The following is a 72089-nucleotide window of genomic DNA, read 5'->3' on the forward strand; positions in this document are numbered from 1 at the left end:
AGAGGGAAGGTGTGCTTGCATAGGATTAGTATTTCCCGTTGTCACGATTTACATCGAATGATAAAGTATCTGTCTGAGCTGCAATGATTGAGGTAAGTACTCGTTTTAAACGCACATTTTATCAGAGTTTATGTCCGGCGCCGTTTCAAGCAGATCACGCAAATCGTTATTAGTTAAACTTCTGAAAAAAACTATTAAAAAAATCACACAACATTTCTTATACTTACCGCAACTGAATCCCGTTTTGCATTTGCATGTGTAAGAGCCGTCTGTGTTATTGCAACTTGCATTATAGTGACAGCCATGGATGCGGCCGGTACACTCGTCCATATCTAAAAAGTTTGAAAGTAAACAAGAAAAGGGTAGGAACATCAAATAAAGAGAAATCCCAGGAAAAAATTGCAATAAAAAACTATCGTAGACTATTTAAGAAATTTTCAGACTTCGACGCAATTTGAGCCCACTGCCTCTAGTTACTTGTTGGTCAATGTTTACAACTGAAATACGAAGTACAATGCACGAAAATAGGAAATTTATAAGTCAACAAGAACCGTGATGCATATCAGCAATGACTGTTTTGGTCTTCAGATAAATCACTCTCAGCTAAATTGAAAAGAGACCAAAAGGGGTGACATTGGACCGTCTTCTCCCAACGTTCGAGGACCAGTGATCGATTATAGTTGAAAAATTTTCCCCATTTAATATGTTTAATACTTGGAATTCATTCAAAGTTGGCTGATGATAACTGCCAATGGTTAAATCAATTTGTAGAGCACCGGTCTGCCGTGTGAGAGGTCGACAGTTCACGCCCCGAACCGGACCATCACTCATGATCACGGTCTTAAAATTACTGAGGAGAATGTGCTACCTTTACTCTGACATCTGCAAATGATCAGACATTTCAGTCTTCTCGGATGGGGACGAAAAAACCGTGAGCCCCTTCTCCTACATCTCTTCTGTACTGGCCGATGGAGGACGTTGAATAATTTATACACTTATCTCAGAGAGTAGGGAACATAGCTCTCAGTGTTGTGGCCTGGCCTTATTTCTTAAAAATTGTAAACTGCTTAATGCAGTCTGGCCAAAGTCCCAAACAATACTTTGTAAAGCACCATGAGCCATTGGATATGGTGCTATAAAAATATTTCATTATTATTAATATGTCTCTGTGAATATCTATGAATCTCACCCGTGCAATTCCGACCGTCCCCCTGATAACCTTCTGTACAGCTAAATGATCCCTCGGTATTATTACAAACAGCTTTGGCATGACAGTTATGAGTGTTGTCAATACACTCGTTTCTATCTAAACAAAGAAAACAAAGAGGACTGACATGAAGTTTTCCGCAAGCTGGATGAAGAACCTTCATAACATTAAAAAAGAATATTAGTGAGACCTTTTTCATAGTTTTCTCCCGTGTAATTATCTGGACACAGGCAAATGTATCTCTTGTCGGTATATCCATTGAGACAGGTGGAATCATGGAGACAGGGATTACTGGAGCACGAATTCTGATAGGATAGAAAAATGCCTGTTAGCAGTTATACTCGACCAAAAACATTTAAGCTGATTTCAGACGATTGTATTGTAATGTAAAGTAAAATCCTACCTCAGAGGCCCAGAGAATAAAACCTTTTCGTATTTCTTTATCTTCACGATGTTGGGTGTGGTCAAAAGTACTCAATTGGCAGAGCCTGAAGCCTGTCTCGTTTGGTGGGCCAATGTTCACAGACAAACAGTTGCTCTCCATGAGGCACTCATATCTACAGTCATGAGTCAGGAGCTCCTTCCCCATTGGCAGGTAAATTTCTTTAAATACATAACGTTGAGGAGCACATTCTCCTTCTGATCTCTTAAACCTAAGACTTCGCCAGCCAAAATCTGGAGGGACTTGGATTCATAAGGAAAAATGTGATCAGAATTTGAGCGAAAGAAATACTTACACTCTGATTAGAAACGGGAATACTACTATCAGATATTACAGAATTTATTATTGCAACTTAAAACACTTCGGGTCAGCACAAAAAAAAAACAAAAAACAAAAAAAACAACAAATCAACAACCCTACCATTTTCAGTCCGTTAATTAATGAAACACAAATAAATCTTTTTAAAGTGACTCCACTGATAGCATAATAAATAACGGAAAAAATGTTACAGTTAGATCTTCATGGCAGCCTTTTGCATTAAAAGGGCTTTTGGTGTTAAGGTAGTTCGTAAAAGATAGCTAAAAGATAAATCAGTTAGCTTTCAGACTTATCCCTCCACGTACAATCTGATGCAACAGATTATTTTATCATAAAATTGCTTTAAAAAGAAATTTTCAGACTTTAATATGAATTTTCAGTTTCTTAAAAATAAAGTGGTTTTTTTTATTACGAGGTAATTTTCACATTACTACTGTTTTTTCCATCGGTAGAGAATATCGGATTTTTTTACTTGCCCTGCAATCTTAACAGCTTTAAACCTATTTGAAAACTCTGGTTGGCTTATGCCGCCTTATACATAAAATGTGTGAAAATATGTTCGGCCTGAATTATAAAACTCTATGTTATTTTAGTTAAGGGAAGAAACCACCTGTTTTGGTGTTGATGAGCAAACAGAATATCTGATGTTTGTCTTTGTAAATGCTAATGAGCGACTAAAAACTCTGCCTCGTTGCAAATCGTTCTTCCTCTCAAATTTCGTTTACATACATCTTCTTTTAGTCTCAAGACCTATTGTGCTGAAAAGCTGATATTTAACGGAACGAAATGCAGTTTGGGAAAGAGTGGTGATATGTAGGGCATGCCATCATGAAGGTTTTCTTAAGTTCGGGAACTCAGCCAGTGCGCTTCACGAGCTGGCAGCTATTTGAAAACTCTGGTTGGCTTATGTCGCCTTATACATAAAATATATGAAAATATATTCATCCTCTATGTTATTTTTAGTTAAGGGAAGAAACCACCTGTTTTGGCGTTGATGAGCAAACAGATTACCTAATGTTTGTCTTTGTTAATGCTAATGAGCGACTAAAAACTCTCCCTCGTTGCAAATCGTTCTTCCTCTTAAATTTTGCTTACATACATCATCTTTTAGTCTCAGGACCTATTGTGCTGAAAAGCTGATATTTAACGGAACGAAATGCAGTTTGGGAAAGAGTGGTGATATGTAGGGCATGCCATCATGAAGGTTTTCTTAAGTTCGGGAACTCAGCCAGTGCACTTCACGAGCTGGCAGCTGAAGAGCGAGTGCAATGCTCGACAAGTTTCAAAAGCTTACACAATTTTACAAAGAAATGACATTTGGGCCGTAACATTTGGAAACTCACCATTTTCTTTTCTTTTCTCATTTTTCCTTTTTTCTATTCAAATTACAATCTCTTAGGCGCCTTTGTATCTACGTAAACAACTAATTTGTAATTCTTAGGAAGAAAACCAGAATCGCCCCAAAATTTGGGTTGACCAATTCAGTTGACACAGCTCGATATTTTAGTCGATAAAGATAGAGCTTGTTAAGTAGGAATCTTCATTCTTAAAAACGCAGCGGGAAAGACGGTTTCATGCGTATCGTTAACTGTTAAGCAACTCAAGCAGGGAACATCTATCGTCAAGCTTACATGTTCTTGACCATGTGTTAAATGCTGCTCTGGCTAAGAGCGGGGTTTAGGGCACATGCTTAAAAATAGTTTAGTTGTTCCCCAATTCTCTTTTTTTGCGTCGCCACAAGCCGAAAATAATTTTTGGCTAGACCGCCCGTGAGGACAGCGAAAGTGTAGATTTCACAGATTTTGTTCAGCGCCTATCGACTGCAATATTCTAGCTCGTGGAATTCTATTTTGCTAGTATTCAGCTAGTTCACAGAAAAAATATAAAAAATATAATATAAAGTGGGTGCAAAGTGGAACAGCATTTAATTATAAATTGCAACAAGAGCTAATGCAAAATCCGACAGGTATTATAACGTGTGACGATTATTACACAGTGCAACATAAGACGTATGCACTTCATCTGTATCCAAAATAGTATTTCTAAAAAAACAAAACTCTCTAAGCAATTTTGAACCTATAGGAAAACTAAGGCTAGTTTATTCCTTTCTATGCAGCAATTTTTTAAAATCTGTTTATGAAGATCCAGAAAGTTGTTGGTTTTTTTTTAGTTAAAGCTCTAAACCACCTGTTATGGCATCGTTGAACAAACAACCAAAATACAGAGCCCTGAATAGAGTAAGTTTGTTCCTATTCTCTTGTAAAGTATAACCTTCAAGGCGAAAATTATCTTTTTTGAATTTCCTAATGTCTTTTTAATGCAACTAAGCCAAAAGGGCGATTATTTGGCGTGTCTTTGTTGCTGTGACCTCTGATGTGCGTGGCTCCTACTTGGGTGGGCGACTAAAACCTCCCCTTCGTTGCAAGTCTTTCTCTCTCTTGAAATTTACACAATTCCTCTCGAAATTTGTTTATTGTTTGGTCTCAAAAAATATCCGCGCTGAAAAGTTGATAATCAACGGACCGAAATGTTCTTGCACTTTGAGAGAGCTTCATTTCAAGATGCAGTCACTTTTAGCAAGTGATTAATTTTTCATGAAACTTTTGTCAATTGCGTATAAAATTTTAAAATAATCCTCATGTCACCTATTTTAAAAGAAAAGTAATATTTTCCAAAGCATTTCTAGACATCTTCAGTGAAAACTGGTCAATCAAGTGTTAAAAATCCATCTTAAATTCGATTTGCCGCGCGATAAATTTACGTTGCTTCGGCCGTATATCGACTGGAAGGCAGAACGTATTTTCTATTCAGTCTTTTCTTTTCACGCGTAACACAGAGATTTGATTGTTAGTGGCTCTTTAAACTGTAGCATAACTTCATTTTAATCCACTTCTCAAAATGTGTAATCGAGCGACAAGATAGAGAAAAGGTTTAAAAACTCTCATGACTTTCTTCATCCTGTGTATCAACTCAATGTAACATAGTCGTGAAAGCTTACGATTTGACAGATGTGTGATCATGAAGGTTTTCTTAAATGCAGAGCCAATTAAAAAGCATGCTATAGAAAATAAGGTTGGAACCATAATTTTTGGAACTTACTCAAGCTTTTAAATTTTTTTAAAGTGATAATTTCTGTTAGGCTCACCCATGGCAATTTGAAATTCCCAGGAAGTACTTCAATATCGCTCCAAAATTTGCGCTAGTCAATACTTGACGTTCCTTCAATTCTTCCGTCTGTTAGAATTTTTTTTGCCGTTAAACCTACAGATAATATATGTTATAGGTTTCTGAAGCTGGCAAAGAACTTCAAAGCTGATATCAAATGAAAGTCAGGCTTGATGACAAAGAGGAAAGAAAAGGAAAATTTTACCTCGAAACGGTTGCGTGTACAAGTTTGTTTAACTAAAGACACGCAGAGCTTATCAGGTATTTTTACGTAAATTAAAGTTCAACTTGGTTACTTTTACTGATACGTTAAGTTAGAAGTCAGTAAAAAAAAGATTTATTCCAAAAAAGATGCAGAAATTGCTTTTCACGAGTGTTACATGTCTACCTTATTTCGAAGCAATAATGAACTGGAATTTTAAACAAGAGACGGAAAAGCAAAAGAAAACACATAAATATCAAAGACTTACCCTCGTTTCCATCCGCAGGGAAGTGAAGCCATCCTCCACACAGAACTGTTATGGAGAGGAAAGATAGAGATAGTTTGGAGGGAATCTTCATCCTTGAAGAAAATACTTGTACGGAGGAGGTGGAGCTGAGGGATGGTGGGGAGGAGGAGGAGGAGGATACTCTGGGGGAGGCAGTGGAAAAGGTTATTCAGATACCTGTGGGGGTGGTGGTAGATCCTACAATGTTGGAAACAATCAGCAGAATGAATGTTGTTACAACAACGCTGGCCATGGTCAGGTGACCATCACATTACTGTAGAAAAAACAACCGAACCACTTGCCATCCAATGCATAGGTGATTTTAACCCTTTAACTCTCAAGATCGCGTAAGTAATTCTCCTTACTGTCTGCCAAATTATTCTCATTATGTTAGCTTGGAGAATTTGATATCAGATCAATTAGTAATCCCACAATTTATATTTTTCTTTATCCTCATCACGTGTCTGCATGATATTGTATGGATATAGTAAGGAGAAATTCTGTCTTGGTCACTCATGGGAGTTAAAGGGTTAATAGAGATTAGATATGACAACAAGTTAGATAATGTTATGGGGCTTGAATATTCATAATGATTAGACTAAGAATCTTGAGGGGAAAAACAGCTCATGTTATTCGACATTACAATTAGCGACAAAGTTGTCGACACATTACGGTTGAAGATCAATTCTGGAAAAGTAGACCAGTTTTATTCCTCATAGCATTTCACCCACTCGTCCACAGCACAACATTGCATTTTTTTTCTTCTGTCTGTGATGGAAAAACGGCATTTCATTGACTTTAGTGCTGTAAGATTTTGCACTTTTTTTTTTTTTATAAAATTGAGTGGGTGACGGGGTGTTGTAGTAAACCCTGTACATTAAAAAAGTATTTAATAAAACAGCCTTAAAAGCGATTACGTGAATATTATGTGTCAGCTAACCTTATTGCCGAATGTAGATCCACTCAGGAGCCAATCTCGTAGTTCTTGATCCATTGTAAAATATCATGTATTCACGCAAATGCCACTGAATCATGTATTCCGTTTGATTATTTGCCATCGGAATTCGGAATTTAAAAGCTTTTTTAGAGGTGCGGCTCAGCATTTTAAAATGTATGCAAATACTGAGATATTTAACAGTGGATATGAAAAGAATGTTATTTAAGGAGATAGGCTTTACCATCTGAAAAGAGGTCTCTTTTTATTAAGATAACTGTATTTAACCATAGATTTCGATGAATAATTGAACAGAAAAGTCAATTAAAATTACGTGTCGCCTTATACATATATTTAATTGTTATAGTTAGAACATCTATGGTAAGATCTTCCTGCCATTGACCAGGAAAGCATTAGATTGACTTTTCACAGCTCTTAACCATCGTTACGACGTTTATTTGTTAAATCATTTTGTTATTATTATTATTATTATTATTATTATTATTATTATTGTTTTCGTTCGATCCAGTTTGTTTTTTCCTTCTTGTTTTTGTTCTTGTTTCTTATATCAGAAATACCGAAGGTTTACACAGTCAACAGAGATATGGAAGATAGAGCTAAGGAGTCAGCGGTAGGCCGTTGAAATGGAAGATTCATTTTTGAGTGAGAGAGTTGAAAACGTTTTGATTAAAAGTTTGACAATATTTACATTAATTTCTTGTATTTACAACTCAAATAAGGTTTGTGTATATACGTTACTGATTCCATACAAGTGCAACTATCTCGATTCAAGCTTCAGTCGAGCTCTGTTCTTATAAAGGAGATTACATAGGAATAGAAAACCTCTCGTAAAAGCAAAAACTCCGCGAACAAAGTGATATCCGGCCTGGACCCATACGAGAGAGAGAGGAAGACTTGCAATACCTTTTCACGTGACCTTAAATGGCTCAATCTGTGTAGGGGGCTCTTCCTACAAAAAGAGGAAAAACTTCGGTCCTCCCCTCCCCCCCTCCCTCCCCTTCTCTACCCCGCCTAGTGCAAATACGCGGGAAGATGATCGCTCTTGGATCCACTTAACGCATATGACGTAATTCACATTATATCAGTGGAAATATTGCACTTTGATTGTTTTTAAAGCCTTTAACTTCACTAAAATAGCTGATTAAAAAGAAATGACAGATGAAAATTCATTACAGGGGCAACGTCAACGACTTCCTCTCCCTCTTATCTCTAAGTGTGGTATGCCACAACTAAAACATCTTTTGTGTCAACTAAAATTGATGATCTACATAGTAGCCATTTTTTCGGTTTTCGATCCATTGTGAGATACTTGTGCCAATTCATCTAATTGTTCCTGAACTGGGGACTACGTCATCCGCCGCAACGATTATGGCTTTCATGAAAAATATTTTGAGTTTCAATTTAAATTGTACCACTCTGTCTAACCATTAGAACAAGTTTCCGGAAGTGCCTTCGACCAGGTTTTCTTTCGGCAGATGTTTACAGCGAGAAATTCCCGGATTCCAGATGTTAAGGAAAACTTGCTTATTTAAGGAGTTTCAGTTGTTTACTTTTACGCAAGATACATTTGCGTACTTGCCTCACGATATTCAACGAATTCGCGTAGCATACTAGCTAGACATTTTGTTATGTTATATTTATTGATAAGAACGATATCCCAGTCTGATAACTGATCACATAAAAGAAAACCCGAGATTTAAACTATAAGGCCGAAAACAAAATCCCAAACAGGTCATTCAAAGCGTCAAAACTGACTCAATTAAAACAATGATTTTAAACTCACTCTGAGCTTTCGATTTACACTTACCTATGAAATAAAATTGTATATATAAAAATGAATATATGAATAAATTTCGTACTTAACGATGAGATCAGCCTCAAATCTCTGAGAGTGATTAACATCCAATTTCTCCAAACAGTATCACTGTTGAATGAAGCACAAACGTCATGAGAATCAAGGAAATGATCACAGACTAGTAAAGCTCGTGATTTTAAACAAAGTGGAGCTCGCATTTTTTTCCCGCACGTCTCAAGGGCAGAACGCCTTGCCCCGGCCAGGACTAGAACCCGGGTCGTCCAACTCGAATCCCAGCGCATTGACCCCTGGACTACCGAACAAAGCCGTGGCGTTGGCGTGCCCGCGGTACAGTTGACCACACGTGTTAAAAGTAGCACCTTGTACGGTCGTACGATCGTACGGTCGTACGGTCGTACATCCAAATTTTTTCCGCGTGATGGGTTACTACGATATTGTATAAATATGGGCTACGCTCTGCGAGCGCCGCTATTAATACAATATGAACCAGATGAGTGATGAGAATAAAGAAAAATATCAATTTTGGGATAATTAGTTGATCCAATACTAAATTCTCTGAACTAACATTATAAGAATTGTATAGTTGACAGTAAAGAGAATTACAAATTTGATCCGGCAGTTGAAGGGTTGAACTCTCTAAGATCAAAAGCGGAGAGTGTGTCATGTTGTTGACAAAAGACGGTCTTTAACGGAGTGATGGCTTTTACGGCTCTCGGCTAAACTTTTTCCAATTTACGGCTATCGGTTAAAATATTTTTATTGAGTTTACCTCAAATTTTCCTCACGTTTAACTTTTCTCTTGCAGCTTACGGCTAAATTTTTGGCCGTTTTACAGCCAACAGTTACCCCATTAAAACCGTCAGGGAACACTTCTCCCTTTTTTGTCCCTGTGCTGCATCACGTAACCAGACGGGCTTTAAAATACCACCGTGATCAGGAGGAGGATCCGGTGGCGCGGCTCTCAGCCCACCTCTTCCTTCAACTTCATGTCTTATCTTAAATTCTTCCAAAAACAGAGGGAAAGTTGCTACTCAAATGGAAATATGAAAGATTCATATATATTGAAATGGTTCTTAACTTATTTAAGCTCTAGTGTAACAAAAGAAAACCGTGTTTGAGAACCCTTAATCTCTTACCCAGATCCTACCTTATAACTGACGGTTAAAACCGATTAGCCATTGAGGGTCTGGGTACGAGACTTGAAAACTTCCTCAGCCAAAATTCAGAGACTCTCCTTAATTCTTTAACCTCCAAGAGTGACCAGAATATAATTTCTCCCTGCAATAATAAAATGGAATTCTTCACTAAGATCATGAGAATAAAGGAAATAATCACCAAGCCAGGAAGCTTTATTTGTCAAACAGTCTCCTTATCAGCAGCAGTGGAAATATAAAGGGAAAGTATGGAGATTAGTCATTCTGATCTTAGGATGTTAAGTGTTGAGCGTTCGTTAAGCTTGTTATTCGTATTTCACATGAGAGTTCCGAAATCAGCTGAAGAATTATTTAATAGAATTCTCGATACCCGTTAGTTTCATGATATGAAAATTCCCGATCATCGTCTTTGTATTTCATCAGTTTATCGCTTCATCAACATTTTCTTTCGGTTTTTATCTCTTTACTTATTTTTTATGTGATTATTATCATTATTATCATTTTTCTTTTTTAGCTTGTCAGGAAGTTCTAGGAGATGACATGGACACTACATTTCATCGTTTAGCGTGGTTGCGTAGCCTGCGTGCAAATTTTCATTAAAGCTGCGATGCATGCGGCAAACATTTGGGCGCTCTAGGGAAAAATTCTGAAAATTCATTAGAAAGCGGGGAGATTGAGGGAAAGGATAAATTAAAAGATCAGGAAGAAAAAAAGGATCATGAACGATGTCGAAAGCATAAATATCGATGCAGTTAAAAAAAACAAATAGCACAACAACGGGTACTTTTTTGTTAGAATAAAAACCTATCGACGAAAATTTTGGTGCCTATTAACAATAACGGAGCAAAGAGTAAAATCGAAATCGAAGAGGTTCCAGAAAAGACGACAAAAATATGATATTTCAAATCAAATGATGCTTTAAATAATCTTCTAGATGATTCTAAGGGTGGCTTTGCGCAGGTCATCTTCAATGCAGCCTGCTGTTTTCATATTTGATGATCTCCAGCTGCCACACAGGAAGATAACAATTTGCCACATAATGAATATATCAAGGATATATTTTTGAACCCTTGTAAAGTCACTAACAGAAGGAGAATTTAGTTTTCTTTTTTTGCTTGCCCAAACACAAATCAAGTAATTTTTAGGTTACAAAAATAAATGTATTTTTTATTTTAGCCACTCCTCAGGACGATATTCGTAATAAACTTGTGTCATCGACAACATTTGATTGCATTGGATTGTATTGCTCTGGTAAGACGCTTTTATTCAGCAATGAAAGATGAACGAATGTCAACGTTGCAAAAGGATTTGACTTAATGAGCCTACATTTACAAATAAACAGGCTGTGGTGCTTCGTCGGTAGGGGATATTAAAAGATCGGTTTTATCAGTTGAGTTGATAGAGTAAATTTGCTACTGTAAAGAGTTTCTAAGCCGACGTCTCGAGCGTTAGCCCTTCGTCAGAATGAAAAAGGATTAAAGCCAACGCTCGAAACGTCAACTTTAGGAACTGTTTACGGAGGCCAATTTACATTTTACATTACACCTAATGATCTTGTAAAAGTTATGAATGGTTGAAAATGACAAGAAAACTGAAGTTCTAAATCTATTTTTATATTCCTGTCATATAAGAAATGGAAGGAATATATTAAAAGGCTTTTAAATTAACTTGAGAAACGAGACAATCGCTACGAAATTGGACAATTAAATTACGCAACCTGCCAACTTCGAGTAGCATTTAAGCTTGACGGTAGAGTGTCCAGCTTCACTGTAAACGATAGACATGTACAAGCATTTTCTTCAAGGATGAAGATTCCCACCAAACTATCTCTATCTTTACTGTCCATAACAGTTCTGTGGGGAGGATGGCTTCACTGCCCTGCGGATGGAAACAAAGGTAAGTCTTTGATATTTAACTGTTTTCTTTAGCTTATCCCTCTTATGTTTAGAATTCCAGTCCGTTATTTCTTCGAAAAAAGCTAGAAATGTAATACTTGTGAATAGCATATTTCTGCATCTTTTTCAAAGTTATTTGTTTCATTGACTTCTAACTTATTATATCAGTAGAAAGTACCAAGTTGAACTTATAATTTACGTTAAAATACCTGATAAGCTCTATGTGTCTCTCGCGAAACAAACTTGTACACGTCACCGTTTTCGGGGTAAAGTTTTTTTTATCCATCTTTGTCATTAACACTGACTTTCATTTTATATCAGCTTTGAAGCGCTTTGCCAGCTTCAGAAAGCTATAATATATACTCTCTGTAGGTTTAGCAGCAAAAAATTTCTAATAGACGGAAAAATTAAAGCAGCATCAAGTATTGGCTAACGCAAATTTCGGAGCGATATCGGATGCCCCTAACAGGAATTATTACTTAAGCGAGAGAAAGTTCCTAAAATTATGGTCCAGTGTTATTCTTTATAGTATGCTTTTCAATTGGCTTTGTATTCAAGAAAACCTTCATGATCACACATCCGTCAATTCGTTGGTTTTCACGACTATGTTAGACTAAGTTGATACAGAGGATGAAAGTTTGAGAGTTTTTAAACCCTTTTTCTACCTTATCGCTCGATTACACATCTTGGAGAAGTAGATAAAAAGGAGGTTATGCTACAGTTTAAAGAGCCACTAACAATCAAATCTATGTGCTACGCGTGAAAGAAAAAACTGAATAGAAGATACTTCCTGCTTTCCCGTCGATTTACAGGCGAAGCAATATTAATTTATCGCACGGCGATATGGATTTTTAACACTTGATTTCGTAGTTTTTAATAAAAGATTTCTAGAAATGATTTGGAAAATATTACTTTTCTTTTAAAATTAATTGACAAGAAGATTTTTCAGAAAATGTTAAAAATTTGGAGTTTTTAATCGCAATTGACAAAAGTTTCATGAAAAGTATAAATTAATTACTTGCCAAAAGTGGCTTCATCTTGAACTAAAACTTTCTCAAAGTGCAAGAATATCTCGGTCCGTTGAATATCAACTTTTCAACACGGACATTTCTTGAGACCAGACATGAAACCAATTTCGAGAGGAAATAAAGTGTCTAACACTTTACGAAAATCTTCCGGGAAGACGAAAACCTTCCGGTAAGGTTTTCATCGCCGATCCAAGCGGGAGCGACGTGCATCAGTGAATGAACATCTCGGTCTGCTGAACTTCACTCTTGCAGCACTATATGTTCTTGAGAACAAAAGATAATGAATGTAAACGAAATTTGAGACGAAGAAGTCTTTGCAACGAAGGGGAGGTTTTAGTCGCCCATTGGGAAATTCAAAAAATTTAATTTCTGCCTTGAAGGTTACACATGACAAGAGAATAGGAACAAACTTATTCTATTCAAGGCTCTTTATTTTGGTTGCTTTTGTTCAACAACGCCATAACAAATGGTTTAGAGCTTTAACTGAAAAAACTAACAATTTTCTACATCTTCATAAACAGATTTTAAAAAAATTGATGCATAGAAAGGAATGAACCAGCCTTGGTTTTCCTATAGGTTCAAAATTGCCTAGAGAGTTGTGTTTTTCAAGAAATACTATTTTGGAGACAGATGAAGTGCATACGTGTTCTGTAGTACTTTGTAATAATCGCCACACTTTGTAATACCTGTCGGAATTTGCATTAACTTTGGCACCTAAGCTGGCATAAGGTTAAACATTGTCACTGTTATTTTTATGATCGATAAGTTTTTTAAGGAATGGAAAATTGTGGCATTTTTTGAAGTTGAAATGGCAAGGAAAACTTGTCCAATCTGTGTTATTTTTTGGTTAAGAAAATGAAAAAACAAATTTCGGCCGTAAATTTTCAGATTCACAAAGAAGGGAAAGTTTTAGTCACCCACCCAAGTAGGAGCCACGTGCATCAGAGATCACAGTAACAAAGACGTGCCGAATAATCTCCCTTTATAAAGGACAACAGTTAGGAAATTCAAAAAATTTAATTTCTGCCTTGGAGGGCATACCTTACAAGAGAATAAAGACAAACTTACTCTCTTCAGGGCTATGTATATTGGTTTTTTGTTCAACAACGCCATCACAGGTGTTTTAGAGCTTTAACTAAAAAAACCCATAGTTTTCTAGATCTTCATGAACAGATTTTTTTTAAAAATTGATGCATAGAAAGGAATAAACCAGCCATGGTTTTCCTATAGGTTCAAAATTTCTTAGAGAGTATTTACTTAACTTATTTACTTAACTTATTTACTTATTTTACGTAATTAAATGCTGTCTCACTTTGACACCTATGCTGGCATAAGGTTAAACATTGTCGACGTTATTTCTATGATCAATAAGTTTTTAATTAATGGAAAATTGTTGTTGACTTTTGAGTTGAAATGACGAGAAAAACTTGCCAATCTATATTTTTTCCGGTTAAAAAAATTAACCAAAATTTTCCTCAGTAAACTTTCGGCTAAAAATCGACGGGAAGGCAGAAATTATTTTCTAATCAGTTTTTTGTTTCACGCGTAGCACATATCTTTCATTGCTAGTCGCTCTTCAGCTGCAGCGTGCGAAGCGCACTGGCTGAGTCCTCGTACTTAAGAAAACCTTCATCATGGCATGCCCTACACCACGACGCTTTCCCAAACTGCATTTCGTTCCTTTAAATATCAGTTTTTTTGCACGATAGGTCTTGAGACTAAAAGATGATGTATGTAAACGAAATTTAAGAGGAAGAACGATTTGCAAAGAGGGAGAGTTTTTAGTCGACCATTTAAGTAGGAGCCAGGCATTAACAAAGACAAACATCAGATATTCTATTTGCTCATTAACACCAAAACAGGTGGTTTCTTCCCCTAGCTAAAATAACATAGAGTTTTACAATTCAGGCTGAACATATTTTCATGTATTTTATATAAGGCGACATAAGCCAACCAGAGTTTTCAAACAGGTTTAAACCTGTTAAGATTGCAGGAAAAGTAAACAATCCGATATTGGCTACCGATGGAACACACAGTTGTAGTGTGAAAATTACCTCGTAATAAAAAAACACTTTATTTTTAAGAAACTCAAGATTCATATTAAAGTCTGAAAATTTTCTTTTTAAAGCAATTTTATGGTAAAACGATCTCTTGCATCATTACGCGAAACGATAAGTTTGAAACCTAATTGATTTATCTTTTAGCTATCTTTTACAAACTACCTTAATACCAAAAGCCCTTTTAATGTAAAAGGCTACCATGAAGATCTAACAGCAACAATTTTTTTCCCGTTATTTATTCTGTTATCAGGGAAGTCACTTTAAAAGATTTTTTTTGTGTTTCATTAACTAACGGATTAAAAGTAGTATTGTTGTTTATTTTATTTTCTTTTTAATTTTTTTTTTTTGTGCTGACCCAAAGTGTTTTTAAGGTACACTAATAAATTCTGTAATATCTGATATGTATCGCTCTGGCAGTGGTATTCACGTTTCTGATCAGAGTATAAGTATTTCTCGAGCTGAAATTCTGATGACATTTTTTCTATACATTTATTTAATTGTTATAGTTAGAACCTAAATGGTAAGATCTTCCTTCTCTATCTTTGCTGTCCCTAAAAGTTCTGTGGGGAGGATGGCTTTACCTCCCTGCGGATGGAAACAAAGGTAAGTCTTTGATATTTAACTGTTTTCCTGTGCTCGTCCCTCTTTTGTTTGGAATTCCGGTCCGTTATTTCTCCGAAATAAGCTAGAAATGTAATAATTGTGAATTTATCGCGCGACAGGATATATATTAGGAAATTCAAAAAAGATGATTTTCGCCTTGAAGGTTATGCCTAACAAGAGAATAAGGACAAACTTACTCTGTTCAGGGCTATGTATTTTGGTTGTTTGTTCAGTAACGCCATAACAGGTATTTTAGAGCTTTAACTGAAAAAGAAACCATTATGTTTTGCAGACCTTAATAAATAGATTTTAAAAAAAATGATTAATAGAAGGGACTAGACCACCTTGGTTTTCTTACAAGGTTCAAAATTGCTTAGAGAGTTGCGTTTTACAAGAAATACTATTTTGGATACAGATAAAGCGTATACGTGTTATGTAGCACTTGGTAATAATCGTCACACGTTATAATACCTGTCGGATTTTGTATTAGCGCTTGTCGCAGCTTATAATTAAATGCTGTCCCACTTTGGCACCCACTTTAGTTTTGAACATTGCCGATGTTATTTCTATGACCAATAAGTTTTTAAGAAAAGGAAAATTGTGGTCGATTTTTAGGTTGAAATAACAAGAAAAACTTGCCAATCTATTTTATTTTCCAGTAAAAATATTGAAGTTCTTTCAAGTACTCAAGACAGTGAAACTGATGGTTCGTTATTAAACAGTTGTCAGTCATTTAAGCAATCTGCACTAAATACACTACTTAAATGAATACACTACTTAAGTGCGGCTATCGCTAAGGGAGGTCCACTCGACTTCCCGTCGGAAAAAGTTTCCTTTTATTTTTTGCCTATGAAAAGGGTTTAGGACACATGTAAGCTATGCACTGATATGCTTTTTGAGATCCATTAACGCCTGCATTTTGAGAATCATTTCGTACAATTTGGTTAATTTTTGATATGCAAATTAAAGTCGAAGAAAGGGATCTCCTCTGATCACACTGATATGAAAAATATTTCAGTTGAAGTTTCCATATTTTATCTGTGACCTAACTGAATACACCTTGTAACTTGTAGCAAAATAGAATTCCACGAGCTATATTATTGCAGTCGCTGCGCGCTGGACAAAATCTGTGAAATCTACACTTTCGCTGCCCTCACGGACGGTCTGGCCAAAAATTATTTTTCGCTAGTGGCGACGCAAATTTTGGAGCGATTCTGGTTTTCTTGCTGAGAATTACAAATTGGTTGTTTACGTAGACACCAAGGCGCCTAAGAGATTGTAACTTGAATAGAAAAAAGGAAAAATGAGAAAAGAAAAGAAAATGTTGAGTTTCCAAAATGTTACGGCCCAAATGTCATTTCTTTGTAAAATTGTGTAAGCTTTTGAAACTTGTCGAGCATTGCGCTCGCTCTTCAGCTGCCGGCTTGTGTAGCGCACTGGCTGAGTTCCCGAACTTAAGAAAACCTTCATAATGGCATGCCCTACATATCACCACTCTTTCCCAAACTGCATTTCGTTCCGTTAAATATCAGCTTTTCAGCACAATAGGTCTTGAGACTAAAAGAAGATGTATGTAAACGAAATTTGAGAGGAAGAACGATTTGCAACGAGGCAGAGTTTTTAGTCGCTCATTAGCATTTACAAAGACAAACATCAGATATTCTGTTGCTCATCAACACCAAAACAGGTGGTTTCTTCCCTTAACTAAAATAACATAGAGTTTTATAATTCAGGCCGAACATATTTTCACACATTTTATGTATAAGGCGACATAAGCCAACCAGAGTTTTGAAATAGGTTTAAAGCTGTTAAGATTGCAGGGCAAGTAAAAAAATCCGATTTTCTCTACCGATGGAAAAAACAGTTGTAATGTGAAAATTACCTCGTAATAAAAAAAAACCACTTTATTTTTAAGAAACTGAAAATTCATATTAAAGTCTGAAAATTTCTTTTTAAAGCAATTTTATGATAAAATAATCTCTTGCATCAGATTGTACGTGGAGGGATAAGTCTGAAAGCCAACTGATTTATCTTTTAGCCATCTTTTACGAACTACCTTAACGCCAAAAGCCCTTTTAATGCAAAAGGCTGCCATGAAGATCTAACTGTAGCATTTTTTCTGTTATTTATTATGCTATCAGTGGAGTCACTTTAAAAAGATTTATTTGTGTTTCATTAATTAAGAGGCGATCTCTGTAAGAGCGGTCCAGGGCATTTCGCATCGGAAAAAAGTTTTCCCTCAAACTTTACCCAATAAACTATCTTTGGTAACAAGTAAATAAAACCACATTAGTTTTTGGAAATACCTCAAAATAAAATTTTTAGAGCTCTCAAAAGTCAAAGCTGCAAAAGGCCCTTTTTTGACCTCTTGCGACATCGAAAATTTCAAATGTTGAATAGCCCGGTCCTCGTATCACACCGCATGCAACAAAAAATATTTTGTATTCTTAAAGTGTGTGATATATAAGGTGTATAAAATGCATTTCAATTTTTATATTCGTTTATTCAGAGGCTCGTCATAATTTATTTAAAAACACTCGTTGGACAGCTTTCTGAAATTGGTTAAAAGTACTCTTTCTTTCTCGATTGATATTGCTCAAGTCCAGACCAGACCATTAAAAACTCCGCTTGATTTCTGCTAATAAGATGTTTGGCTGCAGAAAAATATAAAAACATCTTGCACTTATTGATTTTCTTCGCCGAGGTGACTTCGAACTTTTAGCGATATTGCAAGCGTGACAGCCGATTATGCAAATTAGTTCATTGAGCAAACTCCGACCGTTTTATGTGAGTAGCTCAATAAATCTTAGAAGTAGAAAATATAATAGAAAATATAGTAGGATAGAGCTTTAAACCACACCGATTAATACCTTAAACATTTTAAAAGACCAAAATTTGACAAATTTTATTATCTCGTGACGAAAGACGTCAACAACAACGTATCGAATATCAATTTGATTAGCGCTCGCAAACCCCTTTTTTAAAAATTTGGCTTCTGTTATTTCATATTTGAGTTCTGATGGCTTACGCTATTCAAACCTGTATGAACATTTCAAAATTAAACTACAGGATTCTATTTAGTGTAACCGGCGATAACAGCACACACTGAAATACACCGTGACCACTGTCACATAATTAAATTGTACATGTGTAATTATCCTCATTTGCTTCTCCCTTCTTAATAAAGCAGCGATAACATCGCCTTTTGGATCCGAATTCTGGTTGGCAGGAATAAGAGAAATTTTGTCTGCACACCTGTCTTTATGAAAGTTTCTATTCAGAACTCTAGGGAGTTCTTGTGGAAAAGGACCACGCGATTTTTGAGGAAATAAATTATTACGTTACGTGTGACCTCATTTTTCCAACAATTAGCTATATCTATACTCTAAAGTGCGTAATTATATTAGCTGTAATTCATATTTCTCTTTCGGTACTGGTTTGCTTGGGATTAATAACACTAAATTCTTGAAGTGGTATTCGCCAAAAGAAGTCCTGTTTTCAGTCGCGTTCTTCAGAAACTTCGTTAGAAGACTCACGAGGAGTTTCCGGTTTGTTTAACTTGCCTCAGAGTACTGACTCAATAAAGAGTCATCTCTGCTTAATCCATTTGTCAAAAGAGAGTTTCACAGAAGGAGAGCCTATCTTTGCAAGGGCTGGCCTGTTCGATGCAGAAGACTCAGTTATGGCAAAATGTGGGTCTGCGCAAAGCATAGGCACACTTATGGGAAGTTCTGGCGCCAAAGTTCAGCGTGCCAGTATCCAACACACCCTGGTAGCGATTCCAAAGGGCTAAAGAGCCGGTATTCTGTCAATTTGCAAAAGTCAAAGGCCATTTCTAAGATGTATGGTGTTATATAGAGGTTTACACGATACTGCAGCTGAGGGAGCGGATGGTTTCAAGGATTTTCTCCAAGTTATAGACGAATTGGAAAGCGTGGGAGCAGAAAAGGACTAGTGTAAAGAAGTTCGGAAGAGGCTTCAGGAGAGCAAGTTGTATTTGAAGACTACATACCGTAATCACTGCGAAGAGGACGATAGCAAATGTGCCGATCACTGTAGGGTTTTTGCACTGAGCTATGCTGGTGACACTGAAGTTCAGAAAGTATGCAGCCACAGTCACAACGTGAAGTGTGAGGATTGTGAGATGTTGAAGAGTGTTCTTGAAGAAGTAAAAGGCGCTATTTCTGAGTACACAATGCAATTGGGTAGGTTTCAAGCAGAAGACTATCTGTATGAAGCAAAAAATGCTGCCGCTAAGACCTTTGAATGGAGAGGGTATATCCTGAGAGCAGAAACCAGGATCAGTACGAGCTGCAAATTTTCGATACTTTGGAGGGAGATGAAGCATTTATAATAGTTGACTGGACAATGAAGTTCATAGCGATGAAGTTCCGGGAAAAGCAAGCAGAATGGTTTCCCTAGAGGGAAATCAATTGGCATGTGAGTAGCGCTGTTGTAAGACAGGAGGAAAGCCTGGAAGTAACCTGATACGTAGACCTTCTTAACAGCTGTAAAAAAGGTTTTCAGTGCTGTCAGTCCTAGAAAATCTCTTTGTCACCATAAAGTTAAGAAATTCAGGAATAAAAAAGGCCCTTTATAAGATCGGATGAAGCAGGTTGCTATCACAACAGTAAGCTAGTATCAACTCTACGAGGGCTCGGACATCACGATTGCCACTTTCAGCAACTTACACAAGAGGGCCTGCGCGTTTGGAGAGCGTTCAATGTTGGGTCTGGAAAGTTTATTCGGTAAAATTAAAATTGCAATTTTTCCACAGAAAAAATGACGGATCTGGTGAAGGAGATTCCATTTTTCCCCACTACTGCTCGACGAACTGCATCAGCAGGAGAAAGCAATGATGGCAACGACGGTAGTTCCTATCAATTCCCTGAACCTGGTTGCGATGAAGATTTTAAGACGCAGGCCGACCTTGACTTCCATATGAACTAGCTAGTTCATCATGTAAGTCCTGTGCCTGCGAGCATGACTTAAAGTCTTTGTGACAAAGTGAAGAGGTAGTGGGTTCATTACTTTCAGTCATTGTCATTAGAGGGTGAAAGTTCGACTGAACTGGTTGCAGTGGCCACAGAACCCTTGACAAGTACATCAAAGCTTCCCATGGGATGGGCTCTTCATAAGAGAGGTGCAAGTGAACGGCTTTCGCAAAACGTCAGGCAGTACTTGAAACAGAAATTTAATATCGGATGAGACACTGGCAGAAACCAAACCCAGTGAAAGTAGCAAAGGATATGCGAACTGCTTGCACAATAGATGGAGAGAGAATGTTCGATAGAACAGAGTGGTTATCCAACATACAGATTCAGGGTTTCTTCTCGAGATTGTGCCTTAAACAGCAATCTAAAATACAACAAGAATCGGATGATGCCACCGACGCAGACGACCACTTGATAGAAGCATCCGCGTCTGATGTAGACGAAGGGTGTTTGAGAGAGGCGAGGAACACAGTAATGGATGAGATAGATTGAAAAATCCAATCATGTTTGATATCTATGATGTGTGCTCTTTGGCAAGAGAAGCAAGGTTGTCTAGTCTCAAAGTCAAGATGCTAAGAGACATATGCGAACATTTTGAGCTCGCATTCAAAATGCAAGATACAAATGCAGCACCTCTTGCAAAAATGGAGGAAATTATTTCAGAGTGCAGTTGTTATGCAATCTAGTTATGACGTCCACCCGTTATGCGAATGCGATATCTTTTTTACAAGAACTCTTCAAACTTATGAACAGAGACTGTTATGCAGACAGATGTGACGACCAAATATCATTTTTTCCCTTTCAGCGAGAAATCCGAGAAATCGCTGCTTTATTTAGACGTGAGAAGTATTCAGGACAATTACACGATGGAATTACGTGACAGAGTCACTGGTCACGGTGAATTTAGTGTGTGCTGTTATCGCCGGTTACACTAAATAGAATCCTGTAGTTTAATTTTGAAATGTTCATACAGGTTTGAATAGCGTAAGCCATCAGAACTCAAATATGAAATAACAGAAGCCAAATTTTTAAAAAAGGGGTTTGCGAGCGCTAATCAAATTATGATATTCGATACGTTGTTGTTGACGTCTTTCGTCACGAGATAATAAAATTTGTCAAATTTTGGCCTTTTAAAATGCTTAAAGTATTAATCGGTGTGGTTTAAAGCTCTGTCCTACTATATTTTCTACTTAAAATGGCTAAAATCTAAGATTTATTGAGCTACTCACATAAAACGGTCGGAGTTTGCTCAATGAACTAATTTGCATAATCGGCTGTCACGCTTGCAATATCGCTAAAAGTTCGAAGTCACCTCGGCGAAGAAAATCAATAAGTGCAAGATGTTTTTATATTTTTCTGCAGCCAAACATCTTATTAGCAGAAATCAAGCGGAGTTTTTAATGGTCTGGTCTGGACTTGAGCAATATCAATCGAGAAAGAAAGAGTACTTTTAACCAATTTCAGAAAGCTGTCCAACGAGTGTTTTTAAATAAATTATGACGAGCCTCTGAATAAACGAATATAAAAATTGAAATGCATTTTATACACCTTATATATCACACACTTTAAGAATACAAAATATTTTTTGTTGCATGCGGTGTGATACGAGGACCGGGCTATTCAACATTTGAAATTTTCGATGTCGCAAGAGGTCAAAAAAGGGCCTTTTGCAGCTTTGACTTTTGAGAGCTCTAAAAATTTTATTTTGAGGTATTTCCAAAAACTAATGTGGTTTTATTTACTTGTTACCAAAGATAGTTTATTGGGTAAAGTTTGAGGGAAAACTTTTTTCCGATGCGAAATGCCCTGGACCGCTCTTACAGAGATCGCCTCTTAACGGACTGAAAATAGTAGGGTTGTTGATTTGTTGTTTTTTTTGTTTTTTTTTTTGTGCTGACCCGAAGTGTTTTAAGGTGCAATAATAAATTCTGTAATATCTGATAGTAGTATTCCCGTTTCTAATCAGAGTGTAAGTATTTCTTTCGCTCAAATTCTGATCACATTTTTCCTTGTGAATCCAATCCCTTCCAGATTTTGGCTGCCGAAGTCTTAGGTTTAAGAGATCAGAAGGAGAACGTGCTCCTCAACGTAACGTATTTAGAGAATTTTATTTGCCAATGGGGAAGGAGCTCATGACTCATGACTGTAGATATGAGTGCCTCATAGAGAGCAATTGTTTGTCTGTGAACATCGGCCCACCAAACAAGACAGGCTTCAGGCTCTGCCAACTGAGTAGTTTTGACCACACCCAACATCGTGAAGATATCTCTTTATTTGATGTTCCCAACCTTTTCTTGTTTATTTTCAAACTTTTTAGATGTGGACGAGTGTACCAGCCACATCCATGGCTGTCACTATAATGCAAGTTGCAATAACACAGACGGCTCCTACACATGCAAATGCAAAACGGGATTCAATTGCGGTAAGTATAAGAAATGTTGTGTAATTTTTTTTTTCTTAATAGTTTTTTCAGAAGTTTAACTGATAACGATTTGCGTGATCCCCTTGAAACGGCGCCAGAGATAAACTCTAATAAAACGCGCGTTTAAAATGAACACTTACTTCGATCATTGCAGTTCAGACAGGTACTTTATCATTCAATGTAAATTATGACAACGGGAAATACTTATCCTAAGTACTATGCAAGCACACCTTCTCTCTACCAAATGAACACTGAAACAACCTGAAATCTACGAAATCGAGGTCGTTCGGATTTACATTTAATAAGCTTAGGATTGAATCGTGGTAATGACCAGGAACTAAATAGGAAGAGTTCTTCATAAATTGCGCTGAAGTGGTTCACACAAGAAATTGCCGCAAAAAACCCAATAAGGATCAGTGCTCAGAAATTATATTCGTCACGAGAAGACTCCTTCTGTGATAAATAACACGTTTATATTTTCCTCCAAATTGTCAAACTACTTTCAAATTTCTTTATCAGAGTAGGAAAACTTAAGATCTGAACTGCCCTTAACAAGCTTAATGATACGTATTTGATCTCTCAGCTGTTTAAGCTGATCATTATACCAGCTGCCAGACTAAACATAAACATTCGAGATAAAGATAACATTACAACTTAATAAAAAGATGGATGTCAATTTTACGTTTTCCTCTCAGCATTCAAAGCCGTGTTCTCAAATCTCAATGCCACTGGAAGATACGGTCCAACATCGCTCAGAAGGTACTACGCAGGTCAGGATCATGACGGACAAGTTGATCTGTCCAGCGGTATTCAACAGTGGACTGTGCCGTACACTGGTGATTACAGAATAGAAGTAATAGGGGCAGCTGGAGGGTACGATCTGCAGATTAACAGCTCTCAGTATCGCGGAAGAGGAGCAAGAATGATTGGAACATTCCGCTTAAACAAGAGTGAAGTCATCCGGGTACTTGTTGGTCAAGAAGGAGGAATAAACAAGAGGCTTTATTCTTCTGGAGGTGGTGGAGGTACATTTGTTGTGAGAGGAGCCAACACACCTTTGATAATAGCTGGAGGCGGAGGAGGGGTACTATATGTATATTCAAGACATACAGAATGTGACGCCAGCTTAAACACGACAGGGAATCCTGGGTTCAGATCATGGCCAGGGGGGAGCAATGGACATGGTGCACAGACTGCTGATTATGGATTATCAGGTAAGAATATTTTTCAATAATCTTTAGCATTTCAGCATTTTGGTAGTAATTTTAAAATTTCGTGCAAAATATTTATTCTGCCATAATCTCACGATATCCCCATCAAAAGTTTTCTAATTTAATCAATATCATGATATTTCAGGTGGTGGTGGCGGCGGGTTTTACTCCAGTGGAAGAAGTGGAAAGAATTTCAATGGAAACAAGGGATATGGTGGAGAGGGTGGTAAGGGATTTCTACAGGGAGGGGTGGGTGGGAGATCAGAGTATCTCTACATCTATGGTGGGTTTGGCGGAGGAGGTGGAGCTGAGGGACGGCGGAGAGGAGGGGGAGGAGGAGGTGGATACTCTGGGGGGGGCAGTGGAATTGATTATTCAAATACCTGTGGGGGTGGTGGTGGATCCTACAATGTTGGAAACAATCAGCAGAATGAATGTTGTTACAACAACGCTGGCCATGGTCAGGTGACCATCACACTACTGTAGAAAAAACAACCGAAACGCTTGCCATCCAATGCATAGGTGATTTTAACCCTTTAACTCTCAAGATCTCATTAGTAATTCTCATTACTGTCCGCCAAATGATTCTCATTATGTTAGCTTGGAGAATTTGGTATCAGATCAATTAGTAATCCCACAATTTATATTTTTCTTTATTCTCATCACTTGTCTGCATGATATTGTATAGATATAGTGAGGAGAAATTCTGTCTTGGTCACTCATGGGAGTTAAAGGGTTAATAGAGATTAGATATGACAACAAGTTAGATAATGTTATGGAGCTTGAATATTCATAATGATTAGACTAAGAATCTTGAGGGGAAAAACAGCTCATGTTATTCTACATTACAATTAGCGACAAAGTTGTTGACACATTACGGTTGAAGATCAATTCTGGAATAGTAGACCAGTTTTATTCCTCATAGCATTTCACCCACTCGTCCACAGCACAACATTGCTTTTTTTTCTTCTGTCTGTGATGGAAAAACGGCATTTCATTGACTTTAGTGCTGTAAGATTTTGCACTTTTTTTTAATAAAATTGAGTGGGTGACGGGGTGTTGTAGTAAACCCTGTACATTAAAAAAGTATTTAATAAAACATCCTTAAAAGCGATTACGTGAATGTTATGTGTCAACTAACGTTATCGCCGAATGTAGATCCACTCGGGAGCCAATCTCGTAGTTCTTGATCCATTGTAAAATACCATGTATTCATCCAAATGCCATTGAATCATGTATTCCGTTTGATTATTTACTATCAGAATTCGGAATTTAAAAGCTTTTTTAGAGGTGCGGCTCAGCATTTTAAAATGTATGCAAATACTGAGATATTTAACAATGGATATGAAAAGAATGTTATTTAAGGAGATAGGCTTTATCATCTGAAAAGAGGTCTCTTTTTATTGAGTTAACTGTATTTAACCCTAGATTTCGATGAATAATTGAACAGAAAAGTCGATTAAAATCACGTGTCGCCCTATACATGTATTTAATTTTTATAGTTAGAACATCTATCGTAAGATCTTCCTGCCATTGACCAGGAAAGCATTAGATTGACTTTTCACAGCTCTTAACCATCGTTACGACATTTATTTGTTAGATAATTTATTATTATTATTATTATTATTATTGTTTTCGTTCGATCCAGTTTGTTTTTTCCTTCTTGTTTTTGCTCTTGTTTCTTGTATCAGAAATACTGAAGGCTTACACAGTCAACAGACATATGGAAGATAGAGCTAAGGAGTCAGCGGTAGGCCGTTGAAATGGAAGATTCATTTTTTGAGTTAGAGAGTTGAAAACATTTTGATTAAAAGTTTGACAATATTTACATTAATTTCTTGTATTTAGAACTCAAATAAGGTTTGTGTATATAAGTTACTGAGTGAGTGAGTGACCAAGACAGAATTTCTCCTTACAATATCAATGCAATATCAACCAGATAAGTGATGAGAATAAAGAAAAATATCAATTTTGGGATAATAAGTTCATCCAATAATAAATTCTCTGAAGTAACATTATAAGAATTGTATGGTTGACAGTAAAGAGAATTACAAATTTGATCCGGGAGTTAAACGGTTGAACTCTGTAAGATTAAAAGCGGAGAGTGCGTTATGTTGTTGACAAAAGACGGTCTTTAATGGGGTGATGGCTTTTACCGCTCGCGGCTAAATTTTTTCCACTTTACGGCTATCTGTGAAATATATTCATTGTGTTTACCTCAAATTTTCCTCACGTTTAACTTTTCTTTTGCAGCTTACGGCTAAATTTTTGGCCGTTTTACAGCCAACAGTTACTCATTAAAACCGTCAGGGAACACTTCTCCCTTTTTTGTCCCTGTGCTGCATCACGTAACCAGACGGGCTTTAAAATACCACCGTGATCAGGAGGAGGATCCGGTGGCGCGGCTCTCAGCCCACCTCTTCCTTCAACTTCATGTCTTATCTTAAATTCTTCAAAACAGAGGGCAAGTTGCTACTCAAATGGAAATATCAACGATTCATATATGTTGAAATGGTTCTTAACTTATTTAAGCTCTAGTGTAACAAAAGAAAACCGTGTTTGAGAACCCCTAATCTCTAACCCAGATCCTACCATATAACTGACGGTTAAAACCGATTGGCCATTGAAGGTCTGGGTACGAGACTTGAAAACCTCCTCGGCCAAAATTCATTGGCTCTCCTTAATCTTTTAACTTCCAAGAGTGACCAGAATCTAATTTCTCCCTGCAATAATAAAATGGAATTCTTCACTAAGATCATGAGAATAAAGGAAATGATCACCAAGCCAGGAAGCTTTGTTTTTTAAACAGTCTCCTTATCAGCAGCAGTGGAAATATAAAGGGAAAGTATGGAGAATATTCATTCTGATCTTAGGATGTAAAGTGTTCAGCGTTCGTTTAGCTTGTTATTCGTATTTAACATGAGTGTTCCGAAATCAGCTGAAGAATTAGTTAACAGAATTCTCGATACGCGTTAGTTTCATGAAATAAAAATTCCTGATCATCGTCTTTATATTTCATCAATTTATCGCTTCATCAATTTTTTTTTTTCGATTTTTATCGCTTTACTTATTTTTTATGTGATTATTTTCATTTTTCTTTCTGAAATTGTCAAGGAAGTTCCAGGAGATGACATGGACACTACGTTTCATCGTGTTGTGAGGTTGCGTGGCCTGCGCGCAAATTTTCATAAAAGCTGCGATGCATGCGGCAAACATTTGGCGCTTTAAGGAAAAATTCTGAATATTCAACAGAAAGCGGGGAGATTGAGGGACAGGATAAATTAAAAGATCAGGAAGAAAAAAGGATTATGAACTATGTCGAAAGTATAAATATCGATGGGGTACTCTTTTGTTAGAATAAAAACCTATCGACGAAAATTTTGGTGCCTATTAACAATAATGGAGCAAAGAGTAAAATCGAAATCGAAGAGGTTCCAGAGAAGACGACAAAAATATGATATTTCAAATCAAATGATGCTTTAAATAATCTTCTAGACGATTCTAAGGGTGGCTTTGCGCAGGTCATCTTCAATGCAGCCTGCTGTTTTCATATTTGACGATCTCCAGCTGCCAGACAGGAAGATAACAATTTGCCACATAATGAATATATCAAAGATATATTTTTGAACCCTCGTAAAGTCACTAACAGAAGGAGAATTTAGTTTTCTTTTCTTGCTTACCCAAACACAAATCAAGTAAGATGAACGAATGTCAATGTTGCAAAAGTATTTGACTCAATGAGCCTACATTTACAAATAAACAGTCTGTGGTGCTTCGTCGGTAGGGGGTATTAAAAGATCGGTTTTATCAGCTGAGTTGATAGAGTAACTTTGCTACTGTAAAGAGTTTCTAAGCCGACGTCTCGAGCATTAGCCCTTCGTCAGAATGAAAAAGGATTAAAGCCAACGCTCGAAACGTCAACTTTAGGAACTGTTTACGGAGACCAATTTACATTTTACATTACACCTAATTATCTTGTAAAATTATAAATGGTTGAAAATGACAAGAAAACTGAAGTTCTAAATCTATTTTTATACTCCTGTCATAGAAGAAATGGAAGGAACATATTAAAAGGCTTTTAAATTAACTTGAGAAACGAGACGATTGCTACCAGATTGGACAATTTTTAAACAATGACGCAACTTCGTCAACTTCGAATAGCATTAAAGCTTGACGGTAGAGTGTCCTGCTTCACTGTAAACGATAAACATATACAAGCATTTTTTTCAAGGATGAAGATTCCCTCTAAACTATCTCTATCTTTGCTGTCCATAACAGTTCTGTGGGGAGGATGGCTTCACTGCCCTGCGGATGGAAACAAAGGTAAGTCTTTGATATTTAACTGTTTTCCTTAGCTCATCCCTCTTTTGTTTACAATTCCAGTCCGTTATTTCTTCGAAAAAAGCTAGAAATGTAATACTTGTGAAAAGCATATTTCTGCTTCTTATTCAAAGTTATTTGTTTCATTGACTTCTTACTAATTATATCAGTAGAAAGTACCAAGTTGAACTTATAATTTACGTTAAAATACCTGATAAGCTCTATGTGTCTTTCGCGAAACAAACTTGTACACGTCACCGTTTTCGGGGTAAAGTTTTTTTTTATCCATCTTTGTCATTAACACTGACTTTCATTTTATATCAGCTTTGAAGCGCTTTGCCAACTTCAGAAAGCTATAATATATACTCTCTGTAGGTTTAGCAGCAAAAATTTTCTAATAGACGGAAAAATTGAAGCAGCATCAAGTATTGACTAACGCAAATTTTGGAGCGATATCGAATGCCCCTAACAGGAATTATTACTTAAGCGAGAGAAAGTTCCTAAAATTATGGTCCAGTGTTATTCTTTATAGTATGCTTTTCAATTGGCTTTGTATTCAAGAAAACCTTCATGATCACACATCCGTCAATTCGTTGGCTTTCACGACTATGTTAGACCGGCTAAGTTGATACAGAGGATGAAAGTTTGAGAGTTTTTAAACCCTTTTTCTACCTTATCGCTCGATTACACATTTTGGAGATTTTTTTTTTGGATTTTTAACACTTGATTTCGTAGTTTTTGATAAAATATTTCTAGAAATGATTTGGAAAATGTTACTTTTCTTTTCAAATTAATTGACATGAAGATTTTTCAGAAAATGTTAAAAATTTGGAGTTTTTAATCGCAATTGACAAAAGTTTCATGAAAAGTATAAATTAATTACTTGCCAAAAGAGGCTTCATCTTGAACTAAAACTTTCTCAAAGTGCAAGACTATCTCGGTCCGTTAAATATCAACTTTTCAACACGGGCATTTCTTGAGACCAGACATGAAACCAATTTCGAGAGGAAATAGAGTGTCTAACACTTTACGAAAATCTTCCGGGAAGACGAAAACCTTCCGGTAAGGTTTTTATCGCCGATCCAAGCGGGAGCGACGTGCATCAGTGATCGCAGTAGTAATACACACTAGATAATTGCCCTTTTAGCTTTATTACACTATGAACATTTCGGTCTGCTGAATATCACTCTTGCAGCACTCTATGTCCTTGAGACCAAAAGATAATGCATGTAAACGAAATTTGAGAGGAAGAAGTATTTGCAACGAAGGGGAGGTTTTAGTCGCTCATTAGGAAATTTAAAAAATTTAGTTTCTGCCTTGAAGGTTATACATTACAAGAGAATAGGAACAAAATTACTCTATTCAGGGCTATGTATTTTGGTTGTTTGTTAAATAACGCCATAACAGGTGGTTTAGAGCTTTAACTAAAAAAAAAACAATTTTCTAGATCTTCATAACAACATTTAAAAAAAAATTGATGCATAGAAAGGAATAAACCAACCTTGGTTTCCCATCGCTTCAAAATTGCTTAGAGAGTTTTGTTTTTCAAGAAATACTATTTTGGATACAGATGAATTGCATACGAGTTCTGTAGCACTTTGTAATAATCGTCACACTTTGCAATACCTGTCGGATTTTTTATTAACTTTTGTTGCAACTTGTAATTATATGCTGTCCCACTTTGGCACCTGAGCTGGCGTAAGGTTAAACATTGTCGACGTTATTTTTATGATCGATAAGTTTTTTTAAGGAATGGAAATTGTGGTCGATTTTTAAGTTGAAATGGCAAGAAAAACTCGCCAATCTGTGTTATTTTCCGGTTAAAAAATGAAAAAAAAATTTCGGCCGTAAATTTTCGGCTAAATTTGAGAGGAAGAAAGATTCGCAAAGAAGGGAAGGTTTTAGTCGCCCACCCAAGTGGAAGCCACGCGCATCAGAGATCACAATAACAAAGACGCGCCAATAATAATCTCCCTTTCGGCGTGGTTACATTTAAAAGACATATTAGGAAATTCAAAAACTTTAATTTCTGTCTTGAAGGGTATACCTCACGAGAAAATAAGGACAAACTTACTCTCTTCAGCGCTATGTATATTGGTTTTTTTGTTCAACAACGCCATGACAGGTGTTTTAGAGCTTTAACTAAAAAAAAACCCAGTTTTCTAGATCTTGATGAACAGATTTTTTAAAAAAATTGATGCATAGAAAGGAATAAACCAGCCTTGATTTTCCTATAGGTTCAAAACTTCTTAAAGAGTTTTTTTTTAAGAAATACTATTTTGGATACAGATGAAGTGTATTCGCGTTCTGTAGTACTTTGTAATAATAACTTTTATCGCAACTTATTCACTTATTTACGTAATTAAATGCTGTCTCACTTTGACACCTATGCTGGCATAAAGTTAAACATTGTCGACGTTATTTCTATGATCAATAAGTTTTTAAGTAATGGAAAATTGTTGTTGACTTTTGAGTTGAAATGAGGAGAAAAACTTGCCAATCTATATTTTTTCCGGTTAAAAAAATTAAACAAAATTTTCGTCAGTAAACTTTCGGCTAAAAATCGACGGGAAGGCCGAAATTATTTTCTAATCAGTTTTTCGTTTCACGCGTAGCACATATCTTTCATTGCTAGTCGCTCTTCAGCTGCAGCGTGCGAAGCGCACTGGCTGAGTCCTCGTACTTAAGAAAACCTTTATGATGGCATGCCTTACACCACGACGCTTTCCCAAACTGCATTTCGTTCCTTTAAATATCAGTTTTTCTGCACGATAGGTCTTGAGACTAAAAGATGATGTATGTAAACGAAATTTAAGAGGAACAACGATTTGCAAAGAGGGAGAGTTTTGAGTCGACCATTTAAGTAGGAGCCAGGCATTAACAAAGACAAACATCAGATATTCTATTTGCTCATTAACACCAAAACAGGTGGTTTCTTCCCCTAGCTAAAATAACATAGAGTTTTACAATTCAGGCTGAACATATTTTCATATATTTTATATATAAAGTGACATAAGCCAACCAGAGTTTTCAAACAGGTTTGAACCTGTTAAGATTGCAGGGCAAGTAAAAAATCCGATATTGCCTACCGATGGAACACACAGTTGTAGTGTGAAAATTACCTCCTAATAAAAAGCACTTTATTTTTAAGAAACTCAAGATTCATATTAAAGTGTGAAATTTTTCCTTTTTTAAGCAATTTTATGGTAAAATGATCTCTTGCATCACATCTTACGCGAAACGATAAGTTTGAAACCTAATTGATTTATCTTTTAGCTATCTTTTACGAACTACCTTAATACCAAAAGCCCTTTTAATGTAAAAGGCTATCATGAAGATCTAACAGCAACAATTTTTTCCCGTTATTTATTCTGTTATCAGGGAAGTCACTTTAAAAGGTTTTTTTTGTGTTTCATTAACTAACGGACTGAAAGTAGTATTGTTGTTTATTTTATTTTCTTTTTAAATTTTTTTTTTTTTGTGCTGACCCAAAGTGTTTTTAAGGTACACTAATAAATTCTGTAATATCTGATATGTATCGCTCTAGCAGTAGTATTCACGTTTCTGATCAGAGTATAAGTATTTCTTGAGCTGAAATTCTGATGACATTTTTTATTATGAATCCAATGCCTCCAGATTTTGGCTGCCGAAGTCTTAGGTTTAAGAGATCAGAAGGAGAACGTGCTCCTCAACGTTATGTATTTAAAGAAATTTACTTGCCAATGGGGGAGCAGCTCATGACTCATGACTGCAGATATGAGTGCCTCATCGAGAGCAATTGTCTGTCTGTGAACATCGGCCCACCAAACAAGACAGGCTTCAGGCTCTGCCAACTGAGTAATTTTGACCACACCCAACATCGTGAAGATAAAGAAATACGAAAAGGTTTTATTCTCTGGGCCTCTGAGGTAGGATTTTACTTTACATTACAATACAATCCTCTGAAATCAGCTTGAATGTTTTTGGTCAATTATAATTACTAACAGACGTGTTCCTATCTTATCAGAATCCGTGCACCAGTAATCCCTGCCACCATGATTCCACCTGTCTCAATGGATATACCGACAAGAGATACATTTGTCTGTGTCCAGATGGTTACACGGGAGGAAACTGTGAAAAAGGTCTCACTAATATTCTTTTTTAATGTTCTGAAGGTTCTTCATCCAGCTTGCGGATAAGCTCATATCAGTCCTCGTTGTTTTCTTTGTTTAGATAGAAACGAGTGTATTGACAACTCTCATGACTGTCATGCCAAAGCTGTTTGTAATAATACCGAGGGATCATTTACGTGTAACTGTACAGAAGGTTATCAGGGGAACGGTCGGAATTGCACGCGTGAGATTCATAGATATTCATAGAGACATAATAATAATAATGAAATATTGTCATAGCATCATATCCAATGGCTTATGGCGCTTTATAAAGCCTTGTTTGGCACTTTGGCCAGACTGCATTGAACAGTTTACAATTTTTTAAGGAAACTTTTGCGAATACCCCCATTTTAAGAATTAAGGCTGTCGCCTACCCAATGCAGCGGACACGGGGTGTTGTGCACTGGAGTTCGGGGAGTATCACAGTGTAGGAATCGACAACACAAGTTGATTCAACAACGTTTAATGCTGTCGTCCGACTATGGTACACATGCGGTGAAAACTAAAAAAGGGAAATTGTAATGTACAAGATCAAGAAATGGGATGAGACTGATAACAAAACAAATGAAGTCGAAGAGAAAGGAAACTAAATACAATAAGCTGAGACTTACCTCTGATCCTGTCTTAACGGGCTTAGAGAAACTGCAACGTTACCTAACTGGAAGAATCTTGTGTAAAAAGAAACTCTGATCTATCTCCGTCGATCTCTTAACTCCAACTAACTGGATACTTAAGGGGAGTACCGCTATAAGGGTATACTTCACGTATACAATCGCAAATCGGGTTTATTAGGAATGCTAGCCAGGTAGTTCAAACTGTAAACAATAGTACACTTGGAAAGTTGGGGCGTAAACACGACAAATTTTTGCAGATACCCTCATTTTAAGAATTAGGGCCATACCACAACACTAGCAGCTATGTTCCCTAATCTCTGCAATAAGTGTATGAATTATTTAACGATGCAGTAGAAGGGGCGGACGGTTTTTTCTTCCTCATCCGAGAAGACTAAAATGTCTAGCAATTTGCGCTGAGAGTGATTTATCTGAAGACGAAAACAAATTACGACTAATATCTATCACAGTCAAGTTTGCTAAAAAAAATTGATGAATTTTCAAACTTTTTAGATGTGGACGAGTGTACCAGCCACATCCATGGCTGTCACTATAATGCAAGTTGCAATAACACAGACGGCTCTTACACATGCAAATGCAAAACGGGATTCAATTGCCGTAACTATAAGAAATGTTGTTTGATTTTTTTTTAATTGTTTTCTTCAGAAGTTTTACTGATAACGATTTGCGTGATCTGCTTGAAACGGCGCCGGACATAAACTCTGACAAAATGTGCGTTTAAAACGAATACTTACCTCATTCATTGCAGCTCAGACAGATACTTTCTCATTCGATGTAAATCGTGACAACGGGAAATACTAATCCTATGCAAGCACACCTTCCCTCTACCAAATGAACACTGAAACAACCTGAAATCTACGAAGTCGAGGTCGTACGAATTACATTTAATGGGCTTAGGATTCTATCAAGGCAATGACCAGGAACTAAATAAGACGAGTTTTCCATAGATTTCGCTGAAGTGGTTCATTTCTTGATATGTTTAGACAGGAATCTGCCCGAAAACCCCTTAAAGGGGAAGACTCCTCCTGTGATAAGTAACCCGTACCCTAAATTTTCCTCCAAACAGTCAAAATAATTTCAAATTTCTCAGAGTAGGAAAACTTAAGATCTGAACTGCCCTTTACGAGCTTAATGTTATGTATTTGTTCTCTCAGCTGTTTAAACTGATCAGACGACCAGCTGCCAGACTAAACATAAACATTCGTGATAAAGATGAAATTACAACTTAATAAAAAAATTGATGTCAATTTTACATTTTCCTCCCAGCATTGAAAGCCGTGTTCTCAAATCTCAATGCCGCTGGAAGAGATGGTCCGACATCGCTCGGAAGTTACTACGCAGGTCAGGATCATGACGGACAAGTTGATCTGTCCAGCGGTATTCAACAGTGGACTGTGCCGTACACTGGTGATTACAGAATAGAAGCAATAGGGGCGGCTGGAGGGTACGACCGACGGATTAACAGCTTTCAGTATCGCGGAAGAGGAGCAAGAATGATTGGAACATTCCGCTTAAACAAGGGTGAAGTCATCCAGGTACTTGTAGGTCAAAAAGGAGGAATAAACAAGAGGTCTTATTCTTCTGGAGGTGGTGGAGGTACATTTGTAGTGAGAGGAGCCACCGCACCTTTGATAATAGCTGGAGGCGGAGGAGGGGTAGCACGTGTATATTCAAGACATACAGAATGTGACGCCAGCACAAACACGTCAGGGAATCCTGGGTACAGATCATGGGCAGGGGGGAGCAATGGACATGGTGCACAGACTGCTGATTCTGGATTATCAGGTAAGAATATTTTTCAATAATCTTTAGCATTTCAGCATTTTGGTAGTAATTTAAAAGTTTCGTACGAAATGTTTATTCTGCAATAGTCTCACGATATCCCCATTAAAAGTTTTCTAATTAATTAATATCATGATATTTCAGGTGGTGGTGGTGGCGGGTTTTACTCCAGTGGAAGAAGTGGAACGAATTTCAATGGGACCGAGGGATATGGTGGCGAGGGTGGTAAGGGATTTCTGCAGGGAGGGGTGGGTGGGAGATCAGAGGATTTCGACGTCTATGGTGGGTTTGGCGGAGGAGGTGGAGCTTGGGGATTGAGCAGAGGAGGAGGAGGAGGAGGAGGATACTCTGGGGGAGGCAGTGGAAGTTATCGTTACAAAGCCTGTGGGGGTGGTGGTGGATCCTTCAATGTTGGAAACAATCAGCAGAATGAATGTTGTTACAACAACGCTGGCCATGGTCAGGTGACCATCACACTACTGTAGAAAAAACAACCGAAACGCTTGCCATCCAATGTAGAGGTGATTTTAATCCTTTAAATCTCGAGATCTCATCAGTAATTCTCATTACTGTCTGCCAAATGATTCTCATTATGTTAGCTTGGAGAATTTGGTATCAGATCAATTAGCAATCCCACAATTTATATTTGTCTTTATTCTCATCACTTGTCTACGTGATATTGTATGGATATAGTAAGGAGAAACTCTGTCTTGGTCACTCATGGGAGTTAAAGGGCTAATAGAGATAAGATATGACAACAAGTTAGATAATGTTATGGGGCTTGAATATTCATAATGATTAGACTAAGAATCTTGAGGGGAAAAACAGCTCATGTTATTCTACATTACAATTAGCGACAAAGTTGTTGACACATTACGGTTGAAGATCAATTCTAGAATAGTAGACCAGATTTATTCCTCATAGCATTACAACCACTCCTCCACAGCACAAAATTGCATTTTTTTTCTTCTGTCTGTGATGGAAAAACTGCATTTCATTGACTTTAGTGCTGTAAGATTTTGCACTTTTTTTTTATAAAATTGAGTGGGTGACGGGGTGTTGTAGTAAACCCTGTACATTAAAAAAGTATTTAATAAAACATCCTTAAAAGCGATTATGTGAATGTTATGTGTCAACTAACGTTATCGCCGAGTGTAGATCCACTCAGGAGCCAATCTCGTAGTTCTTGATCCATTGTAAAATACCATGTATTCATCCAAATGCCATTGAATCATGTATTCCGTTTGATTATTTGCCATCGGAATGCGGAATTTAAAAGCTTATTTAGAGGTGCGGCTCAGCATTTTAAAATGTATGCAAATACTGAGATATTTAACAATGGATAGAAGAAGAGAGTTATTTAAGGAGATAGGCTTTACCATCTGAAAAGAGGTCTCTTTTTATTAAGTTAACTGTATTTAACCTTAGATTTCGATGAATAATTGAACAGAAAAGTCAATTAAAATGACGTGTCGCCTTATACATGTATTTAATTGTTATAGTTAGAACCTAAATGGTAAGATCTCCCTGCCATTGACCAGGAAAGCATTAGATTGACTTTTTACAGCTTTTGACCATCGTTATGACGTTTATTTGTTAAATCGTTTTTTTTATTATTTTCGTTCGATCCAGTTTGTTGTTTCCTTCTTGCTTTTGTTCTTGTTTTTGTTCTTGTTTCTTATATCAGAAATACTGAAGGCTTACACAGTCAACAGACATATGGAAGAAAGGAGTCAGCGGTAGGCCGTTGAAGTGGAAGATTCATTTTTGAGTGAGAGTTGAAAACATTTTGATTAAAAGTTTGACAATATTTACATTAATTTCTTGTATTTACAACTCAAATAAGGTTTGTGTATATAAGTTACTGATTCCATTTAAGTGCGATGATCTCGATCCAAGCTTCAGTCGAGCTTTGTTCTCATAAAGGAGATTTCATAGGAATAGAAAACCTCTCGTAAAAGCAAAAACTCCGCGAACAAAGTGATATCCGGCGTGGACCCATACGAGAGAGAGAGGAGGGCTTGCAATACCTTTTCACGTGACCTCAAATAGCTCAATCTGTGTAAGAGGCTCTTCGTATAAAAAGAGGGAAAACTTCATTCCTCCCCTCCCTTCTCCCCCCCCCCCCCCTTCTCTACCCCGCCTAGTGCAAATACCCGGGAAGATGATCGCTCTTGGATCCACTTAACGCATATGACGTAATTCACATTATATTAGTGGAAATATTGCACTTTGATTGTTTTAAAAGCTTTCAAGGTGAATACACTTCAGTTGGTTTAGGTGGTAAATTAAAGCTGTTGCTGCATTTTTAGTGGTTCTAGAAATTTAGTGTCAAGCTATCAATAAAAAAAAGTTCTCCAATATATTGTTTAATTGCGTGTCCGTTCCAACATATTCATTTCTTTAAAGACAATGAAAGATTGGAACACTGTACAAAATAACCCAAGCTTTTTCCTGTGCGAAAGAGAGGGAAATTTAGCTAAAACAGCTGATTAAAAATAAATGACACATGAAAATTCATCATAGGGGCAACGTCAACGACTCCCTCTCCCCCTTGTTTTAAGGTGTGGTATGCCACTACTAAAACATCTTTTCTGTCAACTAACTTATCGCCGATTGACCATCTACCAAGGAACCATTTTTTCGGTTTTCGATCCATTGTGAGATACTCGTGCCATTTCATCTAACTGTTCCCGCAGAGTGGACTACGTCATCCGCCGCAACGATTATGGCTTTCATGAAAAATATTTTGAGTTGCAATTTAAATTGTACCACTCTGTTTAACCACAAGAGCAATTTTTTTCGGAAGTGTCTTCGACAAGGTTTTCTTTCGGCAGATGTTTACAGCGAGAAATTCCCGGATTCCAGATGATAAGGAAAACTTTTTTATTTAAAGAGTTTCACTTGTTCACTTTTACGCAAGATACATTTGCGTGCTTGCTTCACGATATTCAGTGAGTTCTCGTAGCATACATTTATTCTCTAGCTATTCTCATAGCTAGACATTCTGTTATATTATATTTATTGATAAGAACGATATCCCAGTCTGATAACTGATCATATAAAAGAAAACCCGAGATTAAAACTATAATGCCGAAAACAAAATCCCAAACAGGTCATACAAAACATCAAAACTGACTCAATTAAAAAAATGATTTTAAACACACTCTGAGCTTTTGATTTACACTTACCCGTAAAAAAATTATATATACATAAATGTATATATGAATAAATTTCGTACTTAGCAATGAGATCAGCCTCAAATCTCTGAGAGTGACTGGCAGCTAATTTCTCCAAACAGTATCACTGTTGAATGAAGCACAAACGTCATGAGAATTAAGGAAATGATCACAAACTAGTAAAGCTCGTGATTTTAAACAAATTCTCCTTATTCATACCACAGGTTATGTACAAAGAACGGTATGGAGAATATACATTTTGATGTTGGGGTTTAAAGGTGTATTTTACCAACTGGTTGTTGTGTTTACTTTGATTTTGGTTTTACACGCTCTTGCGAAAAGCCCTTTAACCCTTTAACTTCCATGAATGACCAAGACAGAGTTTCTCCTTACAATATCAATGCAATATCAACCAGATAAGTGATGAGAATAAAGAAAAATATCAATTTTGGGATAATAAGTTCATCCAATAATAAATTCTCTGAAGTAACATTATAAGAATTGTATGGTTGACAGTAAAGAGAATTACAAATTTGATCCGGGAGTTAAACGGTTGAACTCTGTAAGATTTAAAGCGCAGAGTGTGTTATGTTGTTGACAAAAGACGGTCTTTAATGGGGTGATGGCTTTTACCGCTCACGGCTAAATTTTTTCCAATTTACGGCTATCTGTGAAATATATTCATTGTGTTTACCTCAAATTTTCCTCACGTTTAACTTTTCTTTTGCAGCTTACGGCTAAATTTTTGGTCGTTTTACAGCCAACAGTTACTCATTAAAACCGTCAGGGAACACTTCTCCCTTTTTTGTCCCTATGCTGCATCACGTAACCAGACGGGCTTTAAAATACCACCGTGATCAGGAGGAGGATCCGGTGGCGCGGCTCTCAGCCCACCTCTTCCTCCAACTTCATGTCTTATCTTAAATTCTTCCAAAAACAGAGGGCAAGTTACTACTCAAATGGAAATACCAAAGATTCATATATGTTGAAATGGTTCTTAGCTTATTTAAGCTCTAGTGTAACAAAAGAAAACCGTGTTTGAGAACCCCTAATCTCTTACCCAGATCCTACCATATAACTGACGGTTAAAACCGATTGGCCATTGAAGGTCTGGGTACGAGACTTGAAAACTTCCTCAGCCAAAATTCATAGACTCTCCTTAATCCTTTAACCTCCAATAGTGACCAGAATCTAATTTCTCCCTGCAATAATAAAATGGAATTCTTCACTAAGATCATGAGAATAAAGGAAATGATCACTAAGCCAGGAAGCTTTGTTTGTTAAACAGTCTCCTTATCAGCAGCAGTGGAAATATAAAGGGAAAGTATGGAGATTATTCATTCTGATCTTAGGATGTAAAGTGTTAAGCGTTCGTTAAGCTTGTTATTCGTATTTAACATGAGAGCTCCGAAATCAGCTGAAGAATTATTTAATAGAATTCTCGATACGCGTTAGTTTCATGATATAAAAATTCCCGATCATCGTCTTTGTATTTCATCAGTTTATCGCTTCATCAACATTTTCTTTCGGTTTTTATCTCCTTACTTATTTTTTATGTGATTATTATCATTATTATCATTTTTCTTTTTGAGGTTGTCAGGAAGTTTAAGGAGATGACATGGACACTACATTTCATGGCGTGGTTGCGTAGCCTGCGTGCAAATATTCATTAAAGCTGCGATGCATGCGGCAAACATTTGGACGCTCTAAGGAAAAATTCTGAAAATTCATTACAAAGAGGGGAGATTGAGGGAAAGGATAAATTAAAAGATCAGGAAGAAAAAAGGATTATGAACAATGTCGAAAGCATAAATATCGATGCAGTTAAAAAAAAAAACAAATAGCACAACAACGGGTACTTTTTTGTTAGAATAAAAACCTATCGACGAAAATTTTGGTGCCTATTAACAATAATGGAGCAAAGAGTAAAATCGAAATCGAAGAGGTTCCAGAGAAGACGACAAAAATATGATATTTTCAAATCAAATGATGCTTTAAATAATTTTCTGGATGATTTTAAGGGTGGCTTTGCGCAGGTCATCTTCAATGCAGCCTGCTGTTTTCACATTTAACGATCTCCAGCTGTCAGACAGGAAGATGACAATTTGCCAGATAATGAATATATCAAAGATATATTTTTGAACCCTCTTTAAGTCACTAACAGAAGGAGAATTTAGTTTTCTTTTTTTGCTTGCCCAAACACAAATCAAGTAATTTTTAGGTTACAAAAATAAATGTATTTTTTATTTTAGCCACTCCTCAGGACGATATTCGTAATAAACTTGTGTCATCGACAACATTTGATTGCATTGGATTGTATTGCTCTGATAAGACGCTTTTATTCAGCAATGAAAGATGAACGAATGTCAACGTTGCAAAAGGATTTGACTTAATGAGCCTACATTTACAAATAAACAGGCTGTGGTGCTTCGTCGGTAGGGGATATTAAAAGATCGGTTTTATCAGTTGAGTTGATAGAGTAAATTTGCTACTGTAAAGAGTTTCTAAGCCGACGTTTCGAGCGTTAGCCCTTCGTCAGAATGAAAAAGGATTAAAGCAAACGCTCGAAACGTCAACTTTAGGAACTGTTTACGGAGGCCAATTTACATTTTACATTTCACCTAATGATCTTGTAAAGTTATGAATGGTTGAAAATGACAAGAAAACTGAAGTTCTAAATCTATTTTTATATTCCTGTCATAGAAGAAATGGAAGGAATATATTGAAAGGCTTTTAAATTAACTTGAGAAACGAGACAATCGCTACGAAATTGGACAATTAAATTACGCAACCTGCCAACTTCGAGTAGCATTTAAGCTTGACGGTAGAGTGTCCAGCTTCACTGTAAACTATAGACATGTACAAGCATTTTCTTCAAGGATGAAGATTCCCACCAAACTATCTCTATCTTTACTGTCCATAACATTTCTGTGGGGAGGATGGCTTCACTGCCCTGCAGATGGAAACAAAGGTAAGTCTTTGATATTTAACTGTTTTCCTTAGCTCATCCCTCTTATGTTTAGAATTCCAGTCCTTTATTTCTTCGAAAAAAGCTAGAAATGTAATACTTGTGAATAGCATATTTCTGCATCTTTTTCAAAGTTATTTGTTTCATTGACTTCTAACTAATTATATCAATAGAAAGTACCAAGTTGAACTTATAATTTACGTTAAAATACCTGATAAGCTCTATGTGTCTCTCGCGAAACAAACTTGTACACGTCACCGTTTTCCGGGTAAAGTTTTTTTTATCCATCTTTGTCATTAACACTGACTTTCATTTTATATCAGCTTTGAAGCGCTTTTCCAGCTTCAGAAAGCTATAATATATACTCTCTGTAGGTTTAGCAGCAAAAACTTTCTAATAGACGGAAAAATTGAAGCAGCATCAAGTATTGGCTAATGCAAATTTCGGAGCGATATCGGATGCCCCTAACAGGAATTATTACTTAAGCGAGAGAAAGTTCCTAAAATTATGGTCCAGTGTTATTCTTTATAGTATGCTTTTCAATTGGCTTTGTATTCAAGAAAACCTTCATGATCACACATCCGTCAATTCGTTGGCTTTCACGACTATGTTAGACTAAGTCATACAGAGGATGAAAGTTTGAGAGTTTTTAAACCCTTTTTCTACCTTATCGCTCGATTACACATCTTGGAGAAGTAGATAAAAAGGATGTTATGCTACAGTTTAAAGAGCCACTAACAATCAAATCTATGTGCTACGCGTGAAAGAAAAAACTGAATAGAAAATACTTCCTGCTTCCCCGTCGATTTACAGGCGAAGCAACATTAATTTATCGCACGGCGATATGGATTTTTAACACTTGATTTCGTAGTTTTTAATAAAAGATTTCTAGAAATGATTTGGAAAATATTACTTTTCTTTTAAAATTAATTGACATGAAGATTTTTCAGAAAATTTTAAAAATTTGGAGTTTTTAATCGCAATTGACAAAAGTTTCTTGAAAAGTATAAATTAATTACTTGCCAAAAGTGGCTTCATCTTGAACTAAAACTTTCTCAAAGTGCAAGAATATCTCGGTCCGTTGAATATCAACTTTTCAACACGGACATTTCTCGAGACCAGACATGAAACCAATTTCGAGAGGAAATAAAGTGTCTAACACTTTACGAAAATCTTCCGGGAAGACGAAAACCTTCCGGTAAGGTTTTCATCGCAGGTTCAAAATTTCTTAGAGAGTATTTACTTAACTTATTTACTTAACTTATTTACTTATTTTACGTTATTAAATGCTGTCTCACTTTGACACCTATGCTGGCATAAGGTTAAACATTGTCGACGTTATTTCTATGATCCATAAGTTTTTAATTAATGGAAAATTGTTGTTGACTTTTGAGTTGAAATGACGAGAAAAACTTGCCAATCTATATTTTTTCCGGTTAAAAAATTTAACCAAAACTTTTCTCGGTAAACTTTCGGCTAAAAATCGACGGGAAGGCAGAAATTATTTTCTAATCAGTTTTTTGTTTCACGCGTAGCACATATCTTTCATTGCTAGTCGCTCTTCAGCTGCAGCGTGCGAAGCGCACTGGCTGAGTCCTCGTACTTAAGAAAACCTTCATCATGGCATGCCCTACACCACGACGCTTTCCCAAAGTGCATTTCGTTCCTTTAAATATCAGTTTTTCTGCACGATAGGTCTTGAGACTAAAAGATGATGTATGTAAACGAAATTTAAGAGGAACAACGATTTGCAAAGAGGGAGAGTTTTGAGTCGACCATTTAAGTAGGAGCCAGGCATTAACAAAGACAAACATCAGATATTCTATTTGCTCATTAACACCAAAACAGGTGGTTTCTTCCCCTAGCTAAAATAACATAGAGTTTTACAATTCAGGCTGAACATATTTTCATGTATTTTATATATAAGGCGACATAAGCCAACCAGAGTTTTCAAACAGGTTTAAACCTGTTAAGATTGCAGGGAAAGTAAACAATCCGATATTGGCTACCGATGGAACACACAGTTGTAGTGTGAAAATTACCTCGTAATAAAAAAACACTTTATTTTTAAGAAACTCAAGATTCATATTAAAGTCTGAAAATTTTCTTTTTAAAGCAATTTTATGGTAAAACGATCTCTTGCATCATTACGCGAAACGATAAGTTTGAAACCTAATTGATTTATCTTTTAGCTATCTTTTACAAACTACCTTAATACCAAAAGCCCTTTTAATGTAAAAGGCTACCATGAAGATCTAACAGCAACAATTTTTTTCCCGTTATTTATTCTGTTATCAGGGAAGTCACTTTAAAAGATTTTTTTTGTGTTTCATTAACTAACGGATTAAAAGTAGTATTGTTGTTTATTTTATTTTCTTTTTAATTTTTTTTTTTTGTGCTGACCCAAAGTGTTGTTAAGGTACACTAATAAATTCTGTAATATCTGATATGTATCGCTCTAGCAGTGGTATTCACGTTTCTGATCAGAGTATAAGTATTTCTCGGGCTGAAATTCTGATGACATTTTTTCTTATGAATCCAATGCCTCCAGATTTTGGCTGCCGAAGTCTTAGGTTTAAGAGATCAGAAGGAGAACGTGTTCCTCAACGATACGTATTTAAAGAAATTTACTTGCCAATGGGGAAGGAGCTCATGACTCATGACTGTAGATATGAGTGCCTCATAGAGAGCAATTGTTTGTCTGTGAACATCGGCCCACCAAACGAGACAGACTTCAGGCTCTGCCAACTGAGTAATTTTGACCACGCCCAACATCGTGAAGATAAAGAAATAAAAAAAGGTTTTATTCTTTGGGCCTCTGAGGTAGGATTTTACTTTACATTACAATACAATCGTCTGAAATCAGCTTGAATGTTTTTGGTCAAGTATAGATGCTAACAGGTGTTTTTATATCCTATCAGAATTCGTGCACCAGTAATCCCTGCCTCCATAATTCCACCTGTCTCAATGGATATACCGACAAGAGATACATTTGTCTGTGTCCAGATGGTTACACGGGAGAAAACTGTGAAAAAGGTCTCACTAATATTCTTTTTTAATGTTCTGAAGGTTCTTCATCCAGCTTGCAGATAAGCTCATATCAGTCCTCGTTGTTTTCTTTATTTAGATAGAAACGAGTGTATTGACAACTCTCATGACTGTCATGCCAAAGCTGTTTGTAATAATACCGAGGGATCATTTACCTGTAGCTGTACAGAAGGTTATCAGGGGAACGGTCGGAATTGCACAGGTGAGATTCAAAGATATTCATAGAGACATATTAATAATAATGAAATATTTTCATAGCATCATATCCAATGGCTTATGGCGCTTTACAAAGCCTTGTTTGGCACTTTGGCCAGACTGCATTGAACAGTTTACAATTTTTGAAGGAAACTTTTGCGAATACCCCCATTTTAAGAATTAAGGCTGTCGCGTACCCAATGCAGCGGACACGGGGTGTTGTGCACTGGAGTTCGGGGAGTATCATAGTGTAGGAATCGACAACACAAGTTGATTCAACAACGTTTAATGCTGTCGTCTGACTATGGTACACATGTGGTGAAAACTAAAAAAGGGAAATTGCAATGTACAAGATCAAAAAATGGGATGAGACTGATAACAAAACAAATGAAGTCGAAGAGAAAGGAAACTAAATACAATAAGCTGAGACTTACCTCTGATCCTGTCTTTACGGGCTTAGAGAAACTGCAACGTTATCTAATTGGAAGAATCTTGTGTAAAAAGAAACTCTGATCTATATCCGTCGATCTCTTAACTCCAACTGACTGGATACCTAAGGGGCGTACCGCTACAAGGGTATACTTCACGTACACAATCGCAAATCGGGTTTATTAGGAATGCTAGCCAGGTAGTTCAAACTGTAAACAATAGTACACTTGGAAAGTTGGGGCGTAAACTCGACAAATTTTTGCAGATGCCCTCATTTTAAGAATTAAGGTCATACCACAACACTAGCAGCTATGTTCCCTAATCTCTGCAATAAGTGTATGAATTATTTAACGATGCAGTAGAAGGGGCGGACGGTTTTTTTCTTCCTCATCCGAGAAGACTAAAATGTCTAGCCATTTGGGCTGAGAGTGATTTATCTGAAGACGAAAACAAATTACGACTAATATCTATCACAGTCAAGTTTGCTAAAAAAAATTGATGGATTTTCAAACTTTTTAGATGTGGACGAGTGTACCAGCCACATCCATGGCTGTCACTATAATGCAAGTTGCAATAACACAGACGGCTCTTACACATGCAAATGCAAAACGGGATTCAATTGCAGTAAGTATAAGAAATGTTGTTTGATTTTTTTTAAATAGTTTTTTTCAGAAGTTTAACTGATAACGATTTGCGTGATCCACTTGAAACGGCGCCGGACATAAACTCTGATAAAATGTGCGTTTAAAACGAATACTTACCTCAATCATTGCAGCTCAGACAGATACTTTATGAGGTCTGGTTTATGACTTTTATTGATCCATATAAAGTTCATGTCCTGTCACAAGCCTGGTCAAAACATAACAACAACTGTACAATAATACATTTTCAAAACCATTAAAAAGCGGGGAATTCATCGCGCAAAACAAAATAGTTCACGTTTGATTCAGTTCCTCATTCACGGGTCACGTTTATAGACGTGATCTTGTTATCTTGAATCGCGATTAACGAAATAAGGAAAAACTCAAATCACGATTCACGATGAAAAAAATCGCCCAATCATGTTTCACATAAAAATTACAGGGGACCCTCTTGTCAATCACGGAAGCAGACAGCGAGCAAGTTTAATTTGTTTTATATAGTACCTGACATGTCTGCATTCAGATCAAATCAATCAAGCATTAATTTGGTTACTTTACAGATTTAAGTGATTTTGAGTTCGTTTCCAACTTCTGTCAGAGGAAATCAAGTACAATCCATGGAATTAAGCGAGTATTTTGTCATCAGTTCAAACACTTCCCTTGCTTAACATGAAAAACTGAACACTGATACCGAAAAAACGCAAAATAAAATTATCGATTAGTGACAAGTAAGTAATCGATTTTCTATTCAGAAAGAATAGCATCTGAACCACTTAAATAGATAATTATAAAATTTCCTGTCATCAAACTAACATTAAGGCAATCGATGAACGCTTTCAAGAACAGAGGCCTGGAGTCCAAAATGTGAAGGAAACATAAATCACGACAAAAAGTGAGAGATGACGAAAGTTTGGCAAAGAGGCTTACAATTGAAGGAGATGAAATAGAGAAAAACGAGCCCTAAGTTTTGAAACTGGCTGAATTAGAAAGATTGAAAATTTAAGCCGACGACAAAGTAATGAAATTTTGGCCGAAAATCCTAGGCACAAATGAACTCCCCCCCCCCCCCTCCCCCACTTGTAATTCTCAAAGACTACAAAATGCACTTGCCCCACAGGCTGTGCAATTTTGTTGTCTTTGAAAAATATATTCGTGCTTATTAAAAAAAAATGCACTCGAAATCATTTTAATACCTAAGCAAATCATATGCGTTACGTTAGTTTAAAAATGAACTTGCGCGCAGTGCGAGGTTGATAAAAAATCACAAGTATAATTTCAGACCCAAATTGCACGACACGAAATTCAATCACCATTTCATTACACCTCTTTAAAAATCGCAAAATTCAGTCGATCAAATACAGATTCTTTTAGTCTGTAAAAATATTTCCATTCGAGACAAGTGGGTACGCGTCAATTAGGAGAAAATGAATGAATGAATGAATGAGTGAAAGAAAAATGAATGCGTTAAAAAAATTGAAAAATCATTTAAATCAAGTAAATAGATGATTAATTTTAAGGAACACTTCACTGGTTTTAACCATTCCATGCCTCTTTTTTAATTTGCAAAATTATTTCCAATCATCGTTAAATAAATTTATCCATGAACGCAACTCAACAAACACTATTCTCCCAGCTTTCAAAGCTCTTTTTACCAACCTTGGTGCAACTGGAACACATGGTCCAACAAGTCTGGGTGTTAGCTACTCGGGTCACGATCATGACGGACAAGTTACACTGTCCAGCGGTATTCAACAATGGACTGTGCCGTATACTGGTGAATACAGAATAGAAGCAATAGGAGGAGCAGGAGGATACGATTCCCACCCCAACAGCGCTAAGTATCGAGGAAGAGGAGCAAGAATGATTGGAACATTCAGCTTAAGCAAGGGAGAAGTCATTCAGATACTTGTTGGTCAAGAAGGAGGGATTAACAAGCTCTACCCTTCTTCTGGCGGTGCTGAAGGTACATTTGTGGTGAGGGGAGGCAACACACCTTTGATTATAGCCGGAGGTGGAGGAGGAATACAGAATCCAAGTTCAAGACATCCAGGATGTGATGCTAATGCTGGTTCTTCGGGAAATCCTGGGTACAAGTCATGGTCAGGAGGGAACCATGGAAATGGTTCACAGATTGCTGATGGTGGTTATTCCGGTGAGTGGGTTCTTTTGGTATGTTATCATTAGTCTCCGAAACCTAAAGATTAAAATCTGGTATCCGCATATTAATTAATTCTTGTCAGAAGAAAAGAAAAACTTAAAACTGTCAAAGTCGTGATTAATGGAATTATATGAACTGCATGGCAAAAAGGTTACGGATTTATCGTTGTTAAATATTAAATGGTTTTGTTTTCGTTTTTGTCTTGTTATTGTTGTCTCTTTGTTTGCCTATGTACATTTTTTAAGCGAGGATTAAGAGCAATTCTGAAAGAATCAAACATCTTGGAGGTGAAAGTTTCAACCCCCTTTGAATCTTGCATGCAGTTAGGCATTCAGGGGATGTACAAAAACGCCCTTTTCAAAAGACTGCTGCGCTCTTGTTGAATGGTAACAACGGCTGCCCGTTCGAGGCCTGGGGCCTCGTTTTTACACAAAAACATCGCAAAAAAGTGTAAAATGTTTATCTCTCTATCTCAAGCGCAATGCAACCTTACAACTTGGTACTTCTATCATACATTTTGACATCATTTGTCTTTTCTCTGATGCATTAAATTCTTCCCGATAGGGAATGTGAACACATCATTCGATTATTAATCTCGGTACAGTTTCGGTTTTTTTTTTTCCTGAATAGACGTTTGTCTGAATTTCTCCAAAGTGCACTGATTTTGAAACTAAAAAATAAGCACCTAGTTGGCTACAATATCCTAGTTTATAAGTTGTGTAAAAATATCCAATTGTGTTCTTGCACAAAGTGGCTCACAGATAAATGCTAATGAAGACTTGCAGCATAGGAGTCGAAAGGTCCTAATTAATACACGATTGATTAGCCTCTAAGACAAACGATTAAAGGTTCATTTATCTTAAAGTATTGTTGTTGTTGTTGTTGTTTTTTTGAATAGTGCAAACTAGTCAATGAAGGTTGACGTATGAATGTTACAAGAATATTGACTCAGTTGTTGCGGGAACAATCTTAGATCGACATATATTTGATTACTAAGTCTGTCTGAGTAATTATCATCGACTTCCAATAAGCTCTGTTGTACAAAGTATCTCTGTTTTTATCAATCAAATAATGAAAAAATTCAAAAAGTCCACAGCCTCAACGTCTAGAATAAGAACCCACTTAGGACACAACTACTTTTGTTGTTGTTATTATCACTGATAGGTGGCGGCGGCGGAGGTTTCTACTCCAGCGGCAGAAGTTCAAAGCAGTTTGGTGGTACCATGGGAACTGGTGGAGAGGGTGGTAAGGGATTCTTACAGAGAGGGGTGGGAGGTAAAGCCAAGATGAAGAGTGCTGATGGTGGATTTGGTGGAGGGGCAGGTGGTTATGGATGGTCAGGGGGTGCGGGAGGAGGAGGAGGGTACTCTGGAGGAAGCAGTGGCAATCATAGCTGGAATTCTTGTGGAGGCGGTGGAGGATCTTATAATGTTGGTAAATATCAACAATATGACTGTTGCTATCGATCAAATGGTCATGGTCAGGCGATCATAACTTTATTGTAAAGAAATATCATTGATTCACTATCAACCGTTTGCTTGAAAGGTGTACATGGCTGATCCTTGAACAACGTTTGAGTTTTGCTGTCGATCGTTTTTATGCACAATCCCATCAGTCACGATTCTCGATTTGTTTTTCTTCCTCCTAATTGGTGTATCTGTGTAGCGTTTAATTTTACATTAACTATAGATAATATAATTTGGATTAATATTGCATGCTAACTTTTTCCTTTTTTTATTTTATCATAATTTCTTTATTGAATTTTGTAATGAGTGTGCGAGGAGGAAACTGAATTTAAACTCTTCTTTGGTTTGAAAGATTAATACTGAACTACATGGTGGATCTGAAATGCTAAAAAAGTAATACTTTTGCATTCTCTTCAGATTTAAAAGGACGAATATCATTGAGAAAGTTTAATTACTTTTTCCAGTTGCTCTTTCATTTGTTTTCATACATTTTTATGCATCCCACAGATTTATGTCAAATCAAGTCAATGAATTTCAGTTTTTGCGTGACTTTGACCGTCGCTTTGGCCTTATGACTTGTTAACTGTACAAAATAAACTCTGGATAATAAACTTTGGCTTTAACTGTTCACGCATAGGTGATTTTAACCCTTTAAATCTCAAGATCTTGTTAGTAATTCTCCTTACTGTCTGCCAAATGATTCTCATTATGTTAGCTTGGAGAATTTGATATCAGATCAATTAGTAATCCCACAATTTATATTTGTCTTTATTCTCATCACTTGTCTGCATGATATTGTATGGATATAGTAAGGAGAAATTCTGTCTTGGTCACTCATGTGAATTAAAGGGTTAATAGAGATTAGATATGACAACAAGTTAGATAATGTTATGGAGCTTGAATATTCATAATGATTAGACTAAGAATCTTGAGGGGAAAAACAGCTCATGTTATTCTACATTACAATTAGCGACAAAGTTGTTGACACATTACGGTTGAAGATCAATTCTGGAATAGTAGACCAGATTTATTCCTCATAGCATTTCACCCACTCGTCCACAGCACAACATTGCATTTTTTTTTCTTTTGTCTGTGAAGGCAAAGCGTTGAGTCGGTGAATTGGGGAATTGTAGCAGACTGCACTTTTTTTTTTTTAACAAAATTGAGTGGGTGATGGGGTGTTTTAGTAAACCCTGTACGTTAAAAAAAATATTTAATAAGACATCCTTAAAAGCGATTACGTGAATGTTATGTGTCAACAAACCTTATCGCCGAATGTAGATCAACTCAGGAGCCAATCTCGTAGTTCTTGATCCATTGTAAAATATCATGTATTCATACAAATGCCATTCAATCATGTATTCCCTTTGATTATTTGCCATCAGAATTCGGATTTTAAAAGCTCCTAGAGGTGCGGCTCAGCATTTTAAAATGTATGCAAATACTGAGATATTTAACAATGGATATGAAAAGAATGTTATTTAAGGGGATAGGCTTTACCATCTGAAAAGAGGTCTCTTTTTATTAAGTTAACTGTATTTAACCCTAGATTTCGATGAATAATTGAACAGAAAAGTCAATTCAAATTACGTGTCGCCTTATACATGTCTTTAATTTTTATAGTTAGAACATCTATGATAAGATCTTCCTGCCATTGACCAGGAAAGCATTAGCCATCGTTACGACATTTATTTGTTAAATAATTTTATTATTATTATTATTATTATTTTCGTTCGATCCAGTTTGTTGTTTCCTTCTTGTTTTTGCTCTTTTTCTTATATCAGAAATACCGAAGGCTTACACAGTCAACAGACATATGGAAGATAGAGCTAAGGAGTCAGCGGTAGGCCATTGAAATGGAAGATTCATTTTTTGAGTTAGAGAATTGAAAACATTTTGATTAAAAGTAGACAATATTTACATTAATTTCTTGTATTTACAACTCAAATAAGGTTTGTGTATATAAGTTGCTGATTCCATTCAAGTGCGATTATCTCGATCCAGCTTCAGTCGAGCTTTGTTCTCATAAAGGAGAACACAAAGGAATAGAAAACTTCTCGTAAAAGCAAAAACTCCGCGAACAAAGTGATATCCGGCCTGGACCCATACGAGAGAGAGAGGAGGGCTTGCAATACCTTTTCACGTGACCTCAAATAGCTCAATCTGTGTAAGAGGCTCTTCTTATAAAAATAGGAAAAACTTCGTTCCTCCCCTCCCTTCTCCCCCCCCCCCCCCTTCTCTACCCCCTTCTCTACCCCGCCTAGTGCAAATACCCGGGAAGATGATCGCTCTTGGATCCACTTAACGCATATGACGTAATTCACATTATATTAGTGGAAATATTGCACTTTGATTGTTTTAAAAGCCTTTAAGCTGAATACACTTCAGTTAGTTTAGGTGGTAAATTAAAGCTGTTGCTGCATTTTAAGTGGTTCTAGAAATTTAGTGTCGAGCTATCAATAAAAAAAGTTCTCCAATATATTGTTTAATTGCGTGTCCGTACCAACATATTCATTCCTTTTAAAGACAATGAAAGATTGGAACACTGTACAAAATAACCCTTGCTTTTTCCTGTGCGAAACTGAAGAGAGGGAAATTTAGCCAAAATAACTGATTAAAAAGAAATGACAGATGAAAATTCATCATAGGGACAACGTCAACGACTCCCTCTCCCCCTTGTTTTAAGGTGCGGTATGCCACTACTAAAACATCTTTTCTGTCAACTAACTTGTTGCTGATTGACCATCTACATAGGAACCACTTTTTCGGTTTTCGATCCATTGTGAGATACTTGTGCCAATTTATCTAATTGTTCCCGAACTGGGTGATACGTCATCCGCCGCAACGATTTTGGTTTTAAGAAAAATATTTTAAATTTCAACTAAAATTGTACCACTCTGTCTAACCATTAGAACAAGTTTTTTCGGAAGTGCCTTCGACCAGGTTTTCTTTCAGCAGATGTTTACAGCGAGAAAATCCCGGATTCCAGATGTTAAGGAAAACTTGCTTATTTAAAGAGTTTCAGTTGTTTACTTTTACGCAAGATACATTTACGTACTTGCCTCACGATATTCAACGAATTCTCGTAGCCTACTAGCTAGAAATTCTGTTATATTATATTTATTGATAAGAACAATATCCCAGTCTGATAACTGATCACAAAAAAGAAAACCCGAGATTTAAACTATAATGCCGAAAACTCCCAAAACAGGTCATACAAAAAATCCCAAACAGGTCATACAAAACATTAAAACTGACTCAATTAAAAAAATGATTTTAAACTCACTCTGAGCTTTTGATTTACACTTACCTGTGAAAAAATTATATATATATTATATATATATGTGTATATAGATGTATATATGAATAAATTTCGTACTTGGCAATGAGATCAGCCTAAAATCTCTGAGAGTGAGTAGCATCCAATTTCTCCAAACAGTATCACTGTGGAATGAAGCACAAACGTCATGAGAATCAAAGAAATGATCACAAACTAGTAAAGCTCGTGATTTGCAACAAATTCTCCTTATTAATATCACAGGTTATGTACAAAGAACGATATGGAGAATATAGATTTTGATGTTGGGGTTTAAAGGTGTATTTTACCAACTGGTTGTTGTGTTTACTTTGGTTTTGGTTTAACACGCTCTTGCGAAAAGAGCTTTAACCCTTTAACTCCCATGAGTGACCAAGACAGAATTTCTCTTTATAATAACATATAGATTTAGCCAAGCCTAAAAGCGGAGCTCGCATTTTTTTTTTCCGCACCTCTCAAGGGCAGAACGCCTTGCCCCGGCCAGGACTAGAACCCAGGTCGTCCGACTCGAAGCCCAGCGCACCGACCACTGGACTACCGAACAAAGCCGTGGCGTTGATGTGCCCGCGGTACAGTTGACCACGCTTGTTAAAAGTAGCACCTTGTACGGTCGTACGGTCGTACGGTCGTACATCCAAATTTTTTCCGCGTGATGGGTTACTACGATATTGTATAATTATGGGCTACGCTCTGCGAGCGCCGCTATTAATACAATATCAACCAGATAAGTGATGAGAATAAAGAAAACTATCAATTTTGGGATAATTAGTTGATCAATACTAAATTCTCTGAACTAACATTATAAGAATTGTATAGTTGACAGTAAAGAGAATTACAAATTTGATCCGGCAGTTAAAGGGTTGAACTCTCTAAGATCAAAAGTGGAGGGTGTGTCATGTTGTAGACAAAAGACGGTCTTTAACGGAGTGATGGCTTTTACGGCTCACGGCTAAATTTTTTCCAATTTACGCCTATCGGTTAAAATATTTTCATTGTGTTTACCTCAAATTTTCCTCACGTTTAACTTTTCTCTTGCAGCTTACGGCTAAATTTTTGGCCGTTTTACAGCCAACAGTTACCTCATTAAAACCGTCAGGGAACACTTCTCCCTTTTTTGTCCCTGTACTGCATCACGTTAACAGACGGGCTTCAAAATACCACCGTGTTCAGGAGGAGGATCCGGTGGCGCAGCTCTCAGCCCACCTCATCCTTCAACTTCATGTCTTATCTTAAATTCTTCCAAAAACAGAGGGCAAGTTACCACTCAAATGGAAACATCAAAGATTCATATATTTCGAAATGGTTCTTAGCTTATTTAAGCTCTAGTGTAACAAAAAAATCCCGTTTTTGGGAACCCCTGATCTCTTACCCAGATCCTACCTTGTAACCGACGGTTAAAACCGATTGGCCATCGAAGGTCTGGGTACGAGACTTGAGAACCCCCTCAGCCAAAATTCACAGACTCTCCTTAATCCTTCAACCTCCAAGAGTGACCAGAATCTTATTTCTCCTTACAATAATAAAATGGAATTCTTCACTAAGATCATGAGAATAAAGGAAATGATCACCAAGCCAAGAAGCTTCGTTTGTTAAACAGTCTCCTTATCAGCAGCAGTGGAAATATAAAGGGAAAATATGGAGATTATTCATTCTGATCTTATGATGTAAAGTGTTAAGCGTTCGTTAAGCTTCTTATTCGTATTTAACAGGAGAGTTCCGAAATCAGCTGAAGAATTAGTTAATAGAATTCTCGATACGCGTTAGTTTCATGATATAAAAATTCCCGATCATCGTCTTTGTATTTCATCAGTTTATCGCTTCATCAACATTTTCTTTCGGTTTTTATTTCTTTACTTATTTTTTATCTGATTATTATCATTATTATCATTTTTCTTTCTGAGATTGTCAGGAAGTTCTAGGAGATGACATGGACACTACATTTCATCGTTTAGCGTGGTTGCGTAGCCTGCGTGCAAATTTTCATTAAAGCTGCGATGCATGCGGCAAACATTTGGACGCTTTAGGAAAAAATTCTGAAAATTCATTAGAAAACGGGGTGATTGAGGGACAGGATAAATTAAAAGATCAGGAAGAAAAAAGGATTATGAACCATGTCCAAAGCACAAATATTAATGCAGTTAAAGATACAAATAGCACAACAACGGGTACTTTTTTGTTAGAATAAAAACCTATCGACGAAAATTTTGGTACCTATTAACAATAATGGAGCAAAGAGTAAAATCGAAATCGAAGAGGTACTAGAGAAGACGACAAAAATATGATAATTTCAAATCAAATGATGCTTTAAATAATCTTCTAGATGATTCTGAGGGTGGTTTTGCGCAGGTCATCTTCAATGCAGCCTGCTGTTTTCATAATTGACGATCTCCAGCTGCCAGACAGGAAGATAACAATTTGCCACATAATGAATATCTCAAAGATATATTTTTGTACCCTCGTAAAGTCACTAACAGAAGGAGAATTTAGTTTTCTTTTTTTGCTTGCCCAAACACAAATCAAGTAATTTTTAGGTTACAAAAATAAATGTATTTTTTATTTTAGCCACTCCTCAGGACGATATTCGTAATAAACTTGTGTCATCGACAATATTTGATTGCATTGGATTGTATTGCTCTGGCTGTGGTGCTTCGTCGGTAGGGGATATTAAAAGATCGGTTTTATCAGTTGAGTTGATAGAGTAAATTTGCTACTGTAAAGAGTTTCTAAGCCGACGTTTCGAGCGTTAGCCCTTCGTCAGAATGAAAAAGAATTAAAGCCAACGCTCGAAACGTCAACTTTAGGAACTGTTTACGGAGACCAATTTACATTTTGAAGAAACCTAATTATCTTGTAAAGTTATGAATGGTTGAAAATGACAAGAAAACTGAAGTTATAAAACTATTTTTATATTCCTGTCAAAGAAGAAATGGAAGGAATATATTAAAAGGCTTTTAAATTAACTTGAGAAACGAGACAATCGCTACGAAATTGGACAATTTTTAAACAATTACACAACCTGCCAACTTCGAATAGCATTTAAGCTTGACGGTAGAGTGTCCAGCTTCACTGTAAACGATAGACATGTACAAGCATTTTCTTCAAGGATGAAGATTCCCACCAAACTATCTCTATCTTTACTGTCCATAACAGTTCTGTGGGGAGGATGGCTCAACTGCCCTGCGGATGGAAACAAAGGTAAGTCTTTGAATTCCAGTCCGTTATTTCTTCGAAAAAAGCTAGAAATGTAATACTTGTGAAAAGCATATTTCTGCATCTTTTTCAAAGTTATTTGTTTCATTGACTTCTAACTAATTATATCAGTAGAAAGTACCAAGTTGAACTTATAATTTACGTTAAAATACCTGATAAGCTCTATGTGTCTTTCGCGAAACAAACTTGTACACGTCACCGTTTTCGGGGTAAAGTTTTTTTTATCCATCTTTGTCATTAACACTGACTTTCGTTTATATCAGCTTTGAAGCGCTTTGCCAGCTTCAGAAAGCTATAATATATACTCTCTGTAGGTTTAGCAGCAAAACATTTCTAATAGACGGAAAAATTGAAGCAGCATCAAGTATTGGCTAACGCAAATTTTGGAGCGATATCGGATGCCCCTAACAGGAATTATTACTTAAGCGAGAGAAAGTTCCTAAAATTACGGTCCAGTGTTATTCTTTATAGTATGCTTTTCAATTGGCTATGTATTCAAGAAAACCTTCATGATCACACATCCGTCGATTCGTTGGCTTTCAGGACTATGTTAGACTAAGTTGATACAGAGGTTGAAAGTTTGAGAGTTTTTAAACCCTTTTTCTACCTTATCGCTCGATTACACATCTTGGAGAAGTAGAGGGGAGGTTATGCTACAGTTTAAAGAGCCACTAACAATCAAATCTATGTGCTACGCGTGAAAGAAAAAAACTGAATAGAAAATACTTCCTGCTTTCCCGTCGATTTACAGGCGAAGCAACATTAATTTATCGCACGGCGATATGGATTTTTAACACTTGATTTCGTAGTTTTTAATAAAAGATTTCTAGGAATGATTTGGAAAATATTACTTTTCTTTTAAAATTAATTGACATGGAGTTTTTGACAATTGACAAAAGTTTCATGAAAAGTATAAATTAATTACTTGCCAATTACTTGTTCATCTTGAACTAAAACTTTCTCAAAGTGCAAGAATATCTCGGTCCGTTGAATATCAACTTTTCAACACGGACATTTCTTGAGACCAGACATGAAACCAATTTCGAGAGGAAATAAAGTGTCTAACACTTTACGAAAATCTTCCGGGAAGACGAAAACCTTCCGGTAAGGTTTTCATCGCCGATCCAAGCGGGAGCGACGTGCATCAGTGATCGCAGTAGTAATACACACTAGATAATTTCCCTTTTAGCTTGATTACACTATGAACATCTCGGTCTACTGAATATCACTCTTGCAGCACTATATGTTCTTGAGAACAAAAGATAATGAATGTAAACGAAATTTGAGACGAAGAAGTCTTTGCAACGAAGGGGAGGTTTTAGTCGCCCATTGGGAAATTCAAAAAATTTAATTTCTGCCTTGAAGGTTACACCTGACAAGAGAATAGGAACAAACTTATTCTATTCAAGGCTCTTTATTTTGGTTGCTTTTGTTCAACAACGCCATAACAATGAACCAGCCTTGGTTTTCCTATAGGTTCAAAATTGCCTAGAGAGTTGTGTTTTTCAAGAAATACGATTTTGGAGACAGATGAAGTGCATACGTGTTCTGTAGTACTTTGTAATAATCGCCACACTTTGTAATACCTGTCGGAATTTGCATTAACTTTGGCACCTAAGCTGGCATAAGGTTCAACATTGTCACCGTTATTTTTATGATCGATAAGTTTTTTAAGGAATGGAAAATTGTGGCATTTTTTGAAGTTGAAATGGCAAGGAAAACTTGTCCAATCTGTGTTATTTTTCGGTTAAGAAAATGAAAAAACAAATTTCGGCCGTAAATTTTAGACTAAATTTGTAGAGGAAGAAAGATTCACAAAGAAGGGAAAGTTTTAGTCACCCACCCAAGTAGGAGCCACGTGCATCAGAGATCACAGTAACAAAGACGTGCCGAGTAATCTCCCTTTTTTAAAGGACATCAGTTAGGAAATTCAAAAAATTTAATTTCTGCCTTGGAGGGTATACCTTACAAGAGAATAAAGACAAACTTACTCTCTTCAGGGCTATGTATATTGGTTTTTTGTTCAACAACGCCATCACAGGTGTTTTAGAGCTTTAACTAAAAAAACCCATAGTTTTCTAGATCTTCATGAACAGATTTTTTTTAAAAATTGATGCATAGAAAGGAATAAACCAGCCATGGTTTTCCTATAGGTTCAAAATTTCTTAGAGAGTATTTACTTAACTTATTTACTTAACTTATTTACTTATTTTACGTAATTAAATGCTGTCTCACTTTGACACCTATGCTGGCATAAGGTTAAACATTGTCGACGTTATTTCTATGATCAATAAGTTTTTAATTAATGGAAAATTGTTGTTGACTTTTGAGTTGAAATGACGAGAAAAACTTGCCAATCTATATTTTTTTCAGTTAAAAAAATTAACCAAAATTTTTCTCAGTAAACTTTCGGCTAAAAATCGACGGGAAGGCAGAAATTATTTTCTAATCAGTTTTTTGTTTCACGCGTAGCACATATCTTTTATTGCTAGTCGCTCTTCAGCTGCAGCGTGCGAAGCGCACTGGCTGAGTCCTCGTACTTAAGAAAACCTTCATCATGGCATGCCCTACACCACGACGCTTTCCCAAACTGCATTTCGTTCCTTTAAATATCAGTTTTTCTGCACGATAGGTCTTGAGACTAAAAGATGATGTATGTAAACGAAATTTAAGAGGAACAACGATTTGCAAAGAGGGAGAGTTTTGAATTGACCATTTAAGAGGCGATCTCTGTAAGAGCGGTCCAGGGCATTTCGCATCGGAAAAAAGTTTTCCCTCAAACTTTACCCAATAAACTATCTTTGGTAACAAGTAAATAAAACCACATTAGTTTTTGGAAATACCTCAAAATAAAATTTTTAGAGCTCTCAAAAGTCAAAGCTGCAAAAGGCCCTTTTTTGACCTCTTGCGACATCGAAAATTTCAAATGTTGAATAGCCCGGTCCTCGTATCACACCGCATGCAACAAAAAATATTTTGTATTCTTAAAGTGTGTGATATATAAGGTGTATAAAATGCATTTCAATTTTTATATTCGTTTATTCAGAGGCTCGTCATAATTTATTTAAAAACACTCGTTGGACAGCTTTCTGAAATTGGTTAAAAGTACTCTTTCTTTCTCGATTGATATTGCTCAAGTCCAGACCAGACCATTAAAAACTCCGCTTGATTTCTGCTAATAAGATGTTTGGCTGCAGAAAAATATAAAAACATCTTGCACTTATTGATTTTCTTCGCCGAGGTGACTTCGAACTTTTAGCGATATTGCAAGCGTGACAGCCGATTATGCAAATTAGTTCATTGAGCAAACTCCGACCGTTTTATGTGAGTAGCTCAATAAATCTTAGATTTTAGCCATTTTAAGTAGAAAATATAGTAGGACAGAGCTTTAAACCACACCGATTAATACTTTAAGCATTTTAAAAGGCCAAAATTTGACAAATTTTATTATCTCGTGACGAAAGACGTCAACAACAACGTATCGAATATCATAATTTGATTAGCGCTCGCAAACCCCTTTTTTAAAAATTTGGCTTCTGTTATTTCATATTTGAGTTCTGATGGCTTACGCTATTCAAACCTGTATGAACATTTCAAAATTAAACTACAGGATTCTATTTAGTGTAACCGGCGATAACAGCACACACTAAATTCACCGTGACCAGTGACTCTGTCACGTAATTCCATCGTGTAATTGTCCTGAATACTTCTCACGTCTAAATAAAGCAGCGATTTCTCGGATTTCTCGCTGAAAGGGAAAAAATGATATTTGGTCGTCACATCTGTCTGCATAACAGTCTCTGTTCATAAGTTTGAAGAGTTCTTGTAAAAAAAGATATCGCATTCGCATAACGGGTGGACGTCATAACTAGATTGCATAACAACTGCACTCTGAAATAATTTCCTCCATTTTTGCAAGAGGTGCTGCATTTGTATCTTGCATTTTGAATGCGAGCTCAAAATGTTCGCATATGTCTCTTAGCATCTTGACTTTGAGACTAGACAACCTTGCTTCTCTTGCCAAAGAGCACACATCATAGATATCAAACATGATTGGATTTTTCAATCTATCTCATCCATTACTGTGTTCCTCGCCTCTCTCAAACACCCTTCGTCTACATCAGACGCGGATGCTTCTATCAAGTGGTCGTCTGCGTCGGTGGCATCATCCGATTCTTGTTGTATTTTAGATTGCTGTTTAAGGCACAATCTCGAGAAGAAACCCTGAATCTGTATGTTGGATAACCACTCTGTTCTATCGAACATTCTCTCTCCATCTATTGTGCAAGCAGTTCGCATATCCTTTGCTACTTTCACTGGGTTTGGTTTCTGCCAGTGTCTCATCCGATATTAAATTTCTGTTTCAAGTACTGCCTGACGTTTTGCGAAAGCCGTTCACTTGCACCTCTCTTATGAAGAGCCCATCCCATGGGAAGCTTTGATGTACTTGTCAAGGGTTCTGTGGCCACTGCAACCAGTTCAGTCGAACTTTCACCCTCTAATGACAATGACTGAAAGTAATGAACCCACTACCTCTTCACTTTGTCACAAAGACTTTAAGTCATGCTCGCAGGCACAGGACTTACATGATGAACTAGCTAGTTCATATGGAAGTCAAGGTCGGCCTGCGTCTTAAAATCTTCATCGCAACCAGGTTCAGGGAATTGATAGGAACTACCGTCGTTGCCATCATTGCTTTCTCCTGCTGATGCAGTTCGTCGAGCAGTAGTGGGGAAAAATGGAATCTCCTTCACCAGATCCGTCATTTTTTCTGTGGAAAAATTGCAATTTTAATTTTACCGAATAAACTTTCCAGACCCAACATTGAACGCTCTCCAAACGCGCAGGCCCTCTTGTGTAAGTTGCTGAAAGTGGCAATCGTGATGTCCGAGCCCTCGTAGAGTTGATACTAGCTTACTGTTGTGATAGCAACCTGCTTCATCCGATCTTATAAAGGGCCTTTTTTATTCCTGAATTTCTTAACTTTATGGTGACAAAGAGATTTTCTAGGACTGACAGCACTGAAAACCTTTTTTACAGCTGTTAAGAAGGTCTACGTATCAGGTTACTTCCAGGCTTTCCTCCTGTCTTACAACAGCGCTACTCACATGCCAATTGATTTCCCTCTAGGGAAACCATTCTGCTTGCTTTTCCCGGAACTTCATCGCTATGAACTTCATTGTCCAGTCAACTATTATAAATGCTTCATCTCCCTCCAAAGTATCGAAAATTTGCAGCTCGTACTGATCCTGGTTTCTGCTCTCAGGATATACCCTCTCCATTCAAAGGTCTTAGCGGCAGCATTTTTTGCTTCATACAGATAGTCTTCTGCTTGAAACCTACCCAATTGCATTGTGTACTCAGAAATAGCGCCTTTTACTTCTTCAAGAACACTCTTCAACATCTCACAATCCTCACACTTCACGTTGTGACTGTGGCTGCATACTTTCTGAACTTCAGTGTCACCAGCATAGCTCAGTGCAAAAACCCTACAGTGATCGGCACATTTGCTATCGTCCTCTTCGCAGTGATTACGGTATGTAGTCTTCAAATACAACTTGCTCTCCTGAAGCCTCTTCCGAACTTCTTTACACTAGTCCTTTTCTGCTCCCACGCTTTCCAATTCGTCTATAACTTGGAGAAAATCCTTGAAACCATCCGCTCCCTCAGCTGCAGTATCGTGTAAACCTCTATATAACACCATACATCTTAGAAATGGCCTTTGACTTTTGCAAATTGACAGAATACCGGCTCTTTAGCCCTTTGGAATCGCTACCAGGGTGTGTTGGATACTGGCACGCTGAACTTTGGCGCCAGAACTTCCCATAAGTGTGCCTATGCTTTGCGCAGACCCACATTTTGCCATAACTGAGTCTTCTGCATCGAACAGGCCAGCCCTTGCAAAGATAGGCTCTCCTTCTGTGAAACTCTCTTTTGACAAATGGATTAAGCAGAGATGACTCTTTATTGAGTCAGTACTCTGAGGCAAGTTAAACAAACCGGAAACTCCTCGTGAGTCTTCTAACGAAGTTTCTGAAGAACGCGACTGAAAACAGGACTTCTTTTGGCGAATACCACTTCAAGAATTTAGTGTTATTAATCCCAAGCAAACCAGTACCGAAAGAGAAATATGAATTACAGCTAATATAATTACGCACTTTAGAGTATAGATATAGCTAATTGTTGGAAAAATGAGGTCACACGTAACGTAATAATTTATTTCCTCAAAAATCGCGTGGTCCTTTTCCACAAGAACTCCCTAGAGTTCTGAATAGAAACTTTCATAAAGACAGGTGTGCAGACAAAATTTCTCTTATTCCTGCCAACCAGAATTCGGATCCAAAAGGCGATGTTATCGCTGCTTTATTAAGAAGGGAGAAGCAAATGAGGATAATTACACATGTACAATTTAATTATGTGACAGTGGTCACGGTGTATTTCAGTGTGTGCTGTTATCGCCGGTTACACTAAATAGAATCCTGTAGTTTAATTTTGAAATGTTCATACAGGTTTGAATAGCGTAAGCCATCAGAACTCAAATATGAAATAACAGAAGCCAAATTTTTAAAAAAGGGGTTTGCGAGCGCTAATCAAATTGATATTCGATACGTTGTTGTTGACGTCTTTCGTCACGAGATAATAAAATTTGTCAAATTTTGGTCTTTTAAAATGTTTAAGGTATTAATCGGTGTGGTTTAAAGCTCTATCCTACTATATTTTCTATTATATTTTCTACTTCTAAGATTTATTGAGCTACTCACATAAAACGGTCGGAGTTTGCTCAATGAACTAATTTGCATAATCGGCTGTCACGCTTGCAATATCGCTAAAAGTTCGAAGTCACCTCGGCGAAGAAAATCAATAAGTGCAAGATGTTTTTATATTTTTCTGCAGCCAAACATCTTATTAGCAGAAATCAAGCGGAGTTTTTAATGGTCTGGTCTGGACTTGAGCAATATCAATCGAGAAAGAAAGAGTACTTTTAACCAATTTCAGAAAGCTGTCCAACGAGTGTTTTTAAATAAATTATGACGAGCCTCTGAATAAACGAATATAAAAATTGAAATGCATTTTATACACCTTATATATCACACACTTTAAGAATACAAAATATTTTTTGTTGCATGCGGTGTGATACGAGGACCGGGCTATTCAACATTTGAAATTTTCGATGTCGCAAGAGGTCAAAAAAGGGCCTTTTGCAGCTTTGACTTTTGAGAGCTCTAAAAATTTTATTTTGAGGTATTTCCAAAAACTAATGTGGTTTTATTTACTTGTTACCAAAGATAGTTTATTGGGTAAAGTTTGAGGGAAAACTTTTTTCCGATGCGAAATGCCCTGGACCGCTCTTACAGAGATCGCCTCTTAAGTAGGAGCCAGGCATTAACAAAGACAAACATCAGATATTCTATTTGCTCATTAACACCAAAACAGGTGGTTTCTTCCCCTAGTTAAAATAACATAGAGTTTTACAATTCAGGCTGAACATATTTTCATGTATTTTATATATAAGGCGACATAAGCCAACCAGAGTTTTCAAACTGGTTTAAACCTGTTACGATTGCGGGGAAAGTAAACAATCCGATATTGGCTACCGATGGAACACACAGTTGAAGTGTGAAAATTACCTCGTAATAAAAAAACACTTTATTTTTAAGAAACTCAAGATTCATATTAAAGTCTGAAAATTTTCTTTTTAAAGCAATTTTATGGTAAAACGATCTCTTGCATCATTACGCGAAACGATAAGTTTGAAACCTAATTGATTTATCTTTTAGCTATCTTTTACGAACTACCTTAATACCAAAAGCCCTTTTAATGTAAAAGGCTATCATGAAGATCTAAGAGCAACAATTTTTTCCCGTTATTTATTCTGTTATCAGGGAAGTCACTTTAAAAGGTTTTTTTTGTGTTTCATTAACTAACGGACTGAAAGTAGTATTGTTGTTTATTTTATTTTCTTTTTAATTTTTTTTTTTTTTTTTTGTGCTGACCCAAAGTGTTTTTAAGGTACACTAATAAATTCTGTAATATCTGATATGTATCGCTCTAGCAGTAGTATTCACGTTTCTGATCAGAGTATAAGTATTTCTCGAGCTGAAATTCTGATGACATTTTTTCTTATGAATCCAATGCCTCCAGATTTTGGCTGCCGAAGTCTTAGGTTTAAGAGATCAGAAGGAGAACGTGCTCCTCAACGTTACGTATTTAAAGAAATTTACTTGCCAATGGGGGAGGAGCTCATGACTCATGACTGCAGATATGAGTGCCTCATCGAGAGCAATTGTTTGTCTGTGAACATCGGCCCACCAAACAAGACAGGCCTCAGGCTCTGCCAACTGAGTAATTTTGACCACGCCCAACATCGTGAAGATAAAGAAATAGAAAAAGGTTTTATTCTCTGGGCCTCTGAGGTAGGATTTTACTTTACATTACAATACAATCGTCTGAAATCAGCTTGAATGTTTTTGGTCAAGTATAGATGCTAACAGGCGTTTTTCTATCCTATCAGAATCCATGCTCCAGTAATCCTTGCCTCCATAATTCCACCTGTTTCAATGGATATACCGACAAGAGATACATTTGTCTGTGTCCAGATGGTTACACGGGAGAAAACTGTGAAAAAGGTCTCACTAATATTCTTTTTTAATGTTCTGAAGGTTCTTCATCCAGCTTGCGGATAAGCTCATATCAGTCCTCGTTGTTTTCTTTGTTTAGATAGAAACGAGTGTATTGACAACTCTCATGACTGTCATGCCAAAGCTGTTTGTAATAATACCGAGGGATCATTTACGTGTAGCTGTACAGAAGGTTATCAGGGGAACGGTCGGAATTGCACAGGTGAGATTCATAGATATTCATAGAGACATATTAATAACAATGAAATATTTTCATAGCATCATATCCAATGGCTTATGGCGCTTTACAAAGCCTTCTTTGGCACTTTGACCAGACTGCATTGAACAGTTTACAATTTTTGAAGGAAACTTTTGCGAATACCCCAATTTTAAGAATTAAGGCTGTCGCGTACCCAATGCAGCGGACACGGGGTGTTGTGCACTGGAGTTCGGGGAGTATCACAGTGTAGGAATCCACAACACAAGTTGATTCAACAACGTTTAATGCTGTCTTCTGACCATAGTACACATGCGGTGAAAACTAAAAAAGGGAAATTGTAACGTACAAGATCAAGAAATGGGATGAGACTGATAAAAAAACAAATGAAGTCGAAGAGAAAGGAAACTAAATAAAATAAGCTGAGACTTACCTCTGATCCTGTCTTTACGTGCTTAGAGAAACTGCAACGTTACCTAACTGGAAGAATCTTGTGTAAAAAGAAACTCTGATCTATCTCCGTCGATCTCTTAACTCCAACTGACTGGATACTTAAGGGGCGTACCGCTATAAGGGTATACTTCACGTATACAATCGCAAATCGGGCTTATTAGGAATGCTAGCCAGGTAGTTCAAACTGTAAACAATAGTACATTTGGAAAGTTGGGGCGTAAACTCGACAAATTTTGCAGATATCCTCATTTTAAGAATTAGGGCCATACCACAACACTAGCAGCTATGTTCCCTAATCTCTGCAATAAGAGTATGAATTATTTAACGATGCAGTAGAAGGGGCGGACGGTTTTTTCTTCCTCATCCTAGAAGACTAAAATGTCTAGCCATTTGCGCTAAGAGTGATTTATCTGAAGACGAAAACAAATTACGACTAATATCTATCAAGGTCAAGTTTGCTAAAAAAAATTGATGGATTTTCAAACTTTTTAGATGTGGACGAGTGTACCAGCCACATCCATGGCTGTCACTACAATGCAAGTTGCAATAACACAGACGGCTCTTACACATGCAAAAGCAAAACGGGATTCAATTGCAGTAAGTATAAGAAATGTTGTTTGATTTTTTTTTAATAGTTTTTTTCAGAAGTTTAACTGATAACAATTTGCGTGATCCACTTCAAACGGCGCCGGACATAAACTCTGATAAAATGTGCGTTTAAAATGAATGCTTACCTCAATCATTGCAGCTCAGACAGATACTTTATCATTCGATGTAAATCGTGACAACGGGAAATACTAATCCTATGCAAGCACACCTTCCCTCTACCAAATGAACACTGAAACAACCTGAAATCTACGAAATAGAGGTCGTACGAATTGCATTTAATGGGCTTAGGATTCTATCAGGGCAATGACAAGGAACTAAATAAGACGAGTTTTCCATAGATTTCGCTGAATTGGTTCATTTCTTGATATGTTTATACAGGAATCCGCCCGAAAACCCCTTAAAAGGGAAGACTCCTCCTGTGATAAGTAACCCGTACCCTAAATTTTCCTCCAAACAGTCAAAATAATTTCAAATTTCTCAGAGTAGGAAAACTTAAGATCTGAACTGCCCTTAACGAGCATAATGTTATGTATTTGTTCTCTCAGCTGTTTAAACTGATCAGACGACCAGCTGCCAGACTAAACATAAACATTCGTGATAAAGATAAAATTACAACTTAATAAAAAAAATGGATGTCAATTTTACATTTTCCTCTCAGCATTCAAAGCCGTGTTCTCAAATCTCAATGCCACTGGAAGATGTGGTCCAACATCGCTCGGAAGTTACTACGCAGGTAAGGATCATGACAGACAAGTTGCTTTGTCCAGCGGTATTCAATACAGTGGACTGTGCCGCACACTGGCGATTACAGAATAGAAGCAATAGGGGCAGCTGGAGGGTACGATCAACCGATTAACAGCCCTCAGTATCGTGGAAGAGGAGCAAGAATGATTGGAACATTCCGCTTAAACAAGGGTGAAGTCATCCAGGTACTTGTAGGTCAAGAAGGAGGAATAAACAAGAGGTCTCATTCTTCTGGAGGTGGTGGAGGTACATTTGTAGTGAGAGGAGCCGACACACCTTTGATAATAGCTGGAGGCGGAGGAGGGGTACAAATTTTATTTTCAAGACATACAGAATGTGACGCCAGCACAAGCACGACAGGGAATCCTGGGTACAAATCATGGTCAGGGGGGAGCAATGGACATGGTGCACAGACTGCTGATAATGGACCATCAGGTAAGAATATTTTTCAATAATCTTTAGCATTTCAGCATTTTGTTAGTAATTTAAAAATTTCGTACGAAATGTTTATTCTGCCATAATCTCACGATATCCCCATTAAAAGTTTTCTAATTAATTAATATCATGATATTTCAGGTGGTGGTGGTGGCGGGTTTTACTCCAGTGGAAGAAGTGGAACGAATTTCAATGGGACCAAGGGATATGGTGGAGAGGGTGGTAAGGGATTTCTGCAGGGAGGGGTAGGTGGGAGATCAGGGTATGTCGACGTCACTTATGGTGGGTTTGGCGGAGGAGGTGGAGCTGGGGGACGGTTGAAAAATAAAAGAAGAAGAAGTAAAGGAAGAGGAGGAGGAGGAGGAGGAGGATACTCTGGGGGAGGCAGTGGAAGTGATTATGCAGATTCCTGTGGGGGCGGTGGTGGATCCTACAATGTTGGAAACAATCAGCAGAATGAATGTTGTTACAACAACGCTGGCCATGGTCAGGTAACCATCACACTACTGTAGAGAAAACAACCGAACCACTTGCCATCCAATGCATAGGTAATTTTAACCCTTTAAATCTCAAGATCTCGTTAGTAATTCTCCTTACTGTCAGCCAAATGATTCTCATTATGTTAGCTTGGAGAATTTGGTATCAGATCAATTAGTGATCCCATAATTTATATTTGTCTTTATTCTCATCACTTGTCTGCATGATATTGTATTGATATAGTAAGGAGAAATTCTGTCTTGGTCACTCATGGGAGTTAGAGGGTTAATAGAGATTAGATATGACAACAAGTTAGATAATGTTATGGGGCTTGAATATTTTTTTTTTATAAAATTGAGTGGGTGACGGGGTGTTGTAGTAAACCCTGTACATTAAAATAGTATTTAATAAAACATCCTTAAAAGCGATTACGTGAATGTTATGTGTCAACTAACCTTATTGCCGAAAGTAGATCCGCTCAGGAGCCAATCTCTTAGTTCTTGATCTATTGTAAAATACCATGTTTTCATCGAAATGCCATTAAATCATGTATTCCGTTTGATTATTTACCATCGGAATTCGGAATTTAAAAGCTTTTTTAGAGGTGCGGCCCAGCATTTTAAAATGTATGCAAATACCGAGATATTTAACAATGGATAAAAGAAGAGAGTTATTTAAAGAGATAGGCTTTACCATCTGAAAAGAGGTCTCTTTTTATTAAGTTAACTGTATTTAACCCTAGATTTCGATGAATTATTGAATAGAAAAGTCAATTAAAATCACGTGTCGCCCTATACATGTATTTAATTGTTATAGTTAGAACCTAAATGGTAAGATCTCCCTGCCATTGACCAGGAAAGCATTAGATTGACTTTTCGCAGCTTTTGACCATCGTTATGACGTTTATTTGTTAAATCAATATTTTTATTATTTTCGTTCGATCCAGTTTGTTGTTTCCTTCTTGGTTTTGTTCTTGTTTCTTATATCACAAATACCGAAGGCTTACACAGTCAACAGACATATGGAAGATAGAGCTAAGGAGTCAGCGGTAGGCCGTTGAAATGGAAGATTCACTTTTTGAGTTAGAAAGTTGAAAACGTTTTGATTAGAAGTTTGACAATATTTACATTAATTTCTTGTATTTGCAACTCAAGTAAGGTTTGTGTATATAAGTTACTGATTCCATTCAAGTGCGATTATCTCGATCCAAGCTTCAGTCGAGCTTTGTTCTCATAAAGGAGAACATAGGAATAGAAAACCTCTCGTAAAAGCAAAAAACTCCGCGAACAAAGTGATATCCGGCCTGGACCCATACGAGAGAGAGAGAGGAGGGCTTGCAATATCTTTTCACGTGACCTCAAATGGCTCAATCTGTGTTATAAGCTCTTCTTACAAAAGGAGGACAAATTTCTCCTCCCCTCCCCCCCCCCCTCCCTCCCCTTCTCTATCCCGCCTAGTGCAAATACCCGGGAAGATGATCTCTCTTGGATCCACACAATGCACATGACGTAATTCACATTATATTAGTGGAAATATTGCACTTTGATTGTTTTAAAAGCTTTTAAGGTAATTACACCTCAATTAGTTTTGGTGGTAAATTAAAACTATTGCTGCATTTTAAGTGGTTCTAGAAATTTTGTGTCAAGCTATCAATAAAAAAAGTTCTTCAGAATATTGTTTGATTGCGCGTCCGTTTCAGCTTATTCTTTCCTTTAAAGACGTTGAAAGATTGAAACATTATACAAAATTACCCTAGCTTCTTCCTGTGCGAAAGAGAGGGAACTTTAGCTAAAATAACTTATTAAAAAGAAATGACATATGAAAATTAACCATAGGGGTAACGCTAACGACTCTTTCTTCCCCAGATCGCAAGGTGTGGTATGCCACTACAAAGCACTTTTGGATGAAATAAGAGTTCCTCATTACTGTCTCAAATAAAATTTCTCAGTAACGGTTGGGAGAGTTGATTTTCATTTGAACCGATGAGAAAATTTCTCGACCTTAACGTCAACAACCGGCGGGTGTTGCGAAAGTGACCTTCGGTCAGTTCTGTTCATATTATTTGATCTGCGGGTAGGAAAGGTGAAACGAAATCTGCGTTCTGATTAGTCATGCGAATGATTAGTCTGAATCTACCTTACTCACCCCGGCGATATATCCCGCCTCGCCCCGCGGGAAATGATTTGGTTTTGGTGATACCGGTATGCATGTTAGGTGCTTTATTGACCTTGAGCAAGTTTAAGCAAGAACTTTCTTGCTTTTATTTTTATTTTTGCTTTTTTTTTCGTTTCGGTTTTATATTCCTATATGGGCTGGTTTCCTCATCATATCAAAACATAAATTCCTTTCCGCCGAGTGTCATGAACTCTGTAAACTTGATAAACATTCTGGGTCTTCAAAACACAAATGAACAACTGACTGTTGCCTATCGCCTGAGGGGTGGGGGAAGGTCCCAGGATATTGCTTGTCACGATTAAATTTTCCCTGACCCCTCTCCTGAGGCTCTGTAAAATTCTTATAAGCCTTCCCCGCCCCCCTCCTCCCTCATTGACAATCATTTTTCTATAGTCCCACCTGCATACACTATTGGAAAGGAATAATCCCCCACCCCCCATGAGCCATGTGATTACACCAAGAACTCTCCATCACCATTACAACATAGGCTAAAGGGCTAACCGTGGGTGGTATATCACTATTTCTCAGGGGGGTGGTGGCGGGTTCTACTCCAGTGGAAGAAGTGGAAACAATTTTGATGGAGAAGACGGAAATGGTGGAGATGGTGGTAAGGGATGTCCTCAGAGAGAAGTGGATGGAAGATCTAAAATTCGGGCTAACCATAGTGGGTTTGGAGGAGGTGGTGAAGCGGGAAGAAAGTGCCCTGGAAGTGGAGGAGGAGGGTACTCTAGGAGAGGCAGTGGAGATGGTATTTATGACTCCTAAGGGGATGGGGGAGGCCAAAGTTGGAAACAGTCAGGAGAATGAATGATGTTACAACACGGCTGTTCATGGGCAGGTGACCATCACACTTCTGTAAAACAAACAACCGTCCGAGAAAAAAATAACATCGGCGATATCAGGGCTTCTTCTCTCAGGGCTGAAAACTCTTGTAGAAAACCTCAGTTTATATGATTACGCGTGACGCACGATACTGAATGCGCTTAATTTCATCCGAGAGGTACAATGGTAGACTGCAATGAAAGACCTGACATGCATATTCTAGGACTGATCTAATAACGCTACAGTGAAATCTAACTAATCTATCATTGTGAGCTATACCCGCGCGCGTACGTTGTCTTAAGAGATAAAGTCTCTTGGCAGCCTTAGTCCTAATTGAGTCAATATGTGCAGACCATTTGAGGTCACTGCTAATGGTAACGCCAAGAACTTTAGCCGAAGATACCAATTCGAACTTGACCCCTTCTATTGACACCTGAGAGAAGTAAGGGGGAGTGCACTTGAAGCATGTACGGATCTCCTCGCACTTGGTTGGATTTAGCTGTAGATGATTTCCCTGAGACCAATCGAGGACGTAGTCAGCCGCTTGCCGTAGTGAGCTGTGCTTGGAGGCGGGAACGACTTCAGAGACCGTTGTGTCAGCGGCGAATTTCCACATGTGGAACCCTTCTGGGAGACGGAGATCGTTATAATCGCCAGAAATAGCCATGGATCCAAACGGGTCCCCTGGGGCACTCCAGCAGGAACATCCAACCAATCAGATACCACTCCATTTAGTTTCACCCTCTGCTGTTTGCTCCTTAGAAAATCGATCACCCAGTTCACAACTGTAGGTTTCACGCCAAGACTCAGAAGCTTAGCGACCAATATATGGTGGTCAACGAGGTTGAAAGCTTTTATAAAGTCTAATAGGGCAGTCCTTACAGTTGAGCTGGTGCCGTCCGTAGCGTGTAGCCAATGATGGAACATGGAGTTTAGAGCGAACGTGGTGCATGAACAAGGAATAAATCCAAATTGTGCGGGATCGATGGCCGATAACGGTACTGGTATCAATTCCTTATAGATAACAAAGCCCTTCGCAACCTTAGACAAGGTGGATGTCAGTGAAATGGGTGTTAGGTCTTTATTGATGTCGTTGACTGTAGGTGCTTTGGGGAGAGGTGGAACGTCGGCAATCTCCCAAGCCCGGGGAACTTTGCACTCGAGGAAATCGGTATTAAGATTTTCTGCAATTGGTGCCGCCAGAATATCTGCGTGTTCCCTTAATACCCAGTTCGGAAGATCATCCGGCCCACCGGCACGTGCGCAGCTGATTTCACGAAGTTTGAGCGCCACAGAGTGTTCATTGACTGAAATAGGCTGATCGTCGTCCATATCCACGCGCATACAGTCAGTTAAGGGCGAGTAATCTTCCATGACGCTAACGGATGCCTTGTTGATTTTGTTTGCAAGAGTAGACTCGTCGCACACGAGGTCGGGGTGAAGAATAGAAGTCAAGCCACGCCCTGTTGTTTTAGTATTATCAATGCTAATCTAACTAAAATACGTTCCTCTTTAGGACAAGCTCCCTCTGATGTTGGAAGCATTATTATGGAACTGCTGCGTGCCACAGTGGTGCTTTTAGGAGTATCTATGTTCTCCTTCATTATTACGTCTTAACCGCTTCTAAAGAACTTCGGGTCAACTTTCCTGAAGGCAAATACTTGGAAGCTTTAGGGAAGGCGGGGAGATTGAGTAGGATAATTTGAAAGATCACGAGGAAAAAAGGATCATGAACGATATCGAAAGTGGAAATATTGATGCAGTTGAAGATACAAATAGCACAACAATGGATACTTCTTTTGCCAGAATCAAAAGACCTATTGTACCCTATTAGACTCACTAACTGAAGGATAATTTTGTTTTATTTTCTTGCTTGCCCAAACACAAATCAAGTGATTTTTAGGTTACATAAAATAAATGCTTTTTTAAATATTTTAGCCACAACGATATTCGTAATAAACTTGTGTCATCAAAAACATTTTAATGCATTTGATTGTATTGCTCTGGTAAGACGCTTTTAACAGCAATGACAGATGAGTTGTTGTGTTTACTTTGGTTTTGGTTTAACACGCTCTTGCGAAAAGACTTTTAACCCTTGAACTCCCATGAGTGACCAAGACAGAATTTCTCGTTACAATAACATTCAGATTTAGCCAAGCCTAAAAGTGGAGCTCGCATTTTTTTTTCCCGCACGCTCTGCGAGCGCCGCTATTAATACAATATCAACCAGATGAGTGATGAGAATAAAGAAAAATATCAATTTTGGGATAATTAGTTGATCCAATA

General features: G+C 37.2%; 3 protein-coding genes and 1 pseudogene across 3 annotated transcripts; 3 read left to right on the forward strand and 1 right to left on the reverse strand.

The window, feature by feature from the left end:
- The first annotated feature begins 31815 nt into the window (after positions 1 to 31815).
- On the forward strand, positions 31816 to 35233 carry LOC131768797 (leukocyte tyrosine kinase receptor-like). Its single transcript, XM_066167810.1, has 4 exons — positions 31816 to 31986; positions 32085 to 32199; positions 34128 to 34646; positions 34788 to 35233. The coding sequence occupies exons 1-4, from the start codon at positions 31816 to 31818 to the stop codon at positions 35126 to 35128; spliced, it is 1146 nt and encodes a 381-aa protein (XP_066023907.1). The 3' UTR covers positions 35129 to 35233.
- Positions 35234 to 43238: 8005 nt separating this feature from the next.
- On the forward strand, positions 43239 to 48766 carry LOC131778673 (ALK tyrosine kinase receptor-like). The gene is made up of 5 exons (XM_066166561.1): positions 43239 to 43613; positions 43712 to 43826; positions 43918 to 44040; positions 46737 to 47255; positions 48426 to 48766. Exons 1-5 carry the CDS (start codon positions 43239 to 43241, stop codon positions 48764 to 48766), a joined length of 1473 nt encoding a protein of 490 aa, XP_066022658.1.
- A 15210-nt stretch (positions 48767 to 63976) lies between these two features.
- Positions 63977 to 69792, forward strand: LOC136280834 (ALK tyrosine kinase receptor-like; annotated as a pseudogene).
- Positions 69793 to 69927: 135 nt separating this feature from the next.
- LOC136280835 (uncharacterized) lies at positions 69928 to 70470 on the reverse strand. The gene has a single exon (XM_066166562.1). It carries the CDS (start codon positions 70468 to 70470, stop codon positions 69928 to 69930), a length of 543 nt encoding a protein of 180 aa, XP_066022659.1.
- Positions 70471 to 72089: the final 1619 nt, after the last annotated feature.

The sequence above is a fragment of the Pocillopora verrucosa genome, chromosome 5, assembly GCF_036669915.1.
Source record: "Pocillopora verrucosa isolate sample1 chromosome 5, ASM3666991v2, whole genome shotgun sequence".
Classification (NCBI taxonomy): Eukaryota; Metazoa; Cnidaria; class Anthozoa; order Scleractinia; family Pocilloporidae; genus Pocillopora; species Pocillopora verrucosa.

What these genes read in the sequence shown, in the direction of transcription:
- LOC131768797 (XM_066167810.1), top strand. Translation starts at nt 31,816, where the DNA reads ATGACTCATGACTGCAGATATGAGTGCCTCATCGAGAGCAATTGTCTG. An exon ending in TTATTCTCTGGGCCTCTGAG is followed by an intron (nt 31,987 to 32,084) that starts GTAGGATTTTAC and finishes CTATCTTATCAG; the next exon opens with AATCCGTGCACCAGTAATCC. An exon ending in GGGAGGAAACTGTGAAAAAG is followed by an intron (nt 32,200 to 34,127) that starts GTCTCACTAATA and finishes TTTTCCTCCCAG; the next exon opens with CATTGAAAGCCGTGTTCTCA.
- LOC131778673 (XM_066166561.1), top strand. Translation starts at nt 43,239, where the DNA reads ATGTATCGCTCTAGCAGTGGTATTCACGTTTCTGATCAGAGTATAAGT. An exon ending in TTATTCTTTGGGCCTCTGAG is followed by an intron (nt 43,614 to 43,711) that starts GTAGGATTTTAC and finishes ATATCCTATCAG; the next exon opens with AATTCGTGCACCAGTAATCC. An exon ending in GAACGGTCGGAATTGCACAG is followed by an intron (nt 44,041 to 46,736) that starts GTGAGATTCAAA and finishes CTATTCTCCCAG; the next exon opens with CTTTCAAAGCTCTTTTTACC.
- LOC136280835 (XM_066166562.1), bottom strand. Translation starts at nt 70,470, where the DNA reads ATGGCTATTTCTGGCGATTATAACGATCTCCGTCTCCCAGAAGGGTTC.